At 43.8% G+C, this 71,214-nt stretch overlaps 5 protein-coding genes across 8 annotated transcripts; 3 read left to right on the forward strand and 2 right to left on the reverse strand.

The window, feature by feature from the left end:
- The first annotated feature begins 14,512 nt into the window (after positions 1–14,512).
- LOC136354927 (serine/threonine-protein phosphatase 7 long form homolog) lies at positions 14,513–17,583 on the forward strand. The gene is made up of 7 exons (XM_066306789.1): positions 14,513–14,877; positions 14,962–15,372; positions 15,466–15,764; positions 15,841–16,099; positions 16,192–16,477; positions 16,568–16,699; positions 16,763–17,583. Exons 1-7 carry the CDS (start codon positions 14,668–14,670, stop codon positions 17,050–17,052), a joined length of 1,887 nt encoding a protein of 628 aa, XP_066162886.1. The 5' UTR covers positions 14,513–14,667; the 3' UTR covers positions 17,053–17,583.
- A 682-nt stretch (positions 17,584–18,265) lies between these two features.
- Positions 18,266–30,162, forward strand: LOC9267875 (glucan endo-1,3-beta-glucosidase GII). Its single transcript, XM_015795644.1, has 2 exons — positions 18,266–19,077; positions 30,045–30,162. Exons 1-2 carry the CDS (start codon positions 18,269–18,271, stop codon positions 30,160–30,162), a joined length of 927 nt encoding a protein of 308 aa, XP_015651130.1. The 5' UTR covers positions 18,266–18,268.
- Positions 30,163–38,237: 8,075 nt separating this feature from the next.
- Positions 38,238–42,165, reverse strand: LOC4325836 (uncharacterized). Its single transcript, XM_015795591.2, has 2 exons — positions 40,017–42,165; positions 38,238–39,637 (listed from the first exon to the last, which is right to left on the reverse strand). Exons 1-2 carry the CDS (start codon positions 40,972–40,974, stop codon positions 38,697–38,699), a joined length of 1,899 nt encoding a protein of 632 aa, XP_015651077.1. The 5' UTR covers positions 40,975–42,165; the 3' UTR covers positions 38,238–38,696.
- A 5,760-nt stretch (positions 42,166–47,925) lies between these two features.
- Positions 47,926–50,117, reverse strand: LOC136355519 (putative disease resistance protein RGA1). Its single transcript, XM_066308213.1, has 2 exons — positions 49,473–50,117; positions 47,926–47,955 (listed from the first exon to the last, which is right to left on the reverse strand). The coding sequence occupies exons 1-2, from the start codon at positions 50,115–50,117 to the stop codon at positions 47,926–47,928; spliced, it is 675 nt and encodes a 224-aa protein (XP_066164310.1).
- Positions 50,118–51,612: 1,495 nt separating this feature from the next.
- Positions 51,613–59,562, forward strand: LOC4325837 (crossover junction endonuclease MUS81-like). 4 transcript variants are annotated; one of them, XR_010734817.1, is made up of 17 exons: positions 51,613–51,967; positions 52,481–52,578; positions 52,709–52,787; positions 52,940–53,026; positions 53,116–53,241; positions 54,344–54,635; positions 55,073–55,148; positions 55,229–55,285; positions 55,390–55,487; positions 55,618–55,760; positions 56,617–56,674; positions 57,150–57,308; positions 57,843–57,922; positions 58,073–58,136; positions 58,219–58,307; positions 58,412–58,498; positions 58,702–59,117. XR_010734817.1 is itself a non-coding variant. In XM_015767053.3 (17 exons), exons 1-17 carry the CDS (start codon positions 51,765–51,767, stop codon positions 58,804–58,806), a joined length of 1,872 nt encoding a protein of 623 aa, XP_015622539.1. In that variant the 5' UTR covers positions 51,613–51,764; the 3' UTR covers positions 58,807–59,117. The 4 variants fall into 4 exon arrangements, 3 of the variants coding, with proteins under 3 accessions (XP_015622539.1, XP_025878261.1, NP_001388446.1); XM_015767053.3 differs by having other exon boundaries at positions 58,248–58,307; XM_026022476.2 differs by lacking the exon at positions 58,219–58,307.
- Positions 59,563–71,214: the final 11,652 nt, after the last annotated feature.

Genomic DNA, 71,214 nt, shown 5'->3' on the forward strand with positions numbered 1-71,214 from the left:
TTTGAAGGCGACTGTCGATACTCGCACAGAGTGCACGAATATCGAGGCGCAACTGGGTGGTTACAAGGGGACATGGTATAACAATTAACAAAGGAAGGATCAAATGCAACAAATTAGGCAGGTCCGCCAATCTGCCTTGCAGACGGGACAACAGATTAAGTGCGATCCTATCAATGCATAATATTTTGCAAGCAATATAATTAAATTTCAAATATAGGCTCAAGATGTTCAAAGGTGGCTTGCCTTGCTCGAGATCTGGAGCTTGATCCTCGAAATCCTCGCACTGCGGGTCTTCGGGCTCCGAAACTACACGCGAAATGGGACAACTCAACAAACGGCGAAAATAAAGCCTTATTAATGACCTCTAAGCATGCCATTAGGTAGATCTCGAGATTTGGGGAATTTTGGAAGTTGAACGGAGTCAAACGGATTTACGGCGGGGAAGATATTGAATTTCTAAGATTATTGGATTTTTGGTCTAAAGGAAAAGGATTTAATTAAATCCTTTTTGGAAAAGATAAAGAAAAGAAAAGAGGGAGGGATTATAGACTTTTCTCGGGCGGCTAGGGCGCGGCCCGAGAGAAAGAGCGGCTCGGCCGAGCTTAACGGGTCGGCCGGCCCAAGAAGGCGGCCCAGAGCGGCCCAAGACGCGCGCGCGCGGAGGAAGGAGAGAGAGTCCGGTGGACCGGGCTCACCACGCGCGGTCCCGGGTGGGACCCACTTGTCAGCGGCTCGGCTCACCGTGCGGAGGGAGCACGCGGCGCGGCGCTAGGGTGGAGGATGGACGTGGTGCACGCACGCGGTTCGCGGAGGACGCAGGTGCGGCGGGCCCACGCGCAGCCCCACGGCTCGCGGTGGAACGCGCGCACGGGGAGGGACTGACCGAGGTCGGCCCGTCCCGACCTCGGCTGAGCTGGCGCCGACGTGGCGCCTACGTGGCTGCCACGTGGGCTGGCGGGAGGTAGACGACGACCCGGCCGCGAATGGACGGCGGGCGGCGGCGGCGAGCGGCGGAGCGAACCACGGCGATACGGGCAAAAGCGAGCACACCGGGCGGTTGTTCGTGATGAGGGGAGACGAGCCAACGGCTCGGATTCGCCGGAGAGAGCTTGACGGCGGCGAATCGCGGCGGCGACAACCGGCGGGGAGGGAAGAGGGAAACGGCGACGAGACCACGAGGGGTCGATTCCCGGCGGTGAGAGTATCTACGCGGTTTCGGGAACTCGATGCTAGCGTCGGATTGGACGGAGCTACGCCGAGCGAGGCTGGCGACGTGCGGGTGCTACGGAGCTCGAGCGGCGACGGCGGCGAGCACACGGCGAGCGACGGCAACGGCTGGGGCGGCGCCGGCTAGCTACGGGGAGTCTACTCGTGCTACCACCGAAAACTAAGGGGGGGGAGATGGAGCGAGGAGGAAGAACGGAGGGAGACACTACCGTGCGGGACGGGGCGCTGTGACGAGAGGCCGACGGCGCGGGAGTAATCTCTCCGGCCTCGGGCTGGGGAAGAGGAAGAAGAGGGCGCGGCCGAAGTCCCCTTCCGCGTCCTCGAACGCACCGGTCCTCCTGGCGCTCGGCGAAGGACGGCGGAGGCGAGACAGAGCACGGGGGCGGCGGTAATGGCACGGAGGCGAATGGAAGAGGAAGGGAAAGGGGAGGCTGGGGTTTAAATGGGCGGCAATGTCGGTTTGGGAACCGACTTGCGCGGTCAAGGGCGCGAGCTGGCGTTCGGCGGTCACGGCCAAAGCGGCGACAGGGAGGATGACGCCGGCGAGGAGAAAAAAGGGGAAAAGGAGGGGGAGAAAGGGGGCTTGCCCATTTGCCGATTCGGGAAAAAGGAGGAGGTGAGCGGGGGCGACGCGGCAGAGGGAGGAGGGATGCTGCCTCCATCCCTTGGCGGCTTGCGCGCGGAGTGGCGGGGCCGGGCGATGACGACGGCGATGACGGCGGGGCGGTTTGGAGCGGAGCGGCGACACTGGCGACAGGCGCGTGCAGAGGCTGACGGCGGCGGCGACCGGGCGGTCGGCCACCACGGCACGCGCGCGCGGCTCGCAACGGGAGGCGCGGCGGATGGAGTGGCGCGGCTCGGGCACGCGCGCTGGCTCGCGGGGCCAAGCGGCTGCGCGGCTGCAGGCGGCAGGGCAGCGGGACCGGGCGGCGCAGACGCGACGCGACACGGGCGGCAACCAAGCGGGTGCGCGCGCGAACGAGCGCGGGGAGCGGCAGCGAGGGAGCGGAGAGGGAAGACTCGGCTCGGCGCCGGCGACTCACGCGCACGCGCGCGGGCAGAGCGGAGAGAGAGAGGGAGAGAGGGAGCGGGAGCGCGCCGGGGGAGAGAGCGAGAGAGAGAGAGGGCGCCGGGGAGAGAGGGGAAAGGGCCGGGGGAGAGGGGAAGATGGGCCGAGAGAAAATTGGCCCATCGACCCCGGGGGAGGCAAAATGGACTTTTGCGGAGGAATTTGATTTGGAAGGATTTGGATTCGGAATTGAACTCGACGATAGATCGGGGATTGAGATCTTGAGATGGCACGGACACTAGACAACAAGCAAAGAAACAGATTTCGCAATTAGGGTTTTTAGGAGATAATTTTCCCGCTAGGCGCCACGACGGAACGGGCGCTACATGATATAACACTACACAATCATGCAGGTTCAAATTCAACTTCTTCGGCTGTGTTTAGATCCAAAGTTTGGATCCAAACTTCAGTCCTTTTCTATCACATCAACCTGTCATACACACACAACTTTTCAATCACATCATCTCCAATTTCAACCAAAATCCAAACTTTGCGCTGAACTAAACACAGCCTACATCTCGTAACAAAAAAACAAATTAAACCGCAGCTAGTTAACGTATATTCAGAGTCAAATTTATTTTTTTTGTTGTAAGATGTAGGAGTTGAATTTTTACTTGCATGTTTATGGAGTGGTATATCACATGTTAATACATTTTCTTAATTTTTTTTAATTTTCTTCATAGCCATTTAAATAACATGCAAACAACGAGTGGATATCCCCTCGAGGGATCAAAATCCACTTCCGGTAGTGGCCACAAGAAGGGAAAGGAGAATGTCACAATAGCTAGAGATTGGGCCCTTCTGGTTGACGAATCTGATGTCATTGCAATTGATTAAGTTTGCTACCCATATGTTTCTCCTTCTAAAATATAGAAGATTTATTCATGTAGTCAACTAAACTCTAAACTTTTCCTTTCAATTTCAGCATGAACACACTTATCAATCATTGGTGTTCTGATTCTGCACTTTGCAGGGACATGGACTTTCTTTCAAGGGAAAGAGAAAGCAGAATTTGCCATCTTGTGATTAAAATGGTTCCATCGACCAAATGGATTCTCAACTGAACTCATGAAAGTATACGAAGGTGAAACCCTAAAAGAATAACGATTCTCCGCTTCGCTCCAGCCCAAGCCTCCGGCGATGGTTATTATGTGCAAATGAATTTGAATCACAACTCAAAAAAAAAAACACCCTTTTGTATGCAACATCACCATTTGCTAGCTATTCAAGTCTGTTTGGCGACAACTCCACTGATACCTTTGGACTGGTGATGCACTGAATGCTGTTGTTGCAGACATGGAATAAATTTATTGTGGTTTAGGTGTTTGCAAAATTTTATGGTTTAAGCCATTTTTAGAGTAAGTTTGTCTCAAATGCCTGGAGGTCACTGAGTTTGTGGACAAATCGTGAGAATCTACAGCAAGGACAATTGAGTGATTTTTGTCAACTCGTGATTTATTTGCATGTTACCGAAAAAAACTCACCGGTTTTAATACTCACATGTTTTCCAAGTGTGAATTAACATGACGAGTTAATCCTGCATCTATATTTTAAAGAGTTTGGCTTTCAAGTGTGAATTTACTCTAAATGACGAGTGCTCATATCAGTACACCCAAACGTAGGTTTAGCAGTATTTGTGTAATGCCTTTTGTTTCTTAAATGGTCCTTACATTTTAACTCAACGTTTGTTTCTCCTTTTTGTTGCGATCTTTTTGTGCGCTATATCTTTGGACGCTCTCCATGCTCAATTGCTCATGTGCAATTCTACTCAAGCCTCTATGGGGCCTTTTAGTGTGTATAAAGCCTTTTCAAGTCTGCCTGATACTTGAGTCATCTTCTCCATAGTTAGACGTAGTATACGGTTTCGCTGAACGATCAATAATTATTTGTAATGTTGGTATCGCTTTCAAATCAGTACAATTATTTTTAAACAAAAGCAAGATGCTTGATATATTTACATCCATGGACGTGCTGTCTTACTGTGCTGTTATATTAATCGATTTTCGTTGTACGAGCCGAAAAACTTTTTTTTTTTGCGTTGCAACGCACGGGCTCCTAACTAGAGGGAGTAAAAGAAGAAATCCTTGCATGTTGAGTCAGTCAATATGGCGTAAGAATAAGTTCAGCTGCCATCCCTCAACTTTACACCGAGTTTGTTTGACATCCTTTATTCTCAATACCAGAAATATTCACCTCTAAACTATACAAAACTGTTCAAATTAGGTCCCATGGTAATATAGATGCCTGGTTTTGCTGACGTGGCATCCTAGTCGGCAAAATAGAAATAAGATAATATGTGGGTCCCACATGTAAGTGAAATAGAAGAAAAATGTGGGACCCACCTATCAGCACCATCATCTTTCTTTTCTTCCCAAACATGGGACAGCCGGCGGGAGGGGAGGGCGCTGGCGGGAGAGGCCGCACCAGCGGGAGAGAGGGGAGAGGCCGCCGGCTGTGCCGGCAGGATAAGGGGGAAAGGAGGCAGGCCACGCCGACAGGAGAGGGGTGAGAGGCCGTCGGCCTTCTCCAGGCGGAGATCCTCAGCCCAGACACGGACTCCAAGAGACCAGGACAAGCGCCACCGCCCGTTATCGGCGGCGCTGCTGCTACATCCGTAGCGCGCAGGCGGTAAGGGAACGATGGAGAAGCCGAGCACGTGGGAGATGACGGCGTAGGTGGCGTCATCGGCCTTCCTATCGACAACACTGTCTTTGGGACGCCGCAGCCTAAGGACGCGGTGGAACAACTCCGGTGAGGGCACGAAGATGGTGAAGGCGAGGTCTCCCGGTGAAACCCCAAGCGCGTCGTCGTCGTCCTCTCCCAGCCTACTATGTCCGCCACGTCGTCGTTGTCCTCACCGTCCGTGGCCGGCTCCATCTGCCGTCGTCCTTTGCACCCCACCGCCGCCGCCACCCCACTCCGCCCGCCGTAGCACAGTGACACCCACACCACACCCTCTCTCAGAGGTGCCGCCGCTCGGAACCGCGGAGCCGTCGCTCACACGCCGTGCTGCGCCCGCCGCCCCCTGCCTGCTACGCCCTCTGCGCTCGCCTCTGGCCGCTGGAACTCCGCCTGCCGCCTCCTGCCTGCTCCACCCACCGCCACCGCCGCTTGCCTGCTCGCCTACCCACCAGCCTCTAAGGCTCGGGGAAGAAGAGAAGAGGAGAAGAGAGGAGAAGAAAGAGAAAAGAAGAAGAAAAAAGAAAAAGAAAAGAGAAAAAGATAGGACACTGACATGTGGGTCCCACCGTATGCCACGTCAGCGGAACCGGGGAAAAATGGGTCAATACTGTCTTGAGATCTTTTTTTGTACGGTTTGTGATAGTTGAAGGATAGAGATTTCTGGTATTGCGGATTGGGGGCCCTAGGCAAACTGGACTTAAAGTTGAGGGATGTCAGGTGAACTTATTCCATATGGCGTATAGGACCGAGGATGCCCACTGGTCCATCGAGGTGAAAACATAGGCCTCTGTAGCCGGCTTGCAGCTGCAGCCCGCGCAACTGCAATAAAACGGCAGCCGAACAGGCCCATTAGCGAGTTTGTGGTTTTTCATATTTGTATGAGCTCCTAAGTACGTGTTCCAGTCAGCAAAAAACACGAGTAGCTTAAATACCTGGAAGTTCAGCGAAACAGGATGGCGGAGATTAATTTAGTGAAATAATCTGAGTCTATGAGTTCCAATAGAAAGATGTCTACAACTACAATGCAAGTTTGTCTCGTGATCAAATAATGAAAACTAACTTTGTCTCTAGCTTCTGTCTGACCACCGGTTTCTTTGATAAGATGGGCCAGTGCGCGCATGGATATATAGGCCCTTTTTCGTCAAATAAAAAATTTTAGGTGTCATATCGGATGTTTGACCGGATGTCGGAAGAAGTTTTCAGACACGAATGAAAAACTAATTTCATAACTCGCCTGGGAACCGCAAGACGAATTTGTTGAGCCTAATTAATCCGTCATTAGCACATATAGGTTACTGTAGCACTTATAGCTAATCATGGACTAATTAGGTCCAAAAGATTCGTCTCGCGATTTCCTCCCTAACTGTGTAATTAATTTTCATTTTATCTATATTTAATACTTCATGCATGTATCCAAAAATTTGATGTGATGTTTTTGGGAAAAAAAATTTTGGTAATCAAGCTACTCAGCGAAACACAACTAGCCATCTTGGCATTTGTTCGTAAATGACATTTCCCTAGATAGTGTAGTAATATAATCAAGAGTGATTACAAGCGTCGATAATGAATTTAATTAGCCAACTTAATTTGACTGTTAATAGCCAACAGTAAACTTCTCTTGTTAGCCCAACAGATCAAGAGTGGTTACAAGCGTAGATACGGACTTAATTTGACTGTTAACAGCCAACTTAAGTTGACTATTAACATTTAAATTAATTAAGTTGACTATGTTACATAGCCAACTTAATTTGAATGTTAGTAGTTGGCTATTACCAGTCAAATTTACATAACCAACAGATTAAGAGTGGTTACAAGCGTAGATATGGACTTTTCTCGTGAAATATCACACCATCGTCTTACGCTATATAAGGCCACACATTCTTTCCTAGGGAAAATCACAAGCTAGCATCGAAGCATACCCGAGATACTCGATCGATCAAGCAGTGAAACCGAATTCGCCTAGCTGTATATTTGACCAAATGGAAGGTATATTTAGATTCATTTCCCTCTCCTTTTCTCTTGAGGATCTGATCTACTTGTGGTAACTAATTCCTCTCAAGAATTGTTATGATATATACAATAAATTCTCATGTCCTATAACCGTGTTACAATAGATGAATGTCATTTTTTCTTGCATGCAGTCGCACACACTCGCACGTACTACAGGTAGTTATATGGGCAAGATTTTGAGATGGAGGTAGCTAGTCGCTATTTAGAGTAAACTAAAGAATTGAAAATAATACATTTTGGGGGAAATTTCCTTTTTGCCACTTGTCGAAACCATATTGTACTTCCCATCATCGAAATTTTACACTTATCTATTTTGCCACTATTTCATTAGTATTCATTTATCTTTTGCCACTATCATTATATGCCACTAAGTAATATGATATTTTAGATTTTTTAATCTAAAATTTAGAAGTTTTTGTCCCAAGGGTATTTTGGTTATTTGGACAAAATTGTACATTACTAACGGAGGTTAACCGGACGATGATGGTATATCGTAGAAGTTAAACAAAAGTCGATGGCATATTTTATAACGTGACAAAGTCAGTGAAAAATCGTAGACATATGACAAACTTAGTGGCATATAATGGATTATCTCTAGCATGAAACCCAATTTTACTTTTTTTCCCTAAAAATATATTTCTCCATATTCTATATCGGTGATAATAAATATGGTAGCGCGTGAGACCTAAAATTGCATAGATACTGAAGACAATGGTTTAGATAGATTTAAGCCCTCTCGAAGACATGACTTCGGTTTTCTAATCTATTACACGGGTCTCCAATTGGAGCTCTATACACTACCTTTAGGCTATGTTCGGCATCTCTGGTTCCCAACCGGAACAGTATGCACGGAAAACGGAGCGGTCCATTAGCGCGTGATTAATTAAGCATTAGCTATTTTTTTCAAAAAGGATTAATTTGATTTTTTAAGCAACTTTCATATAGAAACTTTTTGCAAAAAACACACTGTTTAGCAGTTTGAAAAACGTACACGCCGAAAACGAGAGGGGAGAGTTGGAAAAACAGAGTGCCGAACACAACCTTAGGATAGAAGGCAACATGACGACCGGTCCTACTCTATCACTGGCCTATTATATCATATAGCTCACCACCTATCTGTAATCGGATGTGTAGACCGTGTGTACACTTAGTAACCATACTCTCCACAATATTACTACTCCCCTTTTCATATTATAATTCATTTTGATTTTTTTCTAGTCAAACTTTTTTTAATTTGACTAAGTTTATTAAAGAAACACAGTAGCATTTTCAACGCAAAACATATATATTATCAAAATAATATATTCAATGTTAGATTTAATGAAACTAATTTGGTATTTTAGATGTTACTAAATTTTTCTATAAAGTTGATCAAACTTGATTAAGTTTGATGAGGAAAAATCAAAGCGACTTATAATATAAACCAGAGGAAGTATCTTTTAAGTTGCTATAATTTACTTTTCTTGACAATATTAGGGTACATGTTAAAATTTCAAGTGCTACTTTATTTTGAACTTTTACAAGGGAACAGTGGTTGTTTAATTAGGGACAAACTTAACGGTCAACTGACATTGATTACAAATTTGTTTTTAATAACTACATTTATTAGTGATGGCAAACGAAAGATATGCACTAACGAAAGAGTGGTGAAAATGATAAGTTGCAAGAGTAAATTTCATAAAACCCCACCTACTATAGTCTAAGTTTTACAAAATTATAGGAATTTTAGCACATGACACGTAACCTCGGGTATTATGATTCTAAAGTTTCACAAAACCACACCGTTAACCAATTTAACATCTATTTTCAAATTTTAAAAAACATTACTTACATAGATGTAACATTTATATGATTGATAAATAGCTAAGAAATTGATTGTAGAACTAAAAAATTTGATAGATCAAAATTAAGATGATTGTGGGTTTATGAAACTATATGGCTATAATACATGGAGTTATATGTCATGTGCAACTTAGACTACAATACACGTTGTTAGGTCAAATTTACTCTTAAGTGCAATTTTTTCATGGTTGAATAGAGAATACATGTGTAAGGTGGCAAAAATAAAAAGAATCCTACATTCTTTTTTGCGTTCCTATGAGCTTTCATTCGAACGAAAATCTAAAAACGCACATAGCACCACACCCACCTATTCGGTTGTGCAAGCTCCACCTCGTATTAAGTGGCGGACCCAGTATGGTCGAAGGCCCGTCCCAACCCATCGCATATTAAACCGTGCTTAAGTTTTCGTAAAATCTAAATCTAGAGCATCTCGTTTTAATTGTAACTAGTGACGAAGCATCACATGACTAGAAAAATCTACTTAACTATAGTACTAGTCCATCAAACAAGTATAGAAAATATATTCCTATCACCTATGTTTTAAATAAAATTTTCTCTTAAATTACTCATCCGATCTACGATTCAATTACACCGTTATGTCCGTAACAACTAAATCTTTATAATAAGATCTCATATGATTATATATTTTTATGAAAAATTACAAATTACTTTTAGATTTTATTAAATTACTTCTTGAACATATAAAAGTAAATTCAATAAAGGCTAAACGTAATTTAAATATATTATAGAAGTAACTAAAAAAATAAAGTAACTTGTCACGATATTAAAAGTAAATCTTGGTGGGGGGTAACTACATATGTCTATCTAAAAATTAAATTTAATTGACATATTATAGAATTAACCAATAAATTAAACTGTTCACTAAATTTATAAAAAGTAATTTAATCAAATATAACAGTAATTTATATATATATATATATATATATATATATATATATATATATATATATATATATATATATATATATATATATATATATATATATATATATATATATATATATATATATATATATATATATATATATATATATATATATATATATATATATATATATATATATATATATATATATATATATATATATATATATGTGATAAAAATAACTTACATCTATTATAAAAGTAATTTACAACATATATGTTTATTTTCATTAGAATATAATGATGCAAAGATTTAGTTACAACGAATACAATAGTATAATTGGATTGTAAATCAGATATGTAATTTGAAAGAGAAGTTTATTTGAAGTTTAGCTATTAGGACTCTTATTGTTGAATGCTTGTATACTCCCTACGTGAGAAAAAGATAAATTCTAATTAGACATATCTATTTTCAGAAAGCACACTCGATTGAAAAGGGTACTAGTTATGAAAAGGATTAGGTAGCTGGTTTAGACTATCACGCTGTGTAGCTGTGTAGTGACGTCCGTAAGTTTTACATGGTAAAAAGACGGCTCACATCGTGGGCTTTCACGGCCCAGGTAGCCCGAGGCTTTGGTTCCCCAATGTCGTTATTATTGTCTTTCGCATGATCGTATCCGCACGTATGTACACGTTTGTAGAATTTTTTTTATTTATAATTTTTCTTATTAAAAGTTTTACAAAAATAATTTTCCATTTTGAAAATTGACGGAAATAGTCGCCTACCGCCCTCTGGGAGGGCGATTTTTAAAAATCGCCCTCCCAGAGGGCGGCGAAAATGACGTGGCAGACGGCCGTTCGCTCTCGGGCGACGGCCGTCAACGAAATTTGCAGGCGGCCCCCTTGCCGCCCTCCGCGAGGGCGATTTTGTACTGTGCGGGGGGCCGCCTGCAAATGGGCGGCGAGGGGGGGCATGGAAATTTGCAGGCGGCCCCCTTGCCGCCCTCCGCGAGGGCGATTTTGCACTGTGCGGGGGGCCGCCTGCAAATGGGCGGCGAGGGGGCATGGAATTTTGCAGGCGGCCCCCTTGCCGCCCTGGGGGAGGGCGATTTTTGCCTCCCCCCTATAAAGCCCAGCCCCTCCCCTATGAAATTTCATTATATTCACTAAAAATCCAAAAAAAACGAAAGAGAGAGAGGGGAGGGCAGCAGAAGGGGAGCGGCGAAGCCCTGCTGGTTCGCTCACTTCATCACAGGTATGCTCCCATACATCTTTTGCATTTGTACTAATATATTACGTTTGAGTACATATGTTGCGTTTTAGTTTTAGTTCCATATATTTTAGCAGATCTGTAGCACACAGCACATATGTGTAGATCCAGAGCATAGAATATAATAGTATGAATTGAGACATAGACAGTAGTGTTAATTGTAAGATGTAGTTTAGTTTGATCTGGAGAATGTAACCTACTTTTAGAAATTTAGAGAACAATATTGTAGAGAATGTAACTTAGGGCGTAGTACAGAAATGCGAGGTTAACGCAGTTATTGTTTTCATCAGGCACAATGTCAAGTAAGGTCACATTTCAGATAGTTCACGGTGAAGGAAATATTAGATTTGGTCCAGATGGTGTTGATCTGTCAGATTTTGTAATGACATCTAAGGGCATCGATAGGCCTGCGGAGAGAACATTTCAGTCAATTTATAGTTGGTTGTTGAGAGGATTTAGAATAGACCAAGAAGTATACACAATGTCAGTATCTGTTGTAGTGAGTCGTGCAATAGAAGGTTATTTTTGGGAACTAATGCCGATGGACAGCACTGCTGCTTGGAGACGGTATGTGGAAATGGCTTTTGAACGGTCATGGCCCCTCGTTATATTTGTGTCGGTACAAGAGAAAGATACAAATGTTTCAATGCAAACCGAAGATGTGGAGGGTCCTAGCAATGCAGGGGATGTTGTTGGACCATCGATGCAAAATGAGGAAAATCAACCAAGGGAGGAGCAGGCCATGGGCATGGCGGATGAGGGGGAGAGAGTCGGTATAATTGTTGATGAAATGGAGAGGGAAGATTCGGATAATGAGCAAGCGGAGGACGACGCATCATCCGATGAGGAAGGTGATGTAATGGCCACTGATTGGGCAAATGAGGACTTCTCTGGTCTTGTTATATCAGAGGGTGATCATGTACCCTGGGAGTATAAGGAGTACGAGGTAATTGAGGGTGCAAGGTATGCTCATAAGGATGAGATGAAGGAGGCGGTGAAGCATTGGGCAGTTTCATTGCAGAGAGAGTTTAGGGTGGTCAAGTCAACAAATTATGTGTATGAAGTGAGGTGCATGAAGGAAGATTGTCCGTGGCGTGTCCATGCATATAAGGCTAAATGGAATGATTATTGGAAAGTTAGCATTGTGACCGAGCACAAGTGCTACTTACAAGGGGTGGAGAAGTATCACCGAAACATCACTTCAGCTTTTGTGGCAAGTGAGATGTACAGCAGTGTTGTTGGTAACATTGGCTTTGAACCAAAATCAATTATTAGGCACATCGAGAACAAATTCAAGTACACCATAAGCTATGCAAAGGCCTGGAGAGCCAAACAAAAGATCATTGAGATGAGGTATGGCACATTTGAAGCTTCTTATGATAATTTGCCTCGTTTGTTAGCCACCATTGCCCAGAGGAATAATAATACTTACTATGACCTACATACATTTACATCGGTTGAAGATAGAACAAAGAGTGTGCTGCAAAGAGCCTTTTTCTCATTGGGTGCTTGCATCAATGCTTTTGTGCATTGTCGACCTGTTCTATGCATAGATGGAACTTTTATGACAGGTAAATACCGAGGTCAGATATTGACAGCAATTGGGTGTGATGGGAACAACCAGGTTCTACCTATGGCTTTTGCATTTGTAGAGAGTGAGAACACTGAAAGCTGGTACTGGTTCCTAGAGAGAGTGCACATTGCAGTGGTGCGTATGAGGCCCAACGTTTGCCTTATACATGATCGTCATGCGGGTATGTTGCGGGCTATTGACTACTTGCAGAACGGTTGGGATGAGAAGGGACTTCCAGCTAAGTGGCCTGATGTTCGGAGTCGGTGGTGCATGCGTCACATGGGTGCAAATTTCTACAAGCAATTCAAGAACAAGCATCTTATGGAGCTCTTTAAGAGGCTCTGTGCACAGAACCAAGAGAAGAAATTTAATGAGTTGTGGGACAAGTTGGATGAGTTGACAACGAAGCAAACAGATGAGCAATCTCGCAGACCACAAGTTGAAGGTGACGAGCCTCCCATACCTCTTGGTGCATTACATGATGACCCACCAACAATGAGAAGGAGGTCAGGGTCGGCCATCAGAAATTTCTCTCAGTGGATTGAGAATGAGCCTAAGGAGAAGTGGGCTCTATTGTTCGACACCGATGGATCTCGGTATGGCATAATGACAACCAATTTGGCAGAGGTGTACAACTGGGTAATGCGAGGAGTTCGGGCACTTCCATTGGTTGCTATTGTTGAATTCATCCTTCACGGCACGCAAGCCTACTTTAGGGATCGATACAAGAAAATTGGTCCGTCCATGGCCGATAACAACATAGTGTTTGGCAACGTAGTGACAAAGTACATGGAAGATAAAATCAAAAAGGCACGGAGACATAGAGTTGTTGCTCAAGGCACACAAGTGCATCGGTATGAAATAATGTGTGTTGATAGGAGCAGGCGTGGTATCTATCGCAAGCAAGCCGTGCAGGAATGTGTCTTGAAGGCGGATGGTGGATGTACCTGCAGTTGTATGAAGCCGAAGCTTCATCACCTTCCTTGCTCACACGTTCTTGCTGCTGCCGGTGATTGTGGCATATCTCCCAATGTGTACGTCTCAAATTATTTCAGGAAAGAAGCAATCTTTCATACATGGAGTGAGGAGATATATGGGTTCGGGATCTCAGGATCTTACACAACGCTGAGTGCCCAAGTTTTTTATATTCCAGATCCATCTAAGTTTAGGGTGAAAAAGGGTCGACGCCAAACTAGACGCATCAGAAATGATATGGATGAGTCAGAAGCAGGTGGGAGGACTTTACGCTGCAGCAAGTGTGATCTGCGCGGCCATACTTACAAGACATGCCCGAAGAATGCAGAAGTTCCAAGCGGCGCAGATGCTAGTCCATCTGGACAGGCAAGTGATGGTAGGCGACCACCTGGTGAAGGAACAACAAGCAGGCGCGCAAGGCCAAGGCGTCGTCGCGCAGCAGGCGATTCCATGGTGTAACAATGCTTTCGATTTAGGAAATAAAATGATGTAATGAGTGTTCGGACTAAATACTTCTATCGTGTAATTTCAATTCAATCTTGTTGTAATGAGTACCTCCGACTATTGTTGTACTAGTAGTATTGCGAACTATTCGGTGTTGTATCATAATGTTATCGTGATGAGTGTTCGGACTAAACACTTTTGTTTGTTTGTACTCTTGTTTAATATGTGTTAGTAATTCGCTTATGAACATTTATTACTTATGTTGAACTAATTATTTATATGTTTCTGATCAACCTATTTGATGCAGGTATGGCGTACGACACACCGGCGCTGTTGAACCGTGGGATTGACAGGAACCACCGCTCGTTCCTGTCAGCAGTCGAGGGTGCACAGCTCAGCACCTTCCGTCCACGCACGTCGCGCGAGTGGTTGCGTGTCGACCCCCGTCACGTTCCTTGGTACGCGTATGTTCACATTTCAACTCAACTTTGCTTTGTTTTATACTTATGTTTGAAGTTTGCTCTATACAGGTTGCGTGCGGCAGGCCTTCTACCACTTTGTAGGCTTGTTGAGGCGGCGGCGGACGACCGTGACCCAGCGAAGCGGTGGGATGCAGACCGGTCACTCCTTGCCGCTCTTGTAGACCGCTGGAGACCTGAGACGCACACGTTCCACCTTCCCTGTGGGGAGATGGCTCCGACACTGCAGAACGTGTCGTACCTGCTCGGGCTACCGCTGGCGGGAGCACCAGTTGGTCCCGTCGACGGTGTTTTTGGGTGGAAGGAGGATATCACTGCGCGCTTCGAGCAGGTGATGCGCCTTCCACACCTAGGACCGACCACCACCCTTCCTCCGTACTCTACAGTCGGGCCTAGCAAGGCTTGGTTGCTCCAGTTCACTGTAAGTAAATAAGTTGTTATTATCATACGTGCTTATTTGCGACCGGATCAGTGTTTTGTACTAACATTTCATTCTTAACTGTAGGCGGACCTTCTGCACCCTGACGCTGATGATTACTCGGTCCGACGCTCCCTTGAGGCGTACCTGTTGTGGTTGTTCGGGTGGGTGATGTTCACTAGCACCCACGGGCACGCTGTGGACTTCCGGCTGGTCCACTACGCACGGTCCATCGCGGATGCTCAGCCACAGGACGTGCCGCAGTGGAGCTGGGGTTCTGCCGTGCTAGCAGCCACGTACCGTGCCCTCTGTGAGGCGTGCACGAAGACTGACGCGGGAGCGATCATCGCTGGCTGTCCTATGTTGCTTCAGCTTTGGGCAGCCGAGAGGTTTGCCATAGGGCGACCAGTGGTGGACAGCGCACCCTACGGGGTTGGTCGCAGCGCGCAGTGGCCAGAGGACGGTCCCACGATGGGGACTTACTGGTGTCGACGTGGGGTTAGTGCAACTTCGCTACGTTATAAGTTTATCAGTCCTCTTCTTTTTTTTTCCTTCACATAACATGTCTAATTCCGATCATGTTTATTGCAGCGTCGTTACGCTCACGTCCAGGTGAGACGTGGTTACCCGGACTTCGTGTTCGAGTTTGACCGTCTCCAGCCGAGCGACGTCATCTGGGAGCCGTACACAGAAGAGGCCGTCGCTGCGAGAGCACCGCTAGGACTTTCGTCCTTGTGCACACGCGACCAGGCTTACTGGCTCACCATCCTGCCGATGGTGTTCGACATTTTCGTTGAGCCTCACTGGCCGCAGCGTGTGATGAGACAGTTCGGACTTAGGCAGGTGTTTCCCGGCAACGTGCAGCCGACCGTCCCCCCTGCCGACCACTCGTGAGTTCGGATTGTTCATTTCTAAATTTTTATGATAATTACATCATCGAGCCATACAATTTACCTCTCTTCACAGGTTGACTCGACGGGGACAGCTAGCAGGCGCACTTTGGGCTCCACGTGTACAGCAGTACGTTGACGACTGGGTGTTAGCTACAGAGGAGGTGATCAACGAGCTCTTCCCACACACGGAGGAGAACTACCGTGACTACCTTCGCTGGTACCTTCCTCGCACTCGTGCGCATGTGACCTTCACTCCAGACGCCCCAGAGCCGCACGTTGCCGCTGTCACGGACGCGTATCCCACGCACCGTGACCGAGACTACTTCGTGGCGGTACGTCCAATTTGTATTACTTCCAACAATTATGTCATTTATCTTGCATAATATAGGACAACTACTGAATTTTTTATTTCCATCTTGCATAGGCTGATGCGGCACGGGATATCAGTGCCGATATCACCGCAGTCCAGGTGAGGTTGAACAGAGGTTTGCACTTGACTGACGTTGAGCAGAGGTCGACCTTCGACCGGATGCAGGAGAAGATGCGTGCGGTCATGCGCGTCTTCTCCTGTCGCAGCGCCGTGGACGTCGTACCTCCAGCTGGTCCGGTACACCCACGGCCTCGCGGTCCTACCGTCGGAGCAGGACCTCGTTTGTCTTCGAGCGCCCCTAGCTTCGGAGCAGTGCGACCTACAGCACCGGTTTCGCACGGTACAGTTCAGCCCAGATATTAGTTCATTTTTGTTTCAGCTTTTGCACGAATGTGTCACCATGTTTTAACTGCACGTTTCCTCATCGCAGGACCTCGTATGCCTTCGAGCGCGTTCGCAGGCACGACCGGCGCTTCCGCGAGCTCCGCAGGGGCGTTCGCCACCTCTTCAGGCGCGTTCGCCAGCTCTTCCTCTCACGGAGCGTCGATCCCTCGCCCACACGGTACTTTACTTTTTATTAATACTGTTAAATACCTATACGAAACTGATGGTCCTTGTCCAGCAGGATTTGCAGCCGGGATCTTCGGTACTGGGGCCTCTTCGTCTCACGCCGGTAGGACTGGTCCTACTAGCCAGTTCTACGACGACGACTTGCACGGTGCAGACCACCAGGACGTACTAGGCTCCTCTCAGCTTGGAGGAGCTCCAGAGGCGCACACTCAGGAGCAGCCAGAGGTCACACCTGTACAGGCAGGACGGGTTGGCCGTGCCGTACCCCCGGACCGACTCACGTACTCCCAGGGGCACATTAGGGCGCAGGGTAGGAGGGACAGGGGTAAGAGGCCTCGTCAGTAGTGTTCTACCTCTTCAGTCCTTATGTGACCGTTTCTTTTGGCTTACAAACTTGTAAAGCAGTACTACTTTTGCTATTACTACTGCAGTACTACTTGTGTTTGTCTCGTCTACGTAGTTCTTTTCATTCGTATGGTGCTTGAACAACTTATGCTCACAACAACACACTTTCGGCGCTTCACGGTAGTGCCATATCCAGTAGCGCGCACAGTCCACAACAGCACACATGAAAAGCGGCAGCTCGAGTTATCACTATCAACTTTCGGCGCTGCCTGTTGACATAAAGTGAATCACGCCCACGCGTGATCGTCTTGTCACATCTAATGAATAATGTATCTCATTGAGTTCACATATATTGCAGTGAAAACGACGCTATATAATTGACAATCTGAAGGCAACCTCTTCATATCTTCTTTCCCACTACCACACCACACACGAAAATGGAAGCCTATTAATTGGTAATACGTAATCTAGAATTGAGATTATGTACAACATTCTTCACTACAATTTTACATTTTGGCAGCAAACCAAATATGATCAATTGCAATTTTACCTTACCAAATATTTGGTAGTGCCAAAACTTGCTTATATTTTGGCATTAACAAAATATTTGTACGGTAACATTCCAAATATGCCCTAAAAAATAATAAAATTGTATTTTACCAATCTTGGAGATTTTAATCTTGTATAGTTTTCAATATAAAAAGATTTGATAACTATTGATATTTATATAAAAAAAATATAGAGCACAGTACAAAATCGCCCTCCCCCAGGGCGGCAAGGGGGCCGCCTGCAAAATTCCATGCCCCCTCGCCGCCCATTTGCAGGCGGGCCCCCGCACAGTGCAAAATCGCCCTCGCGGAGGGCGGCAAGGGGGCCGCCTGCAAATTTCCATGCCCCCCCTCGCCGCCCATTTGCAGGCGGCCCCCCGCACAGTACAAAATCGCCCTCGCGGAGGGCGGCAAGGGGGCCGCCTGCAAATTTCGTTGACGGCCGTCGCCCGAGAGCGAACGGCCGTCTGCCACGTCATTTTCGCCGCCCTCTGGGCGGGCGATTTTTAAAAATCGCCCTCCCAGAGGGCGGTAGGCGACTATTTCCGTCAATTTTCAAAATGGAAAATTATTTTTGTAAAACTTTTAATAAAAAAAATTATAAATAAAAAAAATTCCACGTTTGTAGTACTCCAGCTAACTGTTGCGGTGCACGTGCAGCCGTGCAAATGATCGGTGTGTGCTATGGCATGGTGGGTAATAACCTCCCGTCGCGGAGCGAGGTGGTGCATATGTACATATCCAAGGGCATCAAACGGATGCGCATCTACTACCCCGACAAGGAGGCTCTCAACGCCCTGCGCAACTCCGGCATCGCCCTCATCCTCGACGTCGGCGACCAGTTGTCCAACCTCGCCGCCAGCTCCTCCAACGCGGCCGCGTGGGTCCGTGACAACATCAGCCCCTACTATCCGGCCGTCAACATCAAGTACATCGCCGTCGGCAACGAGGTGGTAGGCGGCACCACGGAGAGCATCCTCCCGGCCATGCGCAACGTCAACTCCGCCCTTGCCGCGGCCGGCATCGGCGGCATCAAGGTTTCCACCGCGGTGAAATCCGACGTGATCGCCAACTATTACCCTCCCTCCGCCGGCGTGTTCGCGTATACCTACATGAATGGCATAGCTCAGTACCTGGCGAGCACCGGCGCGCCGCTGCTGGCCAACGTCTACCCCTACTTCGCCTACAAGGATAAACCGTGCATCAACCTCAACTACGCCACGTTCCGGGTGAGCCCCACAGAGAGGGACCAAAATAACGGACTCACCTACACCAACCTGTTCGACGCCATGATGCATGCCATCTACGCCGCGCTGGAGAAGGCTGGCGCGGGGAACGTGAATGTGGTGGTGTCGGAGAGCGGGTGGCCGTCGGCGGGAGGGTTCGCGGCGAGCGTGGACAACGCGAGGGCATACAACCAGGGACTGATCGATCACGTCAGGCGTGGCACGCCCAGGAGGCCGAGGCCACTGGAGACGTACACACTGGTGGAGAAACCATCTTTTATCGGTCGGCCGAATTCCACAATAATCCCGGTTGCAATAAAAACCGATCTTAGTCCCGGTTAAAAAGGGTAACGGGCATATTTGATCTCAGGCCCCCTGGGATCTTTAGTCCCGGTTGGTCATAACTTTAGTCCCGGTTGGTGTTACCAACCGGTACTAAAGATCACCGGGATCTGACTAAAGTCCCACCCCTTTATATATGTCTTCTTCCTCCTCCAGCCCGAGCAAGCTTCAAAATTTCTTTAAAAAAGAGGGGAGGTCATGCCAAAATTTATAGTGAATTTACTTTGGTGATTATATACAAATCGGAGGTGCCTAAAATATTAGCAACTTCATCCTCCAATATTTTTTTGGTCATATTACATTTGGAGCTATGTTTTGCACACTTTTTTGTCTCCAAAATTTTGTTGTAAGTTGATGAGAGAGAAAATTTGTGTGGGAAAAGAAAGAATATATAGAAATTTTGTTTATTTGCTAAATAAGGTTTTATAAAATAGTTGAGTAGGAAAATATAGTGAAAGTTAATCTTAAATAAAAGAAAACAAACTAAATTGAAAATTAAAATAATTTAAAACTTAAAAAATAATAAATAAGAATTATTTGGTGGAATATTTTATAATTTTTGTATGAATAATGATATGTCATTATTGTATGACTGTTGAAAGAGTTTGTGATTATTTTATCATTATTATATGACTGTCATTATTGTACGAATGATTATTTGTATACGATTTTTTTTTCATTTCATGTAGATGGATCGGCAATGGATGTACGCTGACCGGCGGTCCAAAGAGTTTATTGACGGCGTGCATTATTTTTTGAGAGTGGCCGAAGCTAACAAGCAGAAGGGTTTTATTTGTTGTCCATGCAATAAGTGTAAGAATCAGAAGGAGTATTCTGCATCCAGGACTATTCATTTCCACTTGTTTGAGTCGGGGTTCATTCCAAGCTATAATTGTTGGACATCCCACGGAGAGCAAGGGGTTGAAATGGAAGAAGATGAAGTGGAAGATGACAATATTCCAGACTTTGCTCAGTACGCTGGATTTGAAGGAAATCAAACGGGTGAGGAGGACAGAGATGCTGATTATAACGACGTTGCGGATGATCTTGGTCAGATGTTGCAGGATGCCAAGGAGGACTGCGAAAGTGAAAAGGGGGCCCATAAATTGGACAATATATTAGAGGACCATAGAACGTCGTTGTACCCAGGTTGCGAGCAGGGGCACAAAAAGTTGGATACCACTCTGGAGTTCTTGCAATAGAAGGCAAAAAATGGTGTTAGTGACAAGGCATTTGGCGATTTATTGAAACTTGTCAAGAACATTCTTCTGGAGAGAAACAAATTGCCCGAGACAACGTACGAGGCTAAGAAGATAGTCTGCCCTCTAGGACTGGAAGTTCAGAAGATTCACGCATGTCCGAATGATTGTATCCTATATCGCGATGAGGAGTACGAGAACCTAGAAGCATGCCCTGTTTGTAAAACACTACGATACAAGATTAGACGAGATGATCCAGGTGAGGTTGACGGGCAGCTAACGAAGAAGAGAATTCCTACTAAGGTGATGTAGTATTTCCCTATAATACCACGGCTAAGGCGTTTATTTAGGAACAAGGGGAATGCTAGAATGATGCGTTGGCACGCTGAAGAACATCAACAGGACGGGATGCTGAGACACCCCGCAGATGGTTCGCAGTGGCGAAACATCGACAGAAAATTTAAAGACTTTGGAAAGGACGCACGAAACATACGGTTTGGTTTAAGTACGGATGGCATGAATCCTTTTGTAGAGATGAGCAGCGGCCATAGCACTTGGCCCGTTACGATGTGTATCTACAACCTCCCCCCTTGGCTATGCATGAAGAGGAAGTACATAATGATGTCGATTATTATTCAAGGCCCTAAGCAACCTGGTAACGACATCGATGTGTTCCTAAGACCACTGGTCGAAGATCTTAAACTGTTGTGGAAGAAGAAAGGTGTCCCCGTGTGGGATGAGGATAAACAGGAGGAGTTTAACCTACGAACGCTGCTGTTCATAACCATCAACGATTGGCCTGCACTTAGCAACCTATCCGGGCAGTCAAACAAGGGGTACAAGGCTTGCATTCACTGTATGGATGAAACAGAAAGTACGTATCTTAAGCACTGTAGGAAGGTTGTGTACATGGGTCATCGTCGATTTCTTGCTGCAAACCACCTAGTACGGAAGAAAGGCAAGCACTTTGAACATAAGGCGGACCACCGTACGAAGCCTAAACATCACAGCGGGAAAACAGTGTTTGCTATGGTGAAAGATCTTAAAGTAGTGTTTGGAAAGGGGCCTGGCAGCCAGCCTATAGAGTGCGAAGATGGTCACGCGGCGATGTGGAAAAAAAACTCCATATTTTGGGAGTTCCTATTGGGAATTCTTGGACGTCCGTCACGCAATCGACGTGATGCACCTCACTAAGAACCTTTGCGTAAACCTTCTTGGCTTCCTAGGTGTATATGGAAAGTCGAAAGATACACTGGAAGCACGTAATGATCTGAAACATATGGAACAACGCGGCGACCTTCACTCGGAACCAAAGGAGAAAGGCAGCCATTACTTGAGTCCAGCCAGCTACACTCTTAGCAAGGCAGAGAAGGAAAGTATGTTTCAATGCTTGGAGAGCATCAAGGTACCATCTAGATACTCCACGAATATAAAGCGAATAATAAGCACGAAGGAGAAGAAGTTCACAAACCTAAAGTCTCATGACTGTCACGTGTTGATGACACAGCTGCTACCAGTTATAATAAGGGGTATCCTCCCAGACAATGTCCGGGCAACGATAACAAAGCTATGTTCTTTCATGAACGCAATTTCGTAGAAGGTCATCGATCCGGATAGGTTAGAGGCCCTTCAGAATGATGTGGTGCAATGTCTTGTCAGCTTTGAGTTGATATTTCCACCTTCATTTTTCAATATAATGACGCATCTGCTTTGTCACCTAGTGAAAGAGATCGGTATTCTCGCGCCTGTGTTCCTACACAACATGTTTCCTTTCGAGAGGTACATGGGCGTTCTGAAGAAGTATGTTCATAACCGTGCTCGTCCAGAGGCAAGCATCGCCAAGGGGTATGGAACAAAGGAGGTCATTGAATTCTGCGTAGAATTTATTGAAGACCTTCGCCCAATCGGGGTACCTGAATCACGCCATGAAGGGGAAAGGGGACTCTCGGAAGGAAAGCAATAATGACGGTAGACAACAATTTATTCCGTAAAGCCCATTTTACGGTTTTACAACAATCTTCATTGGTGGCTCCTTACATCGAGGAGCACTTGACTCTAGTTCGCGCCAGAAACATCGGTAAGTCCGATGCATAGATTACACGGCATCACATTGATACTTTCCTCGCATGGCTGCGACAACATCTCATGGGTAACGAGACAATTAACCAGCAACTGGCCTTCCTGGCGAGGGGTCCATCTGGCTCGATCGCGGCATTCCAGGGATATGAGATCAATGGGTATACATTCTACACAAGAGCCCAAGACATGAAGAGCACGAACCAGAACAGTGCTGTTCATATCGATGCCATGGGACACGATGGTACAACTGGCATGTATTACGGTGCCATCGAGGAGATATGGGAACTTGACTATGGACCTCTCAAGGTCCCTCTGTTCCGGTGCCAATGGGTTAGGTTGACTGGTGGAGGCGTAACGATTGATGACAGTGGGATGACAACGGTTGACCTTAACAAGGTTGGATACTCGGACGAACCTTTTGTCCTTGCCAATGATGTAACGCAAGTTTTTTACGTGAAGGACATGTCTAGCAAAGGAAAGAAGGGCAAAGGGCCTGACGAGCCGAAGCGCCACTTGGTTCTCCCAGGCAAAAGAAAAATCGTCGGAGTAGAGGATTACGATCAGTTTGATGGGCAATCCCCTTTCACAGTGACGATTGACCCTAGCATCCTCCTATCAAATGAAGACACCCCTTACTCACGTAGCGATCACAAGGAAGGAACAATAGTGAGGAGAAAGTACGTGCGGACAACCGTCACCGCCGATGTATTGCCGTAATTGTTGTAAACTATTTTGGATGTATTGAATATGCTAGTTATATATGATGATTAACAAATTTAAATCATGCATATGCTAGGTATATATAATTATTAGAATTTTTAAAAGTTTTAAATCATGCATGTGGTATTTACATATGTTAATTACAATTTTTAACAATTTAATATCATGCATATGCTAATTATATATGATTATTAGAATTTTTAAAAGTTTTAAATCATGCATGTGGGATTTACATATGTTAATTACAATTTTTAACAATTTAATATCATGCATGTGCTAATTATATATGATTATTAGAATTTTTAAAAGTTTTAAATCATGCATGTGGGATTTACATATGTTAATTAGAATTTTTAACAATTTAATATCATGCATATGCTAATTATATATGATTATTAGAATTTTTAGTAATTTTAAATCATGCATGTGGGATTTACATATGTTAATTAGAATTTTTAACAATTTAATATCATGCATATGCTAATGATATATGATTATTAGAATTTTTAAAAGTTTTAAATCATGCATGTGGGATTTACATATGTTAATTAGAATTTTTAACAATTTAATATCATGCATATGCTAATGATATATGATTATTAGAATTTTTAAAGGTTTTAAATCATGCATGTGGGATTTACATATGTTAATTAGAATTTTTAATGCATTATTTACTATTTTAGAAACACATATGCAACGAAATTCAATATTCAGTGCTATTATCTTTAGACCCGGTTCTTAACCCTAACCGGGTTTAAAACAGAATTTGGAAATAGCGGGAAAATATCTTTACTCCCGGTTGGTGAGAACAACCGGGAGTAAAGATATCTTTACTCCCGGTTCGTAACAACAACCGGGATTAAAAATCTAAAGATATCTTTACTCCCGGTTCAACCGGGAGTAAAGATCCGGGGGTATATATATTCCCGGTGCGCCCTTGTCTTCTCCACCAACACTTCGACGTTTTTCCATCGAGATCGAGCATCGGCTTCTCCTTCGCCACCACTGTCTAGGGCAACCCCGCGCCGACGCCGCCGTCGTCTCTCACCGTCGCCTGGCGGTCCTCGCCGCCTCCGCCGCAGACGCCGCCGCCGCGTCTCTTGGGTGAGAGCCCCCGCCCTCTCTCTCTCTTTCTCGATATAGCCCTCTCTCTCTCTCTCTCTCTCTCTCTCTCTCCAAACCGCTGCCGCGTGCCTAGCTATAGCTCGTTGCCGACGCCACTACGCCACGCCGCGGTCAACCGCCACTGCCGACGAACGACTTCGGCGCGGCCGCCACCGCCGATGACGCCGACGCCATCGGGCCCCCACGCCGCCGGACCGCGCCCCCACCGCCGCGAGACGACGCCGCCGCCGCGCCCCCACGCCGCCGGGCCGGCCCACGGCGCCGGACCGCGCCCCCACCGCCGCGAGACGCCGCCGCCGCGAACGAACGCTTAACGAACGTGAACGAACGCGAACGAACGCTTAACGAACGTAACCGAACGCGAACGAACGCGACCGAACGCGAATGAACGCGAATGAAACGTTAAAGAAACGTTAACGAACGCGAACGAAACATTAAGGAACGCGAACGAACGTGAACGAAACGCTTATGAAAGTGAATGCACTTGTACTAAAAGTGTGAGAACGAACGCGAGCGAAACGTGTACGAACAAGATAATTAAACGATTATTAAACTTAGCATACATATATGATTATATATATAGGTTAAAACGTGAAATACAATATATGTAACTTGGCCCTGTTTAGATAATATATTTTCCTGGTAATATTGCAGAGAAGACGTCGTTGTCGTCCCTCAAGCCGAAGTGGTAGCTAGCCATCGAAGGAATTCGCGTAGGCAAGTGATGTAAAGAAGTGATTGTTAGAGATTTAATATAAGATTATTAGAGTTTTAATATAAGATTATTAGATTATTAGAGTTTTAATATAAGATTATTATATTATTAGAGATTTAATATAAGATTGTTAGACTTAGCATATATGATTATTACAATTTTGATATAAGATTATTAGAGTTTGAATATAAGATTGTTAGACTTAGCATATATGATTATTACAATTTTAATCTAAGATTATTAGAGTTTGAATATAAGATTGTTAGACTTAGCATATATGATTATTACAATTTTAATATAAGATTAGTAGCGATTTAATATAAGATTGTTAGACTTAGCATATATGATTATTACAATTTTAATATAAGATTATTAGAGATTTAATATAAGATTATTAGAGGTTTAATATACGGAACTTAATTAGACTTAGCATATGTGAGTGTCAGAGATTGTTAGAGATTTAATATAAGATTATTAGAGGTTTAATATACGGAACTTAATTAGACTTAGCATATTTGATTGTTAGAGATTGTTAGAGATTTAATATAAGATTATTAGAGATATAATATTCGAAACTTAATTAAACTTAGCATATATGATTATCTAGGGTTCTAATACACGACACTTAGACTTAGCATATATGATTATTTGAGTTTTAATACAAGATTAATTAGTAGAGTTTTAATATTACGCTTAGCAAATATTTCTTCTATGAACAGATGGCTGATCGCGATGAGGAACAGATACTGTACGATACAATCGCAGAGGGAAGCAGCCAGTACTGGAACGAAGAAGAGGGGAACGAGGATCCAAACCAGTACTTGAACGAGGAGGGGAACGTGGAGAGGGATGCAGAGGGGAACGAGGAGGGGAACGTGGAGAGGAATGCGGAGGGGAACGAGGAGGAGGCTAGTGGAAGTCATCCCTCCGCTGGACAGAAGAGGGCACGCAGACAACGAGGTGCCGCGAAGAAGATAGAGGGTCGGCACATCATAACTGAGGTGGACGCAGACGGCCGACCTAGTGCCCCGGCAGAAGCAACCAAGAATTTTTGTACGCCACAGCGGTTGGGTTGTGAGGGATAACGTGCCTGTCAGCAAAACAAGGGCACGTGGGGATAATGACAGCTTTGTCCCGGAATCAGAGAAAGAGATGTTGTGGACCACAATGCTCAAGACGTTCACGCTCCCTGCGGGTACGGAGAACATAGTGAAATAGTGGACTCTTAAGAAAATGGCAGAACAGTTCTAGACCTTCAAGGGAGATCTGTACAAGAAATACATCCTGAAGGGACTAACACCGAACTTCGACGTATTCCCAAAGCTAAGGGATCATTGGGACGAGTTCGTTGCTTACAAGACAGGGCAACAAGGGCAAGCAATGATGGTCAAAAACAAGTAAAACGTTGCCAAGAAGAAGTACCATCACCACTTGGGGTCAGGTGGCTATAGCGTCGCAATACCGAAGTGGGAGGAGATGGAGGCAAGAATGATTGAGAGGGGTATCGAACCAGCCACCGCTAAATGGCCAGATCGATCGAAGTTCTGGTACTATGCTCACGGTGGAACGCTTAACCCAGTTGATGGCTCCCTGGTCTTCAGCGATCAGATACGCGAGGCTGCCAGTCGACTAACGGACGCAGTGGAAGCCTCTTCTCATGGCACGTTCCAACCCGACAGAGAGAAGGACGAGCTGTCACTCGCCCTACAGACTCTCGAGCATCCAGGACGAACACGAGGGAAAGGCGTGATTCCCTGGAAGATTGGATTCAAGGAGGACATCCACACGTACAAGAGTCGGATGAGGAGCAAGAGAGATACCGAGGCGAAGATTGCAGATCTTGAGTACAGGGTATCGAGCTACGAGCTCAGCATGCAAGAGGAGGTGGTCCGGAAGGTGGATGAACGCATGGCAGCACATCGGTCACACGATCCCCAGCCATACATACCTCCTCCAATGGTCAGCCCATCAGGCAATCGTAGCAGCTGCGCCTCAACGGGGCAGGTAGAATCACATAGCATGGACGCCATGCAAACCCAGGACGAAACCACCTGCCCCGTTGATGAGATCACGCAACGGACACCATGTAAGCTGCATATTCCCTTCAAGAACTTATCAATCAAGGTATGCTCGATGTAATATATGATTTTTGACTTGTACGTTCCGCAAGTTGCTGCTTAGGTTGATTACTAATAGATAACCTCTCATCACGTGAAGGTGGCGTCGGGAATGGCCATCCCAACGGACATTTCAGGGACTTACCACTACTGGCCGATTCCAGCAGGATACTCGAGGGTCGAAGTTGAGCTGGTGGAAGCCGTGTACGAGGACCTCGAGTTGGACTACCCAGGAGGAGACGGTGAGACGCATCTACGAGACACAAGCCACGCCATTATACTATGGCGCAAGCGGTACATCATCCTCCCTGGGCAACAAGCGGCGTCTCGTGCACCATCTCCTCCGGCTCCGCCGTCTCCTCCTGCACCATCTCCTCCGGCTCCTCTGCCACCTCCTCCTGCACCATCTCCTCCGGCTCCTCTACCACCTCCTCCTGCACCATCTCCTCCGGCTCCTCCGCCTCCTCCGCCTCCACCTCCACCGTGTCCGCCTGCACCTCCCAAGACAAGGTCTCGCCAAGCTCCACCTCCTGCCAGCACAAGGGCAACGAAGAAGGCCAAAGTTGACACCACCAAAAACAAGGAGCCGCCGTACGGTTGCAGTCAAGAGGAGCTTGACGCTTATGTGGCAGGAGAAGTGAAGAGGCAACTCAAGCCTCGGAGTCCTGAAAAGAAGATACCTATTAACCCGAGCGTGAAGAATTTCTTCAAGGGAATATCCACCGCAAACAAGGAGGCCTTAAAGCTATCGGACTATGACCGAACACTTAGGAAAGCCTATTACAAGAAGTCCAATCCAGTTCCTCAGCTTGGAAAACAACCACACCAAGTGGTCGAGCCGTTGGTGACCGGCGAAGACTTTGGCATAACGGATTTCATTTCGGACACCGGTCTAACTGTGGCTCTGTTGGTTGGAGGCGCACCAATCCCGAAGGCGGAAGTGGCATACAAGTTTGAACTCGGTAAACCGCTTGTCAGGCCTGAGCGGCTGCAGTCCCTACCGACACAAATGTATAAATTCCATGAACGGTACATGGAAATGAGCGCCAATGGTAGAGAGATGTTCGGAGCGAGGATTAGAAACCCCGACTTCTTGCAAGGAGAAGATGTTCTATGGATCCATTTCAAGGATGTCTTCGATCTGTACCATCGGGACGCCCTCGACGTCTCTCTTCTGAGCGCATGGATTTTGTAAGTATCTTTGAGTTCGATTTGTTTCGTTCAATAATTAGCTCCTGGCATATATGTAAGCAATAATAATTTCCTTTCATTGTTGTAGAATGGAGATTCAAAGGGCCCGACGGCGGGGGGTTTACGATACTGGGTTCATCGACCCTCGGAAAATCAACACCGAAATGCTCGACAAGTACGAGAAAGACACAGAGGACAATCTCGTCCATCTCCTAACGCAGCAGCATTTCAAGACGTTCATACTATTGTCGTACAACACAGAGTGAGTTTTTATTGTCGTTCGAACAAATTTCATTCCCATACATATAACATGTACATTCTGATATTTATCTCATCTCACGCATATTCCAGATTCCACTGGGTCCTGTTCTTTTTCGACTTGGACGCATGCAGAGTCACTGTGTACGAGGAGAAGGTTTTTGACAAAGGTCTTCCAACTGATAGACAGGTAATATAATGCCATCTATTCCAAAGTCACGGGACTCTGTTGCTATTATGTTGATCTCGGGTAATAATTAATTAATCATAGCTTGCAACTGCACATGTAGGGCTTGGGATCGGTTCCGTCAATTGGTCCGCGGGACTTGGAAAGAAAAACTTGGATCGAGGTTTCATTTTCCAGTGAGTACATGCATGATCCAAAATTATATTGAATTGAATCTCTAGTTACAGTTAATATAAAGAGTATATTAAATCTCTCATCGTTTCTCATGTAGTGTGCAAAGCAGGATAAGGGAACTAACTTATGCGGCTACTACGTATGCGAGTATGCCCACTGCCTATCAAACCAAATATACACCACACGAGAGCTCGATGTACGTATACATAAACCATTTAAAATTTCATTGCGTATCGATTTGTTAAGTTGTTTATTAATTTCATATATTGATATGTCATTATTTTTCGAATGATAGCGTATTCACATGAGGGAAAAACTCCCACATAAGGAATTTATCACGGCTGTTCAAGAACAACTGATGGGGTTCATCAACGAAGAAGTCCTTAATCCCGATGGTGAATTCTACTACGACGGATCGACAATTCATAACGTCGGTCCTTCCTCTTCTGACGTAACACCGGCGTCGAAGTCGTAGCTATAGCTAGCGAGCAAATGAATTGTACTATATATGCATATATATATATATATATATATGTATATATATATATATATATGTATATATATATATATATATGTATATATATATATGTATATATATATATATGTATATATATGTACGTACATTTACTTTAGTGTTAATATATATTTTGGTAATATATATGTACATAAAATGTTAAATGTTAAGTGCTTTAAATTATAAATATGTGTGTAATATATGTATTTATACATATCTACATACGCATATATATATATATATATATATATATATATATATATATATATATATATATATATATATATATATATATATATATATATATATATATATATATATATATAATCAACCATGCAGCAAACAGGGCCATGTAAATAAAAAAAAATGGTACATAGATCTTTAGTCCCAGTTAAAGATGGATCAGCCGGCCACGTGGCTGACCGATCTTTAGTCCCGGTTCGTGTTACCAACCGGGACTAAAGATCGATCTTTAGTTCCGGTTATTTTACTCGGGACTAAAGATCGCTATCTTTAGTCCCGGATTCATAGTCCCGGTTGGACAACCGGGACTAAAGGGGAGTTACGAACCGGGACTACAAACGATTTCTCTACCAGTGACATATTCGCCATGTTCAACGAGAACCAGAAGAACGGGGATCTCACCGAGAGGAACTTTGGCCTCTTCTATCCTAACAAGTCGCCGGTGTATCCGCTTACCTGCTTTCCGAACTAGCAGCTTCCAATATAAATAAACATGGAGCTGCAGGTGAGCAATGCTCTAATAATGCTGGATGTATGTTAACGTTCTCCGTATGTCGCATTAGTGTGTGTGCGCGCGCGTGTTTTTTGTGACATACGGCGTTATGGTTTTGATGATGGTATGCTTCATGAATAAAGAAAACCTTCAAGGTTTTTTATTGGTTGGTTGACAACAACAATAGCATGCAAGACTGCTGCAGTCTTCTGCAAGTCTGTGGCCACATAGTGGTAAAACATTGCCTCGTAGAAATGATATGATTTTTGATAAATTCTAAATGAAATCTTATATCCAGACACTATTTAGGACAATGTATTGGTTTCAATTTTGGACATAACTACAAAATTGTGATGATGACAAGGAACTAATACATACTGTGGGTCGAAATCTAGAGAAAACGGTCATGCAGATATTTCCCAGCCTCGGATGGAGATTTACAAACAGACTTGAATACATGTTTCTCTATTTTGTATTGGTATTATTAGTTATTGTCTAGTTATATCCTAGTTTTTATATGTTCTCTATTAAGTGAATTATGGAATATAAGTGGTTGTGATTTCTTTTAAGCAAAAACATTTTTTTCAATTATCTAAGACAAGAAACTTCAATTGGTACAAATATATTACATTGTATTTACACTCAAGAGATAATCCAATTGGTACAATGTATTTTTTTCCTAGACCAAAACACACTCAAGAATCATTGTATACACCCTTACACACAAAAGAACGAGCTTTGCATTATCATACAGTGGCAAAGCCAGGCATGTGGCTTGAGCCCTCGGGGTAGCTCTAAAACTATATATGTAAGTAGTCCTTCAGAATTCGGAGCTATCCTATATTTACCGATAATGATAATTTTGCCCTAACTTTTTAGGGTATTTCCCTGCTTTTTTTTGAAATGAAGCAGAGTTCTGCCCCTAGTTTGAATATATGGTGAGTTTAACCTGTTGTAAACCAACATGCCTATTAGCGGATCACCAGATCCGTTCCCTGTCCCTCCCATAGCAGTAGGCCCATCCCTTTGCCCTCAAGAACATTGCAGAAGTAGACAATGAACACATATATAGGTTGTAGCTCTCTCTTCATTATAGATCTCATCTGAGTACAAGCCAATCTCATATGTCTCACCCTGCCCCTGTATATATATGGGTCTTAGGAAGAGATATATCTTATCTCTACTCTGGTTCAGATTGGCCCATAAGAGACTTATCTCCTAGAGATTTGTTTCACAACATAACCATGTTAAGTTGAGCATGAAAAAGACATTTTTACCCTTTTTTACAATTGCATTTTTGCCTCAATTTTGAACAGCACTCGTGTATTCGCAACTTGTTTTGACTGAGATTTTGCAAAATATGACAAATATTTGCCCTGTTTTGAAAATACATTTTTATCCTTGCTTCCTATTGCGTATTTGTTAAAAAGTAAAAGCGAAAACACACAACTGAGCTTCAAATAAAAATTGACTAATTTAGCTCTAGGCTCACATTTTTTTTATCTAGCTGAGCTTTGTCATCATAGTTTGCTCTCACTCCTTTAAAAAAAAGGTATTTGCTGGCGGGCCAAATCCATCTTTCCAGGCGGACGGGCATTCTTTTTGCAAGCAAAGACCTGCAAAAATAGATGATTTTCGCATGCGGGCCCTCGGACGATATCTTCGTAGGCGATAGATTCACCCGCCTGCAAAAAAACATTTCAGCAAATAAAAAAACGCACCGCTGCCAGCCTCCCCCTCCAGCCGACAATGGCTCTCCTCCTTCATCCACCGCCGCCCCCATAGGCGTCGGCGTCGGTGTCGCGGCAGTAGTCGTCCTCGCGGCAGTCGTCGTCGTGGTCGCGGTAGTCATCTTGGTCGCGACAGTCATCATCATCGTCGGGAGAGGAGCCGCCGCCTCTCCACCTCGTCGCCGCTTACTTCAATCGTTCTTTTACTATGTTTTTTATTTTACCCTAGTTTTAGTCCATCTTTGTCGGTTTGCACCGTAAACCGTCCACCGCCGCTGCGAGAGTGTGACACCTCTTTATACGTTTGTCACGTGGAGTAGCATCGCTAACAATACACACGAGACAGAAACAGTTCTGTTCTTGCTGCACGCTGTTACCGAAAAAGAAAAAATCAAAGCCGATTCAATTTGCATCGGCTATCACTAGGAAGTTTCAGTTTTTGTAAATTTTTGCTACATACACACAGTAGCATACCAACGGAAATCAAGACCGTATATTAATTTATTCGGTCAAATATTTCGGCTATGAGCTATTGTAACGCTCCGCTTTTCGTGAGGCGTTAAAAACTAATTCGGCAAAATCCTAATTGCGAAAATTTTCGTTCTTTGTGTGAGAGTCTAAGTCGTGCCAGGATCTCAATTCAAATCCCGTTGCCCCCTCTCATCAAAATCGAAATCCTCCACCTCAAATTTCCAATCCTGATTCAAGTCACCGAGATCAAATTCCGAAATTCAATTCCTCTCTTTGAATTCTCGCCAAATACTTGTACCAACTCGAAAGATATCCAAATTCCATTCCCAATCCAAATTCTCTCCAACTCAAATTCTAAGCAAAAGTCTAATTTTCATCCCTCAGGTTCGTGGGCCGAATCCCCTCCCTCGGCCCATCTCTCCCCTCTGCCCTTCTCTCTCACGTGCGCTGCACGTGGTCACTCAGCAGAGCTGAGAGAGGAAGAGAGCTCCCGCCTCTCTGCCTTTTCTCTCCCTCTCCGTTCGCTCTCTCTCTCCCCGGCGTCGATTCCCGCCAACGCCGCTCAAATCTGCACCGCCTTCGCTCGTTCCTGCGCGCTCGCGCGTGGCTGACCGCCCGGTTGCCGCCACGTCAGCCCAGACGCCGCCTGTCCCCGCGCCTGCGCCGCGCAGCCGCCCGGCCCCGCTCGCCTTTAGCCGTCATCGCCGCTATCATCGCTCGGCCCCGATGCCTCCATGCCGCATCCTTCCAAAACCAAGAGACAGAGCTCGTGCTCCTCTCCCTCGTTCTCTCTCCCTCCTTCCTCCTTCCTCCCAAAGTGGCAAGGGAGCCAAGCTCTTTTCCCTCCCCTTTTCGCCTTTTTCCCCGACCACAGCCGCTGTCACCACCTGCCGCTCCTTGACCGCAAGCGCCGCGCCAGCCGAGCAAGCTTGACCACCAATGTCGGTTTCCCTCCTCCAAACCGACCTCTCCTTCTCGCCTATAAAGCCCGCGCCCTCCCCTCTCGTTTCGTCTTCGCCTCGCCCGAACCACCCGCGCCATTGTTGCCAGCCGCCAGCTGCTTGCCCCCGCGACTGCCTCCTCGCTGCCGCGCTGTGTCAATGGCCGCGTGAGCCTCGGCGTCGGCCTCGTCAAGCTCGGTGCCGCACTGCCGTGGCCAAGAGTGTGTGCATGCACACATCATCCTTTCGGCCTCGTTGCTTCCCTCCTTTGCCCGGCCGCGCCCTCTCGGTGCCGCGCCTCCCCGCCGTCGCGACCGCCTCGTCACGACTCCCTCTGCGTCGCCAACGCCGCTCCTCCCTCGCCGGTGAGCTCCCCACCGTATTCCTCCTCCTGCCGCACAATGCACCGCGCGCCTCGCCGTTGCTCTGTTTCAGCCGCCGCGCGCAGTCGCGCGCCGTCGTCGGGCCCCAGCTCATCGACCACCCTCACCAACACCGTCCTTGAGCTCCCTAGGGCCTCCCCAAACCATTCCCTAGCAATGCCGTCACCTGGCATGGCTTCGCCGCCATTACCGTCCGCTCCCGGAGGCCGCCGTCGACGCTAGCCCTCCTCGATGCTCCTCCACCCTATCCGGCGCCGGAAACGGAATCCCCGACTCCCAGAGATACTCCCACCACCTTGAATTTAATCCTTGTCGCCCCTCCGCCGTTTCCCCTTTTTCTCGCCGCCAGCGTGCGTCGCCGCAATCCGCCGCCTCCGGCCTCTTTCCGGCGAATCCAAGCCGTCGGCTCGCTTCCTCTCGTCCCTTCCCTCCTCCCCGGTGTGCTCCCTTTTTCCACTGAGGTCGTGCCTTGCTCCGGTGAACTCGGCCGCCGTCCGCCGTTCATTCCCGGCCTCCCCTTCTTCCTCCTCCCGTTGGCCCGCGTGGCAGCCACGTCGGAGCCACGTCGGCTGCGACCGGGTCAGCCGCCTCCTCCCTTCCCCACCTTCGCGCGCACGGTCCACGGTGCGCCAACCGGCTGCATGTGGGCCCGCTGCCATCCGATCCACCCGGCGCACGCCCCCACACCGCACCCACCAAACCCTAGCACCGCACCCGCGTGCGCTCTCCCCACCGTGAACCTTGCCGCCGACATGTGGGCCCCACCCGGGACCCCGCGAGGTGCACCCGGTCCACCGGACCGATCCCTCCCCCTTCCGCGCGCCCTAATGGGCCGCCTTTCCCGCGCCCGCGCCGGCCCAAATGGCTTGGCCGAGCCTCCTTCGACCCTTGGGCCGCGCCCTTGCCGCCCGAAAAAGTCTAATATACATCCCTCCATCCTTTTCTTTTTCAGGGATTTAATAAATCCTTTTTCCTTTGTCCCATAAATCAATTCCTTGTTCCAAAATTCCATAAACCATTTCCTTTGGTCCCACATGACAGTGACTGTCAATAATATTCTTGAGAATATTATTTCTATAAATTCCATAAACCATTCCTCTTATTCCAGAAATTCCAATTAAACTTCCAAAATTCATATCACCCACTCCGTAACTCCGATTGACTCCGTTCCACTTCCAGTAATTCCGTAAAATTGAGATCTATTTAATGGCACTACTAATTAGTCTAAATAGGATCTTTCTTTTGGGTCTTGTGTAGGTTTTCGATTGTTTGCGTATAGTTGCGGCTATCGGATTTTCGTCGATCGCGGGTTTTCTCGAAGATTCGTGAAGCTTCGTGAAGACCTTGAGCAAGGCAAGTCACCCTTTGATCAATTGCCCCTATAATTGAAAAGTCATTATTATTTTGTTTGCAACTTGCATTATTAGAATCACACTTAACTTGCTTGGCCTCGGTTTGCGTGCCAAACCGACGGACCTACCCAGTAGTCGCACTAATTTCCGTAGGTCGTACTACCCTGATTCCTTGTCGCTCCACCCTTGTGGTACCTCGGTATTCGTGCTCTCTAAGCGCGTATACCAAATATCCCACATATACCGTTGCTTGTCGAAAACTTGGGAAATGGGTTTGTGAAGCCTTCAAAACCCGACATGTGGTGTCGGTGTGTTTGAAAATAAAAATGAATTGTGAAAACTCGCGATGCGGGGGTTGTGCCTATGTGGCACTGTCCCGTATTCGCATATAAGGACCGATTCCTGTGGGAAACTCATCGAGCATAATCAAAGTGCAACCACAAGGTGGAATGGGACACCCTGGCTAAGTAACTAGTCGGTTCAGGGAAACCTCGCATGCCAATAGTTGGGAACGCCGGGGCGGGGTCGGACAAACCGGGTTCCTGGTAAGGCAAGAACGAGAAGCTTGCTCACTTACCGATCAAGGTGGTTGGAGTTGATTTGTGAATGCCTAAAATGGCCTATGTTTACGTGAGGATTTGATCCTTCTATGTGGCATGAGGTAACCCTGGGTCGGCTTGGGAAAAGCTTTGTCGCGAACCTCTGACACCGGCCAGTGTCTGGAGTAAGTTCGTGTCTTGTGGGTAAAGTGTACCCCTCTGCAGAGGTTAACTAACTGTTCGAACAGCCGTGCCCACGGTCATGGGCGGGTGTGAGGTGGTTCCCGTTGCGTAGATTTGTTTGCCTGTGCTTTGTGAAAAGTTGTTGTGGTGTGGGAATCGTAACCAGAATCAGCCTATGTGGCGGATGGATGACCTGAGTGGTCAAGAAACGAATCTGTGTGATTCGGGATGTCTGCGGACATCATAGACTAGGCTTCCCGAGTGGAAGCGGATTGTTGTGCTGCTGGGCAGCTGGACTCTGGGAGTCCGAGAAAATGAAAAAGGCTCTAGGAGCCGATTAATCAAGTGGAATGGCTCTGGGAGCCGAGAAGTAATTATCTGACCCGGGAGATCGGTACATTACCAATTGAGTTGTTGAAAAGCACCTCTTAAGTCGATTTGAGACGCAAGTCTCTTTTCGACCCAAACTTAACAAGAAGTAAATCACCTAGTGATTTCAAAATGTCTTCAAATAAAAGATTTGCAAAACAACCTTGTCTCTCTTCCAAGCTTGCATTAAACACCTAAGTTCCCGTGACTTGCTGAGTACGAAAGTACTCACCCTTGCTCTATATAAATATATATATAGTTCCTCCGCCCTGAAGAGAAGATAAAGTGAAGTAAAGATTAGGGTTTCGTCCTGGTTCCCAGCCGTCGCCTGTGGTGTTGGGTGTTAGTCCGTTGGTTCTGCTGCTGCTGCTGTTGGTGTTCGCCTCGTCCGTGTTGTCGGTTGTATCCTCGGGCTGTCTGAGCTGCAACCTAAGTTAAGGTAAATAAGTCCTCTATTTATTTTAAGGATTGCTATGATTCATATTTGTCACCGTGGGTACCAGCACTATGTCCTGGGACTGGTACCGAGATCGCGGTTTCGTAGGAAGCGGTTCGCGTCGTTTTCCCTACGACACACTCCTGTCAGGTGCCGTTGTACGGCGGTATCAGATTGGGGTGTGACAGCTATATGGCCGGATTTCAAGGAATTCCTTCATCAACAATGACGAGCGAGAACGGGTTCAACAATATTACTACACAATACATTAGGACCGATCAAGGCGTCGTGAAAGGAAACGTCCCGCTACCTCAAGATGTAGTTTCACTGAAGGTAACATCCGATTCGCCCAACCCGTCCTTTGCTAATAATCGTTGTGTAGTTGCATATGCTACCTCTAGTTTTGCTCCTATACAATATGCTTATAATGCTATGGGGGTCAACGGGTGTTTATACGGCCGATTACACAAGAATCGGCTATATGCAAAACCGAGCTGACGGTATGACCGGTCGTGACACCGGTCTAACCGCATCCTTTGCCGGTCAGACCGTGCCCACCATGGCCGGTCAGACCGTGTACTGCACCGGTCAGACCGTGCCTACCATAGCCGGTCAGACCGTGCCCTATCCTGGCCAGATCGCGCTTACTTTAGAGTTTAGGAGTTCACGTGTATGTAAAATTTATTTTATTTTTAAAATTAAAACCTGAAAAGGTGCAAATTTATATTTATAAACTAAATATTATGTACTCCCTCCGTATTGTATTTTAATGTATGACGCTGTTGACTTTTTGACAAACATTTGACCTTTCGTCTTATTCAAAAAATTTATATAATTATCATTTATTTTATTATGACTTGATTTATCATCAAATGTTCTTTAAGCATGATATAAGTATTTTTATATTCGCATAAAAATTTTGAATAAGACGAATGGTCAAACGTTGGTTAAAAAGTCAACGGCGTCATACATTAAAAACGGAGGAAGTATGATTTAAATTGCCAAGTTTGTTCCTTCCGTGTTTAAAAATACAAACCTTGTCATTAGTCCTCAACTTGCAATTTAGAGTTTAGAATGAGCTAACGTGTTTCTAAAATTCATTTTATTTTAAAATTAAAACCTGAAAATATGCAAATTTATATTTATTAAACTAAATATTATATGATTTAAATTTTCAAAATTTTTTTGTTCCTTCCGTGTTTAAAAAAACAAACCTTATAATCAAGGAGGACAAGTAGAGAATAAGTATTAAAAAATGAAGAAGGATAAATATTAATAATATTGAAAATCCTAAGAAGGCCTTCAGATGCTGGGGTTCGAACACCCAACCAATTTAGTAAATACAGAGGTCAGCGCCTCTGCCTATCAAATTAACGCCACGTGGGATGATATCTCAGCGTAAGAAATGATGGTTTAGGATTGGCGTTGAGGTCACGGCTCATTTTTTAAATTAGTTTTTGTATGGTTATTCTTAAAATAACTTTTGTAGAAGGGCCAATTTGTCAAAATTCGGAATGTATTGCACTCCAAAGCCGAAACTACAAAGTCATTGCCATAATAATAATAATAATAACAATAATAATAATAATAATAATAATAATAATAATAATAATAATAATAATAATAATAATAATAATAATAAAAAGAAAATCCAAGAAGAAATAACGTTATTCATTATGGACGGTTACATTACACAATGTTTAACGGTTATCTGGATGAGAGAATGGAAGTTTCAAGGTGCATTAATAAAACGGAAATGCTACAGGATAGAATCTCGTCCGGATAGGATGATATCAGCTATGTATCAGGGTGATGACACCTTGCGAGCACGGGCGGATCCACAGTATGTAGAGTGGGGTCCTAGGACTCCACTCAAATTTAATATTTAGTGTATTACTAATGTGTAATTAAGTAAAAAATTTTGAGCACACTATCAATTCTAATAAGATGCCCCCACTCGATTTTTGGGCTAGGTCTGTCTCGCGAGTATCCGTCTAAACGGGATTCCGTTATATAGCAACCCCTAATAAAATGCCAAAACAAAATGGAAGGATCAGTGAAAAGTGGTTGAGTTTTTGTAGCAGCTGCCTCCTTGTACTATCCTTTCGGTTAAGAGAAGGTGATTGGGTACACAGGGCTCTTGTCAGGTTCAAAGAGCCCAAAGTTCCTCTCTATCTCGTCACCGGTTTTCTCGTTCTCATTGAACATGGCAAAAATGTATGTCTCTATAGGTACGGGCCTCTTGGGTGTCCCTTTGCTCACATGGTTAATCAGGTTCTGGACGTAGGCCCTAGCATTATCTTTGGTCGCTGCAGGAGCCCCAGCCGATGGCCAGCCGCTATCTGAGACAACTATTCTGACGGTTGAGCCACCCACCTTCTCCATCGCCGAATACAGAGCATCCACAATGGCATCGAAGAGGTTCTGATAGCTATGTTCACCGTCCTGCACCACAGTTCCCGGGGAGGTGAAAAGGGCGTAATCGATATCAATGCCTTCCTGATTGTGCACGTAAGTAAAGTAAGGGAACACACTGGCCAGAAGTGGAGCCCCAATCTTGGCCAAGAACTGCACAATAGGTGCCATGTACTGTTCCATCGCTGAGGAGAAAGCACCAGCAGAGGGAGGATAGGACAAACCCAGCACGTCCCTTCTCACCGACGTTGACACCTTGATGTGATCCAGCCCTACTGCTGACAACGCTGCATAGATATTCTGCATCGCTGGGAGGATGTATCTCATCTCTCTCAGGGCAACCTGGTTGCCGACTGTGATGAACTTGAATGAGACTGCAGGGTAAAAGGCTTGCACATTGGTCTTCACCCAGGCAGCCGCAACGGAGGGTTCAGAGGCGAAGGATGGGAGGAATTGGCCCTCAACGTCGAGGCTGATACCGATGCCTGTGCCTCTCAGAGCCTCAAGAACATCGTGGTGAGGATAGAATATCCTCATGGCAGGAATGTTGTTCGAGGCATATAGCTGAACGACTTCATGCCATGGTGGCAGATTGTTGCCTTTCACTCCGTAGCAGACTCCAATGGATCGGCGAGCTGCAGTTAATCAGTGGAGCGTATGTGATATATTCAGTTCATCTTGTCCTAGGCTAATCAAATCAGTACTGTAGGTTCATAATACTTCCTCCATCCCATATTTAGTTCATTATAGCCTCTTTCATTTGTTCCAAAATAAGTTTATTCTTTCATTTGTTCCAAAGTAAGTTTATTTTTAGAATAATCATTGTATCTTAGTTTGTGAAAACAAGGAATAACTGTATTAGGAGTAGATAAAGTGAGATGAATAGTTGCATTGGGATTTGATAAAATATGGTATTATAGTATTTTTGAGTTTGTATTGGTATGTGGGATGGATGAAAAATGAACTTATTTTGAAACAGAGGTAGTAATATGCATGGAGATGTAAGACACTTACCCAGAGAAGGAGATCCTTTGTCCCATACGCCCCGCCCATCGCAAGGCCAGAAACTAAGGCGGGCACACCTCCACATCTCCACAAAACGGAGTTCTCGGAACAAACCATGGAGCTCACTCCACTCACACTCCAAATCATTGAGACATCTAGCACGCAGTGTCTCAACGTTCCAGCCGCCGTCTTGCCCCAGTGTACGGAGCTTCCCTCCCCTAATATACAGCCGTTTCAGGCTCACCGACGTCGATGGATGAATGATATTAAGAAGGCTTGCGGTAGGGGCACGCCGGAGATCAAGCTTTGTGAGGCTGGAAGGAAGAGGAAGATATGGCTCGGTAGATGCCTCTCCTATCCAAGTTATTGTCAAGGACTCAAGATGCTGGCATTTCGCCAATTGGCAGAGCTCATCTTCATCACACACCAAAGATTGCCGTCCAGTGGTAATGTTTAGCTTCCGTAGATTCTGCGCCTTTGTGGCCAGGTCGGCGAGACGGCATGGGCTGCTCTTCTTTCTTGAACTGCCAACGAGAAAACCCTTGAGGACCTGCAGCTTGGACAGCTCGCCGATCTCTTTGGGCATTTCTTCAAGTAAGAAGCATTCGGACAAGTCCAGGTACTCTAGCTTCAGCAACGAGCCGATAGACCCCGGTAACTTCTCCAAGTTGTGGCACGCCCTGAGGTCGAGCACGAGGAGTTCGGCAAGCGTGCCGATGGCCTCGGGTATGGACTCGATGAGGGAGATGCCCCTGAGGCTGAGGTACCTCAGGTTCTTGCACGCCAAAACTTTTTTGAGTAGGTCGTTGTCTCCCACCAGCTCGATGTGGTGCTTCCTTGACCTCTTCCACCGCCCAAGCTGCACGACTCTGGTGATTCTCGATTTTGCGATATGAATCTTCACGTACTCCATGTCGAGATTGAATACTGACAGGAAGGCATTATTCGTCGACGTTGCCTTTGCCATGACCCAAAAACCTGAAGAAACCTAGGCTCTCCACAAGCTGGTTGTGCACCACGGGGTGCACTCTGAAGTAGTGTGTACGTCGGCAGTGGCCTCGGCGTAGCGCGGGCTGAACGAGGCCGCGATCGAACAGCTCGTTGAAGCGCTCCTTCCCTGCGTCTGCCGATTGGACTATCCCCTCCCCGAGCCACCAGTGGATGAGAAGCCTCTTCTTGATGGCCTCGCCTGGCGGGAAGATGGCAAGGCAGAGGAGGCACTGCATCAGCTGCCCGTCGAGGGTGTCAAGCAGGCGCCTGACGTGCAATCCAGACATGGGGCGCGCGGGCTCGTCTTCTTGCTCCGCCAATGAGGGCATCGACTCCTCCTCGGCATGGTGCTTCGTGCCGATGCTGTCCTGAAAACGGTTGACTCCGGCGCCGAGCTGTTCGGCATGGATGTTGACCTCGATGTGCCGCAGCGCCACGGCGTCGTCAAACTCATCATCGCCGGTGTTGCAGGAGTGGTCGCTCTGTTTGGGGAGCTTTTTCAGATTGCTCCCGATGTCACCTATTAGGACTTTTATGTTCACCAGGATGCGATCCACAGCTGAGAATATCTTCCTCTCCACCGCAATCGGGTTTTCGTCAGGAACAGACATGGCTGCTCGATCTGGGTTCTACTACTAGTGAAGATGATGGTTTGTGACTTGTGACTTGTGAGGCTAGTAGTACGTACGGCGAAGGGGGCGAGCCTGATTTGTTTGCGATGAGATGTCAATTTCCTTTTTTCAGTAAGCTTACGGTCAATCGTCCTGAACCTTGACTGCTTTGCTCATCTTGCCGTGCATGTGGCAGCTTTCAATTGGCATCTGCACACCGTAATGACTCATGTAAATCACATAAGCAGGAGCGAATCTGACCTTGATTTCGTGGGCGGCGTGGCTTGCTGGCGACGAGCATCATCAGACAGCAGCGGTTCGTGGGGAGGCGGAGGGGGCCAGGCGGGGTCTCCGGCGAGGAGGCGTCGACAGGGCTCCGAGGTGGCATAGGCCCTTCCTGGTAGAGGCGCCTCACCGGTGGAGTGAGGATGCGCGCGCGGCTCCTGCTCGGTGGTCGGCAGAGGGCCGGGGCGCCGGCCGACGGCAGCACAGCGGCGGTAGCTGGGCGGCGGTAGCTGGGCCCAGAAAAAGCCGAAGGGAGAAGGGGCGAGGAAACCGAAGGGAGAATGGGATCTGATTCCTTTTTATTACTGCAAAGGAAACCCACAATTTTTCACCTTTTCCCAAAACTAATTTTACAAATGAACCGTACCCAAAACTTATTTCAAAAATGACCATTTTGTTCAGCGCCATATCAATTGGCGCTGCATGCCGTACCACCGCGGATAGGAGGCTGAGTTGGTGTGCCAACGTGCATTCAACGCCGTGCTATTTGGTGCTGAGGTATCTAAGTTCAGCGCCATACGATTTGGCGCTAAATAAAAAGAGTTATTTTTTAATAAGTTTTAGTCACGACTCATTTGTAAAATTAGTTTTTCAAAGGGTCAAATTGTCAAAATTTGTGAAGGAAACCGGTCTGGTTTTCTTGAGGAATAAAAAATGGTACGATCTAGCAGGTTAAGTTTCGGTTAATTAATCAGGCCAGATCAATTTAACAGGGTAATAGAGGTTGAGTTGGTTTTATCGTCGATACGGACAGCGATGTCCCTAAGTTTGATTTGGTAAAGTTCGATGGCACTAAAAATTCCGTTCTCTTGTAGACAAGGTTGAAGAATTTGTTGGCTCGGCAGAGTAGAGGATATCCAAGGTTCTTGATGAGATGAAACTGGGCAAGATGATGATGACAAGTAGGAGGTAATCAAGGTGCAGGAAGCTGCGACAATATGATTGAGTCTCTCGGATTCGGTCGTGTACTAGGTCATGGAGGAAAATTTACCAAAGAAAATTTGGGACAAATTGACGAGCCTGGATATGTCTAAGACATTGACTAGTAAATTATATGTGAAAAACACCTAGGGGTCTCCTAGCTAACTCCACGAGGTGGTGGGCTAGCCGGCCTAGATTCAAAGCCTCACCCCTTCTATTTATTTAATATTAGATCATTCTCTAATATTCGTGTTTTTTTATTAGTAAGTTATATCTCAAACAACAGTTGTACGGTTTGTAGATGCAAATTCTATTTACTTGATATTAGATCATTCTCTAATATTCGTGTTTTTTTATTAGTAAGTTATATCTCAAACAACAGTTGTATGGTTTGTAGATGCAAATGGATACAAACACGGATAGAGTCAGATCTTAGGAAGCACATGGACGTCTTCGATCAGTTGGTCAAGGATCTAAACTATTTAGATGTGAAACTGGACGATAAAGACAAAGTCATAATTCTTCTGAGCTCACTTCCAACGCCTCATGAGCATGTGGTGACTACCATGACATATGGCAAGGTACTATCAAGACTGGAGAGATAATTTTGGCAATGCTTATGCAGGATTTGAGAAGATAAAAAAAAGAGACAACGGAGGCTTCTCTGGCTGAAAATTTGTTGGTCAAGGTAAAGCATGACAATGATACGGGGACGTCGAAGGGCAAGGAGAAGAGGGTATGTATCAGTGTCATGATTTTGGGTATAAAAGAAGGAATTGTCCGTTACCGAATAAGAGGAAAAGTTCAATTGTAAATTTAACGGCTCATGGTGATGGCTCAACTAGCAATAGGCATGAGATTCTCATAGCGTGTCTAACAAGAAGACTGGTGAAGGGAGGATTTTGGACTCAGCTAGTTCTTATCATGTGACATCGAAGCAGGAGTGGTTCTCTTTATATAAATCCGGTGAGTTTGGTATTGTTTAGGCGATGACATGAGATATTGTGTTGTTGGAGTATGTGATGTTAAGTTCAAGATGTATGATAGAAATGTGATGCTACTTGGGGATGTGAGACACGTGCCAAGACTAATGAGTGATTTCGCTTAGGAGCCTACATGAGAAAGGGCGGTTGTATCAAGTAAATTATGATAGGAAGACCATGAATGTCATGAATAACGGGAAGACTGTTATGACTGGTGAAAAGACAAGATCATATTTGTATAAGCTACAAGGGAGTGCTATTGCGGGTGGAGTCATGAATCGGGGATGAGCGCCTGTAATCGGTACCCCGAAGATGTAGGCTTTGCTGAACTTCGTTATCAAATATTATACCTCGATGTCGTCTTCAGTTTTGGATCTCCTACGGTGTTTTTTTTGCGTTTGGTTACCGATGGTGATTTCGGGGTCGGTTTTATAACAAGTGGTATCAAAGCACTTGGAAGGTGGGGATAGTCCTCACACATTAGACAATAGTCTTTTGGTTTATGTAAGCTTAGGATCTAAAGTTGTAGCTTTGGTTGGGTCTGTGATGGAGCAAGCCTAATGTGACTTGGGTAAAATACAATTGGCAAATTTTGCTACAAAATATCGCGACTTTATGGTTTTAGCTGTAGGACACCGCACAAACTCACTTTTGGGGGGAAAACACTCTCTAATCGTGGTTATTTGCCAGCAGACACCACGGCCATTAAAATAGTGTGTTTGTGCTGACGAGGCAGACCTAAATTTTTACACGAAGTGACCAAATTACCCCTTCTTTCTTTTCCTTTTCCTCTTCTTGTTACTTCAATTCTTCCTTATCCCTTCCTCTACCTCCCTCCATGGCGTCTCGCAGGTGATGCGCCCACGGCTCAAGACGACGGGCGCAGGACGAGAGAGTCCCAACCGGCGGCGGCCGTGGTCGTCGTGCGAGACCTCCTACTAGGTGCGCCGCGTCCAGATGCCACCGTGAGACAGCTGTCACCAACCAAGCTGCCGCCACCGTTGTTCGCCACGGAAGCGGCGGCAGCATGTGCACGAGGAGGACTCCAGCTCGGCAGCTCCATTGCCATTGTCCAGCTCAGAACCGTTTGATCTCATCAAAGCTTCAAAGTTAACTACTCTAACTTCATATGCAAAAATCAAAAGGATACGCGCGTGCATGTGTGCATACAGAAATGGTTAGCTAGCTTTGCGTGCGATCTTAAATTATCTGGTGCTTAGGGCCGGTATGTTGGAGTCGTCAGGCGAAGGGGGAGCATCGGTGTCTGGTGATCTGAGAACGCAGAGCTTGTACAGCGCCCACTAGTGCGCACCGTAGGGAAAGAAGGCGGTGTCAGTGCAGCGACAGGCGGCGATCTGTAAGGGGAGCAGCCACGGCAGCGACGTAAGAAAGGTGAAATAAGGAGGAAGAAGAAGAATATGACAAGTGAGGCTGGGTTTTTTTTTTTTACTTTTCACACCTTTTATCTCTTCTATTCAACCGGAAAGTAATATTTTAATGTGTGCGGTGTCCAGTAATAAATAACCACGTTCAGATAATGTTTTCTCCCAAAAGTGAATTCGTGCGATGTCCTACAGCTAAAACTATGAAGCAATGTTCTGTAGCAAAATTTGCCAATACAATTAGTGGTCGGGCCGTGCACTCTAATAAGTGGCATCAGAACCCAAATTTAGAAATCTGAAACATTTTTCATAAGGCACATAGCGGAGGAGGTCACATGAGTTGATGTGCACAAGGGAGATTGTTGGGTTTAGGCCGTCTTTAGATTCAAATTTTTTTCTTTAAACTTCCAGTTTTTCCGTCAAATCAAATGTTTTGACACATGTATGGAGCATTAAATGTAGGCGAAAAAAACCAATTGCACGGTTTGCATGTAAATCGCGAGACGAATCTTTTGAGCCTAATTACGCCATGATTTGACAATGTAATGTTACAGTAAACATTTGCTAATGACGGATTAATTAGGCTTAATAGATTCGTCTCATTGTTTACAGGCGGGATCTGTAATTTGTTTTGTTATTAGTCTACGTTTAATACTTCAAATGTGTGTCCGTATACTTAAAAAAATTGGCACACGAACTAAACACAACCTTAGTCCTACATCCCTAATTGATAATAGGGGCACGAATTAAAAGGTGAGGCGGTCCTCATGCACCCATCATACTAGTATTTTAGGATATAGTATATATATAAGCCCAAGACAGTAGAATTAAAGTTATGGCTCTGGTTATATATGTAGTAGAACTAGAGTTATGGCTCTGGTTAAACATGTAGGAGAGTATGTCTAATATAATCTGGATGTCGCATAGTTAATGGGTCTGGCTGTGTACTCACATAAGAATATTCATGGCCCTTCAAAATAATGACATAGGAATAGCTTTGCTCATATTGCCAAGTGGCTCCTCAAATTCAATTGCAAGATTCGATGTTACGCAGAGCCCAATAAAAAAACATTCTCCCTCCATCCAAGTTTGATCGTCCATATTATTTAAATTTTTTATTGTTATTAGATTATAAAATATAAATGGTACTTTATATATGACTTATGTTTTTTAATTATTTTTTTAAAAAATAAATAAGACTAACAATTAAAGTTAGATATGAAAACTTATGGTTGTGTTTATTTTGGGACGGAGGAAGCACCAACATGTGATGCATTTCCCACTTGCAAGATTCGCTGCTGCTACGCAGAGCCCAATACAATTATCTTTGCTCATGTTGCCAACTTGCCAAGTGACTCCACAAGTAGTTGGTCAGTGTGCACAGACTGTTTAAATTGTACTAAATTATATATATATATATATATATATATATATATATATATATATATATATATATATATATATATATATATATATATATATATATATATATATATATATATATATATATATATATATATATATATATATATATATATATATATACATACATACATATACACATACATACATATACATATATATATACACATATACACACACGTAAACTTCATTTCCAGCGTTTAAGAAATTTTATGTATGGTTTTCACTTTGAATATTTTCCCATATAGTTCCCAACATGTACATTGCACTAGTTAAATGTTAGTGTTAAGAATATAAATATTAGAATTTTAAACACATGTGAAATGAGGTTGGTTACATTAATTTTAAATTATGGAGGATTACATTAAACGAAAAGTTCACGTCAGTGACTAATTTTGAATTTTAAATAATTTAGTAAAAGTACTCAAATATATGTATAGACTAGTAATTAACCCGAACAGGTACATATTATTATTCTTGGCACTAGCTTCAATCATACATTAGATATATTAGTTTCACAATGTAGAATCAAATATGATAACCAAACCTGTCATACGAGGGTTAAATAGTAGGAAGAACCAAACAATCAAATCTCTTTTAAGATTAAAAGAACTCAAAACTCCATAGGGACTAACTTGTCAAGTTGGTCTGACGATTGAAGTAGATGCACCTATCTAACCGCCCTTATGCCACCGTTTGGCCGTCGAGCCTTCGCTGGTTCGAACACCCATATGCACGTGGTCTGACCGCTAAAGAATAGAAAACGCAACATGATGAAACTTCTTGCAAGTAGATTAACTTTATTGCATCGAGATGTGTTTACTTAGTAAATCCAAAGCACTTCTCAACTTTTAAATACAAGTCGCAATTCAAGACTAAGGGCTTGTTTGGCGGAGCTTAATCTTCATAGAATCTGGAAAACACTTCTCAACTTTTAAATACAAGTCGCAATTCAAGACTAAGGGCTTGTTTGGCGGAGCTTAAGCTTCATAGAATCTGGAAAAGCTGGGTTTCCTAGTTTCTGGTTTCTAGTTCATTTTCTGGATTCTACAACTACAGCTTATCAGAATCTGGACAAAAAGAATATCTTTATGAATGTTGGATCCCATCCTTTAAGTGCCTTTTTTCTCGCAGCCTGTCCCATAATTCATTGAATATTAAGCGTTGTGAAACCAGAAAAGAAAATATGTTAAATTCCAGCTTGATCAACCAAAGAGCACTTGGTTCACAATGTTTTCATATCTCCTGGAAGAGGTGTTTTACTTGAGCAACAGAATAAATTGTTTTCTGGTTACATTCAAGTGATGTCAACAAACTGAATTGCTTAAGCAAAAGCAGCTGAACCAGTAAGCAGCTGCACGGCAGAAACATAACAACCAGAAGCATATCAGATATCTATCAGCTTGATTTATTACAATCCAACTACAAAAGAACTAATCATACTGAGTTCCTTCATTCTAACATCTTACCTATCCTCTACGGTACTCGCATGTGTTTGACTAGTGTCCTGCAGGAAGGACGTCGACAGTGGCGGAGTCAGAATTTCAAAATTGGGTATTCCCGTCTAAGTGCTGAGCTGCTGGCCGCCCCTGCCCCTCGTGGCCACCGGCCACCCAACCGGCCTGACCGCCTGAGCTTGGCACCTGCAGGAAGGACGTCGACAGTGGCGGAGTCAGAATTTCAAAATTGGGTATTCCCGTCTAAGCGCTGAGCTGCTGGCCGCCCCTGCCCCTCGTGGCCGCCGGCCACCCAACCGGCCTGACCGCCTGAGCTTGGCAGAGTGGCGGGCGCCGCCCGCCGCCCGCCGTGGCAATGGCCTCCCCCTCCGTGGTAGCACGGTTTAGCTCCCGCCGCCGGCTGCCGCCTCGCCGCGCCGCCGCCGGCTGCCGCCTCGCCGCGCCGCCGCCGGCTTGGAAATGGGGAGCGGCATGAGGGAGCCGAGCCAGGGAGGGATGGGTCACGGAGGGAGAGCGAGAGGGGGTTGTTTGGAAGAGTGGTGGCTAAGTGGGTCAACTGATGTCTGATGGGTCATGACGGAGTGGGTCGGGTTGGTAGGAGGCGTCGCAAGAGACCGGTTGGGCTGTGTTTGGATCGAAGAATTAAGGATTTAGGTGTACTAATATGTGTACATGTGTATATACTAGAAGTATACTTGTTTTCTGATAAAAAAAAGTTGGGTACTCCCAGGAATACCCGGGAACCATGGTAGCTCCGTCCCTGGACGTCGAAGCCGAAGACGGCTACTAGCTCCTCTCGCCGTCAGCTACCGCCCACTCCCAGCGCCTGGAGAAAAAAAAGGGAGAAAAAGAGGGGAAAATAGAAAAGAGAGAGAAAGAAAATGTGACATTGACATGTAGGTCCCACATGCGAAGTTAGCCGGTTAGATCAAGTCAAAGCGCCACGTCAGCGAAACCATCTTCTAAAACCACCGATAGAGTCAAATTATACCGGTTTTAATAGTTGGAGGAGTCATCCTACCCGGTTTTCTGGTGGAATAAGTTCATCTGAGGTCCCTTAACTTGCTAACGAATCCGATTTTCGTCCCTCAACCGAAAAACCAGATACAACGGGTCCCTCAACTGTCAAAACCGGTGCAGATAAGGTCCCTCGGCTGTTTAGATGGTTGTTTTGGCTGACGTGGCGCATACGTGACTAATTTGACTTGGTCTTCATCTGACGTGGCGCTTATGTGGCAATTTGATCCGGAAAAATAATAAAACTCGTGCGACCCCATATGTCAGTTCCACACACACAATAATAAAAGAAATAGCGGGGCCCATGTGGGCCCCACCTGTCATTGCAATCCCCTCCTCTTCCTCCTCTCTTCATCTCTCTCCTCTGCTCCCTCCTCTCGCCGGCGGAGATAAGGACCGTGGAGAGGCGCGGCCTCCTCCACTCCTGCCCCCTTGGCCTAACGCCGGCGGCCGCCGCCCCTCTCCTCATTGCCCGCAGGCTGTTGAACACGAGCTGCGCGAGCCCGGTCTTCCCGACGCCACCCATGCCGACGATGCCGACGCCGGTAAGTCCTCCGGCGCCGCACTCCGCCACGGATTCCAGCTCGGCGAGTTGCTGGTCGAACCCCTGGACGGTGCCCTCTTCGATCCAGGAGGAGGTCCACCGGCTGAAGCCCGTGGCGGCACTGTCCTCCTCCTCCAAGGCTGCGGCGTTGCCGCCAACGCCGCTGGAATCGCTCTCGACGCTCCGCAGAACTCGGCGCTTGACGGCGATCACCCTCTTCTTCAAGCTGTTGGAACGCCACGCTTCGGACGGGGAGAAGCAGCCCGGCCGCATGTTCGTCCGGTTGGCGAGCAAGCGGCACTCGGCGAGCAGGTCATTGAGCTCGTACAGACACTGCCGGAGCTCATCGTCGTTGGTGGAAGAAATGGCGGCCTTCTCCAGTTCGGCCTTGACGTCGTAGAAGTGCGCGCGGAAAGGGAGCTCCGCTGCTGCCTCCTCCTCCTCCGCAAGGCTATCCACAAACTTTCTTACAAGAAACTGGACAACTTCCACCGCCATCAATGACTCTGGCCTCTCCAACTCACTAACAAAGGAAGGAGTTTAGCCAAATCAGTAGTAGTACACGCTACACAAGTACACAATATGCAAGACTTTGAGATGGTTGCATCAGCTTTGCTACAAAGTCAGTCCACATTCAGGTCAGTTTTCTTGGCATGTTTCTCCTTTACGCGTTTTAAGCTTTCCATCGAGAAAAAAAAATGCGTTGACCGAGGGAAGACGAGATCAGTGTTTCCGAGAGGATTAGGCAATGACCGGGGAGAAGAAACGCTGGAATCGTGCTACGGGCGGCAGATTGGAAGACGAAGATGGAGGGATCCATGGCAAGCGTGGTGGCCTTGTGGAACGAGTGGGAAATCCGCGTGCTTGTGCTCTCCAGCCTCGCGCTGCAGGTGTTCCTCCTCTTTCCCGCCGTCATCCGCAAGCGCAACGTCTCCGCCGTGCTCGGCCTGCTCCTCTGGCTCGCCCACCTGCTCGCGGACTCCATCGCCATCTACGCTCTCGGAGAGATGAAGACAGGGGAGATGGGGATAGAGGAGGAAGAAGAGGAGATGATTGACTGCCAGGTGGGGCCCACGTGGGCCCCACCATTTTTTTATGGGACCACCTATACATTTGTCGACAAATTTTCTACTAAAAATTTGACAGATGTAATTATAGTACAATCGTAGTGTAATTACAATGTAACTTGTATGTAATTACACTGTAACTTGCATGTAACTACAGTGTAACTTGTATGTAAGTTTCACGTAATTTTGAATCGTCAGATCTATTACAAGATTTGTTCTATGGAGGAAGAAAAAAATCACATCACACACATATATGAAAGAATTTGTTCCCACGACCTCTATTTTACTGAAATAACATGTTACCGAGAGATTCTTGAAAGTTACATACAAGTTACATTATAGTTACAGTGTAATTACATGCAAGTTACAGTGTAATTACACTACGATTGTACTGTAATTACATCTGACAAATATTAGGGGGAGAAATTTGATGACAAATATCTAGCAAAATCGTTTTTTATTAGTCTGTGTGGAACTGACATGTGAGTGCCACGGGTTTTATTATTTTTCTGAATCGAATTGCCACGTCAGTGCCACGTCAGATGAAGACCGAGTCAAATTAGCCACGTATACGTCACGTCAACCAAAACCACCATCTAAACCGCCAAGGGACCTTATCTGCACCGGTCTTGGTAGTTGAGGGACTTGTTATATCTTTTTCGGTTGAGGGACCAAAATCGGATTCGTTAACAAGTTAAGGGACCTCAGATAAACTTATTCCTTTTCTGGTTAAGGGGTATGAATTAGATTCCGCATAGTTTTTAAGGTAGTCCAAGTGGACTTTTTTCCTCTCTCCTTTAACCAAGGCCCAGATTCCATCCCCGAGAGGCCCATGATTCCGAGGGCCTGGCAATCAAACAGGTTAAATTCGAGGGGTTTCTTGTAATTTCGGGGTGGATAAGAAGAGAAGGGAAGTGCAGAACAACAAAAGCAAAAGCACACCGGACTTCAAAAATCAAACTCCTCCGAAACCTCCCACAAATGGCGGGCTCTTCCTCCCCAACCTGAAACCCCAAACCCTAACCCCCCCAATCCGGCGACCCCCCTCCACCGCAGCGGCCTCTCCAGCCCCTCGCCGATGGCGCCGGAGGCGAGGCAACTCAAGGTGCACCTCCGGGAGAACGAGGCGGTCGCGCAATGCGTCCTGGAGAAGTGGCGCTCGATGGAGGAGAAGCCGGGCGGCCTCAAGGAGAACCTGGCTCACACGCTCTACAAATCCTACCGCAACGTCTGCGCCGCCAAGGAGCCCATCCGATCCCTCAAGGACCTGTATCAGATCAAGTAATAACATGTTTCCCGTGCCTATCCCTTGTTCTATTATTTTTCTCGGTTGCGGGGGCTGAAGGTTGCAGTGCGGCTAGGGTTTGATTGATTTTGGTTTGGGGGTTTTCGATTGGGCGGTTTTACCGGAATGGTGAACTGTTGCGTGTCTAAATTCGTCAAGATTTCAATGCGGGGACAGGGTTATATCGTGAGCTGTAAAATCATAATGTTCGCATATGTTGATCACCTATATATGGTAAAAATTTGACTCAATGCGTGTCGTCAAACCAATTTTAGTTGCTTTGAAGTAGATAAATAAGCAAGTGCTGTAACTGTAACTGTGGCTTTAGTGTGGATTCATGTAGGAGTTTACACTTCGGTTTTTGTTTCATAAGTTGGATTTAGAGAACAAATATCTCGAACTTCACACTACTATACATGTTTTTCTTGGTTAGTATAATCAAGCAGCATATAATGTACCACTAATTCTCAAAAGTATTACTGTGTTTCCTGTTCTATCACTGTTGTCAGGGGCGTTGGGAAATGGGTCATAAGGCAACTGAAAGGATCCTTTCCAGAGTCTAGTCCAGATTTATCTCCCCCGGAAAGTAATGCAGCAGGAGAAAAGGGTAACTGTTTTTATGATTGATTGCATGCCTACCGAACATCTCTTTTAGGGTACCCTTATCCTTTCTTGTGGGAAGGGTTTTTTAAGTTAATCTGCTGTGGTGAGAATGAAGATCACTATTATTTCTATAGGGAAGAAAGCAGGAGGGTCAAAGCGTTATGTGCCACAGAAGAATTCTGCTGCTTACGCGATACTGATCACGCTCCATAGGTATGCTTTGCTTGGGGATATATTTTTCATTATTTTTGCTGTTCATCAAATGAAAGTGTTTTCTATCTCTTGGCAAACAATGATATATAACCATAGGAATTAGAACAGGTTCCTACTTGTAACCAGACAGTAACAGTTGATTTTCCTTCTAGGGAAACAATCAATGGGAAGAGTCATATGAAGAAGCAAGAGCTTATTGACGCCACTGAAGCAAGTGGCCTGTCACGAAGTGCAATTGGGTACAGTTTTCACAGTATACTCGCAATGTTGCTCATTCCTGCTGCTATTTTCAGTGCATTACTAAGTAGGTAATTTGCATTATGAACAGTCCAGACAAAAGTAAAGCAAAACCAGGGGCTTTTGCAAGTTCTCAGAAGGACTGGTACACTGGATGGAGCTGCATGAAAACATTGACATCTAAAGGACTGGTTGCAAAGTCCGGTAACCCTGCAAAGTAATTTCATCAAACTTATCTTCCATGTCTATGTTAACTTTTCCGCTCTGTTACTTTAGATGAAAAATGTTTGGTTCCTACAGTTGCAAAAAGGTTGACTGTTGTCAGTGGCAGTGCCACATTCTTGAGTATGGAATCTATACACCCACTCACAGTTATTTCTTTTGTGAGAAAGCTCCTACCTATCTAAAATTCCACACATAATCTTAAGATAAAAATTTTATGTGAATCAGCACCAAAGGTTTTTGTACGTGTATTAGATCATATGTACTAATTCTGTCTTTACTACTAGCTTTTCTGATATATATATATATATATATATATATATATATATATATATATATATATATATATATATATATATATATATTCAACAGAGCATCACTGCTAAGGGCTAGCTATTAATTGTGCATCTTTTTAAAAGAGCTTCATTAAGTTATAATATGGAAATCAAATGAACTGAGTCATGAACACTTGTATTCATAAACTTGGTTACTTTTATCAAAATGTTCATGGGGCTATTGTTTATAGTACTAGTGATTTGCATCATTGGTTATTTGAGGTTTGGGATAAGTTTAGCATCACGAGACACAAAAGCTAGGAAATTTGACATGATGCCACCTTAAGATCCCTGCAGATGATTGGCAGTTTTTTTTATGTCCACTATCTCCATGCACTTTATGGAATATATTGTTTTCTGATATTTTGAGCTAATTTTGAAAGGACACACTTTTAGATTTAAGGATGCAGTTATTCTGTGGCATAGCAACAACTCTCTATCGATGAATAGAGGCAGAGTGGGAGACATGGCCAATTGTGAGCTTCTTTTGACCTGTTAGTCTACAATGTGAAGCAACATGTACCTACTGATCTTCCACTTGGGATCATGATACAGAGACCTATCATTTGTTTGTCGCATAAACTGTAACCCACGTCTTGATCTCTAGTATTACTTTAATCCATTTGTTTTCATTTGTGTGATGGGAGAACTGAGTCTATTAAGTTTACATGCATGCATCTTGTTGGGACTATATTATTAAGCAATATGTACTTTTTTGAGGTGCTAAGCATAACTAGGGGCTTAACAAATGAATTTCTGTAGGTATATGATAACTGAAGAAGGGAAATCGACTGCTCTTGAATGTCTCTCAAGGTCTGGGTTAGATGATCATGCAGCACCTTTGGTGATAAACAGTGCTCCCGACACATCTAATGCAAGTCATAAGTTGAATAATATTTGCATGACTTCTTTTGTTGAGACATCATCCGGACCTTCTAGGGCAATTGGTAGACCCAAAACATCTATTGCCAACCCTGCCACTAAGACATCACCAGAAGTGACATATTTGACAAGTCAAGAATCACTCAATTACAACTCTGATGTTAGAACTGCTGTAAGTTCTACCTTTACTAACATTGCTTTAGAAGCTATTTTTCCCAAGCTAAGAATGTGACAAAAGATCCATTGGTCTGGTTCTATTGTATTATATAGTTTTTCTTCTGATCAAGTTCTTCAATTTAATGATCACAATATTCAATCTTAGCTTCTGGTTCAGCTGTTTCAGCATAAGCAGAACTGCCATTATTTTTGTATCTCAATAAAGCAAAGCCTTTTTGTAGCTTTGCGATGTTGTTGCTGTCTAATAGTGCTACAATTTGGTGAAGTCCAATCAGGCACTTTTCCTTTTTAGGTTTTACGTGGTTTGGGTTGTAATTAGTGTACATAATTCTGAATTACAGGCTAGGCTTTCGGCCATAGTTCCATACTTTTCTGTCATACTAGAATTTTAGATGCTGTAGTATAACTCATAGATTCTCTTATCTTTTTTAGGAGAACTGTGCTGAAGAAATCATTCTTAGTGACTCAGATTCTGAAGAATTATATACAGAGAACTATCCTCTAATAGGTAAAATTGTTATTTCGAGCTCACAAACAATTTGTTATATTCCTTCTGCGCTAAAATAAATTTTGGTTTCCTAAGTGCAGGTTCTGAAGAATTTACTGAGAGGGTTGCCCCTCCAATATTGAATGCAAGCAACTCTGGTTGTCTATCAATCTTATGTTTTCTATTAGAATAATATTGCATCCAATAAAAGTATTATTTTTACTGGCCTTTTCAATTAATCCCAATAACCTTTTTTTTCCAGGCAAGACTACTACAAATTACAGATTCTCAGACTGTTCAGCTTCTATTTCTCCTCGTTCGTCTGAAGGAACATTTGAGATGCAGTCTTCTAGTACAATGGTAACCTGACCTTTTGTGGTTAAATCCCTAATCCCTAATCCCTATTCTGTAACTTATTCCCTTTTGAAGTTGAAGATGCTGATTACTCAAAGAAATGACGGTACTGCTATTACATCTTTTCAACTACCAGGGTATTGCTGAATTCAATATGCTGGACAATGATACTGTATGTATGGACAATTCTATACTAGCCATGCCACCTCGGCGATCCAGTAAAAATTTTCTTGAAGATTATGAAGTTGTGTTGATATTGGATGATCGTGAAAATTTTGGGTTTGTATGATCGTACCATACTCTTACATCTTACAAAATTTGTATCTATGGTTGTATCATGGGTATTAGGTAGGGGTCTGAGGCCCACGATGGTACTGTTCACTCCTACCTTATCTTAATCTGTTAGCCAACATATAAGCACTCAAAATTTACATAGCTTGTTTGAAAAATCAATCTATTCATTATGGACAGTTACATTACACAATGTTTCAAGGTTATCTGGATAAGAGGATGCTAGTTTCAAGGATTTGATTAATGTACTGATTATTTGCATTCTATCCTTTCCATTGATTTGCAAATATGAGAGAAATTTATTTTACTCTTTGCACACTGTTCCGTTAAAGTAAGACACATGATGATTTTTCAAATACCATTCTTTTTCCCTTTTGGAGCCCATTGCAATGCTTAACTAACTTCATTTTCCTGAATCTTAAAACACTTTGAACCCGTATTGTTTTCAGTTAATTTTACCTTTAATGTTGATGTTTGGTGCATCTAACTGTCTATCCTTAAACTTTTGGGTCTCATGTTAAGGTCTAACTAGTAACCTCTCAACTCAAACAGCTGAAACGATTGGAACATGTGCTTTTATGTTCTAGTATTAGGTTTATGAGAACTATTTGTCATGTTCCTTTTCCAATATTGCTAAGACAGCTCGATATTTTTCTATGAAATTTTTCATTACTGAAATTTTAAGTACCAGATACACATGGGGCTGCATTTTTGTTTCAAATATTTTGCTACTACCCATTTCCCCCCTGCAATTACATGTTTTATATTAACTTCATTCATTGGCTTTATTTCGAACAACTGTGTATCTGTTCGTTCTCAAAACTGTTACCTTTTCTTTTGGCAGGGGTCGTTCAAGAAAAACTGTTGATAACATACATTCACAATTTCGTGTACCTGTAGAGGTTAGTTAAGTTTGAATTTTTAGTCTTTCTAATCTCTCCTTACTTCCTCTGTTTCCCATTATCCTTGCACATCTCCTCACTCCTCGGACCACCCAAACTTGCTTCACAAATTCAATACCATTTCATCAACATGATTATAATTAAATATCCTGGCAATAACAAGAAATCTTCTTTAAACAATATAAAGCAGGCACTAATTTCTTCTGTTTGCTTACCTGATGCACAAGTTCAAATATATAATTTAGATGATTTGTATGCTAGTTTTGGTGTGCTGGTAAAATATTGATCAAAAGAGCAGGGGAAACACCTGCGCTGAATATATAAGCTTGCCCTAACTTCTGTGGGACTAAAGCTGCAGCTGTTGCTGTAGGCAATAAATGAAGTGTCACAGATTTTGTTCATAAATTGAGTTGTTCATTTAGCGTGTGCCAGTGAAAGTGATTTTTGATCCTTCTATTTGAACCATGTCTTTCAGATAAAGCATTTGCCTGTTGGGGATGGTATTTGGATTGCTCGTGATAGAAAGCTTCACACAGAGTATGTTCTTGATTTCATTGTTGAAAGGAAGAATGTTGCAGATTTGTGTAGTTCAATCACAGACAACCGATACAAAGATCAGAAGTTAAGGCTCAAGGTACCATCTGCGCTATCATCGCCTTCGCTTTAATATTGAACTTTAATGTTAATTCCCCTTGTTTTTTATATTTTCAGTTTTGTTACTTGTACGAAATTCAGTTTGTTTCTTATTATAATCCTATCAGCAGGTGTGGCTACTGAAAACATTTATTTGTTCATGTGCCACTGACATTTGTAGCAATTAGGTTGATGGCAAACTCGTGAGCATGTTTGGCTGCATAATCATGGAAGCAAATGTGACACTTAATCATAGATCCAGTGTAACTTAATTTGATGTTATGGTACAAATACCGTTGAACTTTTTTTTTCCTTAGGTCTTTCATAGTTATATTTGTAAAGTTGATATTGATTTGTGTTGAGAACTACTGAATTTTATGTGGAATGTTCTAGTTTTCCCTGATGCTAGGACTCGAGCCTGTAGATTTTGAACCTCCTCTCAGGCATATTGTTTATCTTTTCCATATATATGCACCATATTTTGTTTATTGTTAGCAGCAATATGTTGTGATTCTTTGGTGCACCTTGTTTGTAGAAATGTGGCCTAAGGAAGCTGATATATCTGGTTGAAGGTGATCCAAACCCTCTTGATACATCAGAAAGGATCAAAACTGCGTATGTACTCTGCAGCAGCTTTTTCTTGTTGATTTCTCTTCTTTTACCCTCCCTTAAAAGTAGTTTGTATTGTATAGATTTGTCAGTCAATGAATTGGATTTTTGGCTGCATGACATATGACCTTGTAACCGCTGGCCTTATATATGCAGCTGCTTCACCACTGAAATTCTTGAAGGATTTGATGTCCAGAGAACCCCTGGGTATGCTGAGACTGTAAGGACATATGGCAACCTTACTCATTCAATAACCGAATACTACAGCACACACTTTTCTACTGGTGCTAATACTTCTCAAGTTTGCCTGACCTATGATGAGTTTACGAAGAAGTGTGATGACCTTAAGAAGATAACTGTGAGTGATGTATTCGCCCTTCAACTTATGCAGGTAATTGGGCAATAAAAACAATCTTCACCAAAGTCAGACATCTATTCATTTCATGTTGTAGTTGGAGGCAAGAATTTTCCTAATTAATTATGAATGTGATGCAGGTGCCACAAGTGACAGAAGAAGCTGCACTTGCTGTGATAGGGCTCTATCCAACTCTTTTCTCACTTGCTAAGGCGTACTCTATGCTTGTCAGTTCCCTTCTCCTTTTAACTTTTACAATGTTCATTAGACGCACCATTTTAATGTTCTTTCCATTTATAACTCCTGTTTATACTTGTAAACCAGAACAGCGTAGTGCATTCCATATCTCTTGCTGCTCTAGTACTATTTATCTCACACAATATGCTTTATTCTTTTCGTGAATTAAACCTTGTTTTTGTGATGTTTTTAGGATGGTGATACCCATGCCCAAGAGAAGATGTTGAAGAACAAGAGCACGCTGATAAATGCAGGGGCTAGCAGAAACATATTCAAGCTTGTCTGGGCTGAAGGATAAATTCTTCAGTTTATTTTCCGATTAACTGGTTTAACCATTTTTTTGGTCATCTTCTTGGTGACTCTGATGGATCCACCAGTGAAGCTCCCCAATTCTCAGTTCTCACTGCAACTCTTTCATGTCCTGAAGGCAAACGGGGTCCTTTTTTGTGTGCCAAGGTGCCATGGAACACAACTAACCACCTACATAGGGACTTTGCAAGTTAGCTTATCCGCGTAGGTTCACCCCCATCTAGGTAGACTAATTATCTTTTGTAGACTCCAGGTTGTACAAAATGGAATTATCATGGAACGGGGCCGTTTAGCGTTTCACATCTGTTTACTCGGTTGCTTGGATTATGCGCTGTCTCATGTTATCTCGGCTTTGTTTGCATGGAAATGGACAAGTTCGTATGAGATTGCAGCCGCAGACCATAAGCAGCTGCCAACATAGTTACGGTTCGTCCATGTGCTGGAATCAATCCACGGTCGGCGTCATGTCCGGGCGACGTCTGAAGGTTGCTTGCTCATCTCTGGTTACATCTCTAGCTCTTACATTGTTCAGTTTGCATACTTTAACTTTCTGATTATTAATTGTGAACCTTACGTAGAGGTATCCTTCACCTTTTAGTTCCCAGGGAATCGTACCAGAAGAGCGAATGGTTGGCCGGTTGGCCTCCCAGAATGCACAAGGGTCTCGGCTGCGAACGGGACATTACATCATGGCCTGTTGCTGCGACGGCAACGCGTGCGTCATAATCGGGTTTCATACTCACCCTCCCCCTTGTTATATCGTCACCAGTACGTCAGCACGTATTTCCCTCTCTACCATACGCACCTGTTTTACATACGTACGTACCATCTGGTCATCTTTCTATATACGTCTCGACGATACTGGGCTATCAACCAGAGGTTACTTTCAGTATATTAGTCACTAGCAGCGAACAAGAAATCCAAAATGGCGCTATCGCACGCACGCTATACAGTTTGTCTGACATGCGAGTGCTAAAGGGATAGGAGTAGAAGAGAGCAAAAGCGGCAGGACGGTAAGGGACACGGGACATTGCATAAAAAAATATCGCACGCCATGCCGCTTGTGCGCATGGTGCCAAGGAAAAACAAACCGCCCCCGTATGACCCATGCGACGCGGCACCACAGGTCCAAGGGAAGGCAACAAAAACAAAGGGTTTTTTGGCTTTGGCAGTTGGCATGGCGCCGGAGGCGTCGAATGGACGGGGTCCAAAGTCCAAACAAGCAGAAGCAGCAACGCCCTCCGCTCCTCCAGCCCACGCCACGCCGAGCCCCCGTATTTTTCCTCCTCTCCTCAACAGGACAAGCTGCAATTGTTGTTTTCCCACCACGGCAGTCGTCGTCTTTGGTTGGGGGGCGCCTTGTTGCGCTTGTAGCCATCCTGGTGTTTAGCATCCAAACCGGATGGGTACAAAAACAAAGCGAGATGTCGCCACCACCACCACTAGCTGCCCCCCACACCCCACCCCCCGCCTTTGGCTTGTTGGCTTCGGAAACCCAGGTGGCGCTGCCCGCTCCCGCACGCCGGAACACTCCAAACAGGTGATTGATAGCGTGTGCGTGCGCCACCGGTGGCCGTGGCCGCCTCGTGACGCGGCTGCCTTTGCCTTTGGCTGGCTACTCGCTTGTCCAAAGAATCGGCTCGGTGACACCGGGAACGCGACAACCCAGAGAGTGCGAGCAAGTGCGCTGCTGCCCCTGCACCCCACCCCCACCTCATCGTCTTTTGTAGTAGGATCTGTGATTCTGTGTGTGTATCTACGACGACGCTAGCTAGCTAGCTTTGCTTGCTTTCGTTTTAGCGCTCTCTCCTCTCTTGTCTTTGCCTTAGCTTTTGCATGGCTCAACCTTGTCTTTCTCCTGGATCTCTCTCGCGCGGCTCGTCTGGTTCCTTTCCTCGCCGGGGGCAGCCACAGCCACAGCCACACCCGGCGATAACTTCGAATTTATTAGCTTTGGACATTCTCGGCCTTGTTCCTTACAAGCTAAGGGTCCCCCCATTACGTACGATCTTGCAAGCTGCCAAAACAAGGACAAATCAATCATGGATGTGCCCAAACTTTTTCCCCTTGTGTTATTAGCACCGTCTACATTACTGCTAGGTCGATATAATGTTGTGCATTTCTTTTCTCAATTTGTTTCTACTGGGTTTGTTGCTTCATCGTAATCTGCACACTGCTACCTCTAGTACAAGTCCAGTCTATCAATTGCTGTATTACAATCAAATCATATTATTAATAATATGCTATCACTATTACTACCTCTATAAGTTTTGGCAACAAATGGGCTAACCATATAAGGAGTAACGCCTTAGAACAGTGAATAGATGTGAAGTAATATACTCCTTCCGTTTCACAATACAAGTCATTCTAGTATTTTTCACATTCATATTAATGTTAATGAATCTGTATAGATACATTATGAAACGGTGGAAGTAGATACTACGAAATACTTAGGGTCCACTGGTTTGGGTATAGCCACGTAATGGCGTTATCTATTCCTTTTCCAGTTACGTACCAACTGTTTATTCCTCAAGTGTGGAAGTAAGATTTGTTGGTTTCCAGTCATTTTGTGTTTAATTAGATCGAGTCGCTGTGTCATTGATAAATGCCGTATTAATATGATATTGACATCATAGATACTAGTAGCCCCCTCCCAAATTCGCTACCACATGATCAAAGATACATATGTTTTCTTAGGGTAATTGCAAAAATATTTCCTGTGGAATGGTTCCTTCGTAGATTGTCTCTCCTGAGAAAAATCCAACAACTTTGGTTCCAACGAAACAATCAGTGGACCCTTAATTCGAGCCACCAACGCAAAGGACAAGTTTTGGTTCAAAGTTGAAGTCTTGACTCATTAATCCCATCTCATTAAAATCCGACACCTCACTTAACACGACTTGAAACCTCGTGCAAATCAATGGATGCACAATGAAAAGATTCAATGTACGGTTTGGCGCATGCAGAAATTAGAAGATAATTCCACTAGAGCGAGTTAGAGAAGATTCCTATAGGAGAAGATGTTCGCGTCTTCTCTATGGAAAACGGCAGGGGAAAAAAACTAACTAGGTCCCTGGCTCTTTCCCCTAATACAACATTACCTTTTTGCATTGTGTGCTAAAAAGGTCTTACGTAAATTACCTAACAGGCTTCTCTTTCAAGCTAGGAAATTTACCTTCCCATGACGAAGTGTAATGTAAAATGAGCAAGCTCTTTTCACGTACTTATGCCAACTTATTGGCCAATCCAACCGAAGATACCTACTCAAAATAATTAGCTGATCACATCAATTGCACTGGGCAAAGTTTCAGTTTTCTTCAGAAAATAAAAACACTATTCTCCTTTTACCTCCTTGCTGTTATAACTTTTCTCATGCACGTCCAATTTAACCCTAGCCAGTAGCCACCAATCTACTACCCATGTGATTAGTTCTTCTACTCAACGCAGCAACTTTGACATGTTTTTTTTCCATCCTATATGAAAACTTATTTTACAAAAAGACTTTTGGAAAAACTTATTTCATAAATGTATTCTTTTCATATCATTAACGTCATTAGCGTCGTGATTCAACATGACGACGCCAATAACATTAGCGACATCTCTCTAGTCTCTCTGTGGAAGCTAAGTCGATGATATGATGGGGTAGCGCCAATGTTTGTGGCGTCAAAGACCTGTTTGTATTTTTTTTAAAAGGATCTATTTGAAAAAATATTCACAAACAGACTCTGAACATAAGTGTCATTAGTGCTAAGTATCCAGTTGTAAATATTTTTTATTACGAATAGTTTTTTTATTACAAAGAGATTGTGTTCGATTTTTTTTCTTTTTACAAATAGGACCTCAACACCAATGCCGTTGGCGCCGACTTCCTTCAAATCAATGACTTGGCTTCCACGGAAAGACTAGAGGGATGGTGTCAATGTCATTGACGCCGTTACGTTAGAACACGGCGCTAATCATGAAAAAAAAATATTCCAGCAATAAGTTTTTATGTCTATTTATAAAATAAGTTTTAAAACAGTTTAAGATGTAAAAAAAATCCAGCTACTTTGGCTGCATTCGTTTCTCCAATAAGCTTTGGACGAAATTTTGGATACTCGTGGCATGCTTTTAAAATTGTTAAACGGTGCGTTTTGTGCGAAAACTTTCTATATGAAAGTTACTCTAAAATATCAAATTAATCCATTTTCAAGTTTATAATAATTAAAACTGAACTAATCATACGTTATTACCACATCGTTTTGTTTTTAAGGAGATTCACCACCTTTGACACATGTAACATCTCATCAGTCGGTGTACCGATACAACAACGCACTTGCATCTGCCCAAATTTTCTTTTCTTGTTCCTAGCTAGTAGCTCAATTCGGTGTGTAGCAGTAGTATTGTACTACTACAGTAGTGGATCCTTTTGGGTTGGCTTATTTAAGAGCTGTCACGTGTTGTTGCGATGCTGAATGAAATGAGCGTGTGAATGAATGAATTGCCGTTCGACCAAAGGCACATCCAGGCCACACACGTGTCCCCGTTTTCACGTGTGCCACCTCGAGGGCCAAAAAGAATATGATTATACGAAGTGAGGCTTAGGCGCGTGACACGGCAGAATGCGACCGGTTTGAAGAGCTCTCGGAAGATTATTGTTTGGTGAACCAAATCGTTAGGATCTTGCTGGTCGATCGGTTGATTACCTAGCTTGCAGCTGTACCATGTGCATATTAACGCCATAAGAAATTGTAGCATGTATGATGTTTGCATGCTTGACATTTGGCACTAACAAGTATAACCAGAAAAATATATATATATACTGAAAACCACATATATTAGAAACCTAAAAACTACTACCTCCATTCCAAAATATAACAACTTTTGGTTATAAATCTGGACACACGGTTGTTCAGATTTATAGCTAAAAATACTTATATTTTGGTATGAAGGGAGTATCACATAATATATAAATAGATGTATAAAATTGTCCATACCACTATAAAATTTACTCATGATGACAGTAACAAATCTCTAACATCTATTTTTTCAATCCTATGATAACTTTTAAGTTTATACACATGTGATCTTTACTAGTACATAATTCCCAGATAACCATGTGGAAAGAGAGGATGAAAGCCATACGAAATATAAATATGAATGCGTGTTTGTCAACTACAAACTGTTAACTGCGGAAAAGCTCTACAAAGCATATATATCTGGTTAATTTGGGTTCATGTGAGATGGTACATACGTACAAGAACGAGGAAGACGCTCTTTACGCGTCCATTTGTTTTGGTATGTGCTAATCCAAGATGGTGCCGTACATTACATTTCGGTACTCCTTCACTCGCGTATATTGTTTCCCCACGTTTTGTGTGTGCTAAAGCTAAACCGCCCTAATTATTGCGGAAACTGTCTTGTGCAACTAGTAATGTTTTGTCGGGATCCCTTTTCTTTTGGAGCTTTGTCTGGACCACACTTAGATCGAGCAAACGACGAAAGCTCTATCTTTTCCATCAAGGAAAAATCGTACTAGGGGTTGCAGCAAAAGTAAGTACCACAGGAACTTATGGTATCCTGATATAAAATGCCAAAAATTAAAGTAATAGGGGTCAATGGAAAAGTTTATATAAAAGATATCTCTTTACACCAATTACTCCATATAATTGTAAATAAGTGATATCGTAAGAATATGATCAGTTCGGATCGGTTGAGTTATACTTATAACTGATAAGTTGTATAAAAAATGAACAAAGCAACCAAAATGAACCTACGATAGATAAACTTTCATATTTGTATTATTAATGGTTTAAAAACTGTCTAAAAGTAAGGTGATGAAAGATCTTAAAATCAACTTTGCAATAAAGTTTTATAATTTAAATTTTGGATTTATTTTTATTGCTAAGGCTGCCGTTGTGAGTCCATAATTGTCGAAAGAAAAGGTACTACGTCCTAGAACACGTATTTTTACCATTTTTATGGTTGTAGTACAACTGAAATGAAATACTGTTAGGAGTAATAGTCTACTGAAACAACCTTGTCTGAAAGCACTTCTTATTTTTGTCCGGTGAGAGTATACCAGCATTGTTAATTCAGCATTCCCGTGGTATACGGCCAAATAAGCTTCAAAACATTGTGAACACTTCCACTATTTCACGTGATTAAATTGGTTTTGACAATTTCCGTCTGACTCTTTGTGGCGACTTTCGTATAAAACACATGTAACCTGTTCTGAGCACGGAAAGTCGCATTCGCTGTGTGGCACGGATCCAAAAATTTTGTTTCCGGGGAAGCGGACATAGCGCTTGATAAATTTTCTAATCAGATGGATACCCATGCTGCAAACATTTTTGTGCTTAAAAAATGCCTCACGAGAGACGGAATAGAGTTCGTCGGTCTAAGACGCCACACTTGCCGGAGATGTGGAATATACAATGGAGAGAGCAGTTAGTTTTCCTGTTCTTTTCGTTGTTGCGGACAAGTCGTATATTAGTTTATCGCCGCTCGATCGTCCTCGTCAATTCATCGCCGTTCTTTGTTTCGATTCACCGAAGATAATACTCCATCCCATTTTTGTTTCTATATATACATGTGCATGACGATCTGCTTATGAAATTAGTACGAATCTAAGTGATATTTTTTAGACCTATCTCAAATAGCCCAAATAGCCAAAAAGATCTAAAATGGTGATGGTGAGTTATTTGAGAGCTATTTGAAAATAATCTACCAAAAAAACTATCCCACCCAAGGATACTAATTGGGGCTATTTCAGATGGGGCCCACTGAAAAAATGTTTTTTCTCTCTATCTCTCTTCAAGGAAAGGTACATTAAAAGTTAAATAGCTCTCAAAATAACCCTTGAATCCAAACAATTTAGGGCTATTTCCTTACGCTAAAAAATAGCCCTTAAAATAACCCTTGGCTAGCTCTCAAAATAACCCTTGAATCTAAATAATTTAGGGCTATTTCCTTGCGCTAAAAATAGCCCTTAAAATAACCCTTGGCTGATCTCGGCCGAAGTCAGTGTTCAATTTCTTTGTTGAGATCATTGATCGCGGAACAGAAGCATGCACATGGACCAGGCGACCAGCAAAGCCTTCAATAATATTATCGCAGTAATCTCGCATGTACCTTCCACGGCCTGGCTTGATTGATGCAAAGCAGATGGGTACAATGAGATAGAGATCGATACGGCGCCGGCCAGTAGTCAAACCATGAATTGGATCGGAAAGGAAAACACAGCTCTCTCTGCCCATGCACCGGCATATGCATGGGAGGGAGGCAGCTGGCATTTGTGTACGCGCGCATTGGTGTGCAAGGCGACGGCAACGACGATATCCACCCGAATCCAAACAAACAGAAAACATTTCTCGAACGAACGAACAGAATCGCACGGAAGATCGCAGGGGGCGCAGCTGTCGCAGCAGGGGACATCCACGCGCGCGAGGCCACTTCCACCGCTTAGAGCAGGTTTAATAAGGTAGATTGAGCCGATGATACGAGCTACATGTCAGATTAGATGATGACATGGGCGAGATAAGGGAGAAAAGAGGGTGCGAGCGGACGGTAAATTAGTCGCCAGCACACACGAGCTCCTAGGCGCATGTGCATTGCTTTTTGTCATTGTTGCAGCGGAGTGAGAGAGGGAAGGGTAAAGAAGAAAGAGATTGAGGTGATTAAAAAATTAATAAAGATGTTACTTGTTTAACGTGTCAACAGCTTACTATTGTACTCTCTAGCTATAAGATGACATGGTACACATTTATAGCCTGTAGCTGACGATACTATTAAACCTGCTCTTAAACTCAGCGAGATATGGTTGGGCTTGCGCGTTGGTTCGATCTCGTGGGCATCGCGCCGTGGACTCGCATCCGGTGACGTACGCGTACCCATCAGTATTGGGATTGGACGCTTGGTGTCCCCGCCTTGCGAACGTTTGTACAGTCTTCACATAACTAAACTGGAATGCTACAAAATAGTATCCCGTTTAGACGGGATGATATTTCAGAGATATCGTCTTAAATTTAGGTATCAAAGGTATCATCTCGTTCAAACAGGGTATCAACCGATACCTGTCAGGCGATATCATCGTGTCCGAACGGGATACTGTTCTATAGTGTTTTCCATAACTAAAACTTGATTTGTTCTAAGATAAAAAAAACGATTTGTTCTTTTTCAAACGAACAACACTAAGCAATATGATGTTTCTTCATTGAATATAACTTTAGAAAAGGAGTATAAAACTAAACACTAAAAGTCTGTATTAAAAAATATTAAAAAAACACCACGTGATGTTTTATTGAATGTAGTATTAAAAAATTACAAGGAATAAAATGCATGGAGGGTCACTCGATTTATTTAAGTAGTATGTCATATAGATCATTGTACTTTTAAAATTCACATCTAGGTCACTATACATATATGCTCATATAGGTAGTTACATGGGTAAATGTAGAGTGACCTATATAACACACTAAATAAGTTGAATGACCCATCATGTACTTTATTCAATTACAAAACTAAAATCCTGTAAAGTTATATCCAGGAAAAAAAATTTAACCCCATTCACCAATATTAGGGTGGAAAAACTCAAAAGAGTTTGTGGCTTAAATCGGATCAAACTCATAATCTTAATGAGTCGAACCAAGCTAGGATTTTAGCTCATATTTTTATATACTCAATACTTGTTAATCTGCTGCTTAGTTTTTTTTACACACAAACTATTGGTATACGGTGATTTATTTATTAGTTAGTGTTTATTATTATATTTTTAATATAATTAAATTGTAAGTTTAAAATTACGAAAATGACTTAAATGTGTTAATGAGTTTAACAAGCCAGCTTACGAACCGAGCTAGGCTTTTAACTCTTTAAGATTAATGAGCCAAGCCAAGTTGACTCGTTAAGAGAATGAGCGGAGCCTTAACGAGCTATGATGCCTCTCCTAACCAATGTCGCCCGCACACACATTAAGAAAGGGATTAGCATCGGGCCAATCACCACCGCAAGTCCATTAAATGAAGCTACAACCGTACCGTCTAACACGGACTCTACCTGTAGCTTGTAGTTGTCGATACGGTTAGAATAATGGTTAGAAAAGGGCATTTTTTTTTCACTTCGGTTATAACTGATCCAACTGTTCTTTTTTAAAAGAAAAACCGTTCTTTCTGCCTCTTTAACGGATTTCAGCCGGAACAGAGCAAAACTAAAGTAAATCTCCCAGTAAAGTAAAGCCACTTCAACGGATCTGCCTCTCGAAAGAATGATAATTGCTCACTCACTCACTCGTCGGTCAGATTTAAAGAGCTAGTACTAGTATTAACTGTTTTTTTAAGTACCCTCTCCCTTTGCCAACTGGAAGGAAGGAATTACTCCCTAGGTTTTTTTTTAAGTACTCCCTCCGTCCTTAAAAAATAAAAAAAGACAAACCCTAGATTTTTGTGTCCAACATTTGACTATCCGTCTTATATAAATTTTTTTATAATTAGTATTTTCATTGTTGTTAGATGATAAAACATGATTAATATTTTATGCGTGACTTATCTTTTTAATTTTTTCATATTTTTTTTAAATGAGACGGATTGTCAAACATTGGACACGGAAACAGATGATTTGTCTTTTTTTTTTATGGAGGGAGTACTCCGTACTACCCATCGCATTGATGAAACCCAGCTGGTTTTGTACAAACCGCCACACAAAGCAAAGCAATGGCTAATCGCATGGTACAACAACACACAATGTACAACAACAACATCTCTCTCTCTCACAAATGGCACAAACGCAATGCACATGCCCTGCCCCTGCCATGGCCGAGGTGGCCGGTGAACATTTATCAACGGGCACGCAAACGCAACTGCAGCTAAGCTACGAGTAGCTGCCTGCCTGCACTGCACGGGTCGTCACGGCGAAGGGAAAGGAGAAGGATGGGCCACCTGCGGGCGTAGGGAGAGTGAACACGCAGCGCAAGCGTCCAAGTCGCGGAAAAACTTGCTTGTCGTCTCGTCTTTTAATAGGGTGGACGGATCCACCGGACGCCAACACCCACTTCTTCGGTTCTTCCCCTCGTTTGCCCTTTGTTTTGGCCTTTGGAATTTGGATGCAGCCGCCCCCGCCCGCGGCTCCCTTGGACGCACTCGCCACCTCCCTTGTACTCATAGATACGGCGGCTTTAGCATGCTTTTACCTACCTATGTCATCACTTTTTATACATTTTTCTTAAGAAATACTAACCTCCGTTTCAAGTTAGAGCAGGTACAATACCAAGCTATAAACCAGCTACAAATATATTTTAAAAAGATAAAAGAAGAAAAAGAAGAGCAGCGGGCAGCACAGACTCCAAAACGTAATATGTGTATGACAAGTAGGACCAGATATTAATAGTATAGTAAGCAACTATTGTATAAATTGGCTATTACATTGGTTATAGATGATTTGGAGCTAGTAGTGGGCTATACTATTAAACTTGCTCTTATAAGACTTTTTAGCATTTCCCACATTCATATAGATGTTAATGAATCTAGGCATACATATATATCCAGATTCATTAACATATATATAAATGTGAAAAATGCTAAAAAGTCTTATAATATAAAACGGAGGAAGTAGCTCATATTTTGGCCTGAATTTGATAAAAAAGTAACTCTGTTGGTCAAAACTTTAAAACTTATGTCTTTAGCGATTTAAAAATCAACACGAGATATTAGTAAAGTAGAGGATACCGGTAAAACTATAAAGTTAAAATTTAGAAGGGATTTTTAAGCCATAAGGTATGAATAAATCATGCTAAGCAATTTATAGTTTTGCTCGGGGTTATTCCTACATGCGGTTACCGAGCTTATTGCAGGGGCATGATAGAAGTAAATAATCGGTAGGGTTTGATAAATTTTGTTTGAATTTTTTTGTTTAAAAAATGGTGGGAAATTTTCCACCAAGTAGTTCCTTTTTTTAGCATTAATTTGTCACAGTTTTGTTATGGTTATCGTACAGTAGCCGCGCTACTGTCGGGGTCGGTAAATATCCTAGAGATGGTAGAGTGAGGACAAACAGTACATGTAAGTCGAGTGAGGCCAGCAGGAGTGTTAATTCTGCGGTCAAACATGCATTGCGCATCAGAGCCATCCTAAGTTCTTTTTTACTCCGTATTATTTTTTCCCTTTAAGAGAGGCAAAACAGGACGCTGGATCACTATCTGTCCGTCTACAAGCAACCTCATTCTTCTCCCTTATAAAAACACATCCGAGTATGGAGCCCAGTGTCGTTGCCTATGTTTTTCCACCTTGTTCCACCTTTCAAAATATAATAATAGTTTTTAGGATTAGCAAATACTAAAGTTAGATAAAAAAGTTTACTCACTTTAATTATTATTTTAAAAAATTTAAATGTCTTAGATTTGCTTTTCAAGCATCTGATTGGTTTTGGAGTCATCGTCATTATTTTTCTAGTCAAACTTATTTAAGTAAAGTTTAATCAGGATTGTAAAAAATATAGCAACATTTTAAACGCAAAACAAACATTTTATCAAAATACATTTAATGTTATACTTAATTAAACTAATTTGGTGTTGTATATATAGATAAATTTTTCTAAAACATAGTCAGGCCTAAATAAGTTTATCTAGAAGAAAAAAAAATTAAAACGGCTTATGATATAAAATGGAAAAGGTATTATTAAGGTGCAAAATGTGGATCTTAAAATCTTTATATTCTACATTTTCTTTGTGCAGTGTATTGGGTTTTCCTCTCAGCAGCTAGCTCTAGTGAGCCTGCAGCAATTGAATGGGTTCTAGAGTTGTTTTCAGAAACCATCAGACTGACCGCGGGGGAGAGAGAGAGAGAGAAGAGGGTGGCAAGAAAGAACAAAATTAAAGGAGGAGGAGGAAGAAGAAGTGGGGGCGAGTTTTGTTTTGTTGTGGCGTCGTCGTCGTGTTGCGGGGATGGAGGAATAACGAGGCCCCAACACGCCATGCTCCTTCTTGTGTTTATTCTTCCTCTCGCCACCTCGCGACAAGAGTCGTGGGGGCTTACCGGTTTCTTTACCTTTACTGTATTTTACAATTATACTATTTATTATATATTGTCCCGAAAAAGCTATTTATGGTAGTACTGCGAGCCACCTTTTGCACATCCAACCCTGCATGCTCCCCAATTAGCAAAGCTAGTGTTCTTTCGGGGTAGCACAAATTGAATACTGCCTCCGGCTTTTAATAGATAATGTATTTTTGACCCTTTTTTTTATTATTTTTTTAAAAAATATAATTATTATTTATTTTATTATGATCTGTTTATTTCATTGAAATTACTTAAATAATAAGTATTGCATATGCTCTTTTTATTAATATATGTCTAAAAGTTAACAGTGACGTATATTAAAAATTAGAGAGAGTACTGCCACTGTCACGAGAAAACTCTATTTCTAC

Source organism: Oryza sativa, chromosome 1 (assembly GCF_034140825.1).
Source record: "Oryza sativa Japonica Group chromosome 1, ASM3414082v1".
Lineage (NCBI taxonomy): Eukaryota > Viridiplantae > Streptophyta > Magnoliopsida > Poales > Poaceae > Oryza > Oryza sativa.

What these genes read in the sequence shown, in the direction of transcription:
- LOC136354927 (XM_066306789.1), top strand. Translation starts at nt 14,668, where the DNA reads ATGGCTCCGACACTGCAGAACGTGTCGTACCTGCTCGGGCTACCGCTG. An exon ending in CTTACTGGTGTCGACGTGGG is followed by an intron (nt 15,373 to 15,465) that starts GTTAGTGCAACT and finishes TGTTTATTGCAG; the next exon opens with CGTCGTTACGCTCACGTCCA. An exon ending in GTCGATCCCTCGCCCACACG is followed by an intron (nt 16,700 to 16,762) that starts GTACTTTACTTT and finishes CTTGTCCAGCAG; the next exon opens with GATTTGCAGCCGGGATCTTC.
- LOC9267875 (XM_015795644.1), top strand. Translation starts at nt 18,269, where the DNA reads ATGATCGGTGTGTGCTATGGCATGGTGGGTAATAACCTCCCGTCGCGG. An exon ending in AGGCCGAGGCCACTGGAGAC is followed by an intron (nt 19,078 to 30,044) that starts GTACACACTGGT and finishes TTTCTCTACCAG; the next exon opens with TGACATATTCGCCATGTTCA.
- LOC4325836 (XM_015795591.2), bottom strand. Translation starts at nt 40,974, where the DNA reads ATGGCAAAGGCAACGTCGACGAATAATGCCTTCCTGTCAGTATTCAAT. An exon ending in CAAAGGATCTCCTTCTCTGG is followed by an intron (nt 39,638 to 40,016) that starts GTAAGTGTCTTA and finishes GATTAACTGCAG; the next exon opens with CTCGCCGATCCATTGGAGTC.
- LOC136355519 (XM_066308213.1), bottom strand. Translation starts at nt 50,117, where the DNA reads ATGGCGGTGGAAGTTGTCCAGTTTCTTGTAAGAAAGTTTGTGGATAGC. An exon ending in GGAGGCCGCGCCTCTCCACG is followed by an intron (nt 47,956 to 49,472) that starts GTCCTTATCTCC and finishes TCTGCCGTGCAG; the next exon opens with CTGCTTACTGGTTCAGCTGC.
- LOC4325837 (NM_001401517.1), top strand. Translation starts at nt 51,765, where the DNA reads ATGGCGCCGGAGGCGAGGCAACTCAAGGTGCACCTCCGGGAGAACGAG. An exon ending in ATACTGATCACGCTCCATAG is followed by an intron (nt 52,788 to 52,939) that starts GTATGCTTTGCT and finishes TTTTCCTTCTAG; the next exon opens with GGAAACAATCAATGGGAAGA. An exon ending in GATGATCGTGAAAATTTTGG is followed by an intron (nt 55,761 to 56,616) that starts GTTTGTATGATC and finishes TTCTTTTGGCAG; the next exon opens with GGGTCGTTCAAGAAAAACTG.